The sequence below is a fragment of the Nelumbo lutea genome, chromosome 5, assembly GCF_056320005.1.
Source record: "Nelumbo lutea isolate HS-2025 chromosome 5, American lotus-T2T, whole genome shotgun sequence".
NCBI lineage: Eukaryota > Viridiplantae > Streptophyta > Magnoliopsida > Proteales > Nelumbonaceae > Nelumbo > Nelumbo lutea.
Window position 1 is genome coordinate 37,290,662 of NC_142688.1, and position 70,922 is coordinate 37,361,583.

Consider the following 70,922-nt stretch of genomic DNA (forward strand, 5'->3'; position numbering starts at 1 on the left):
ATCTCCATTTTTCCGATTAAAAATTTTAATAATTCAACAAATGAAAAATGATCGAAACCTCCATTCAAACTAAACTTTAGCATCATCCAAATTTACAGCTAAAGGCGGCCTTAGATGATATTGAAACATATGGTGGACAAGTTAATTGCCACGATGTATTTTTTTTAGGAACCGTAAATACTTTTGATTGAACAAATTAAACATTGTTTTCAATAAGGAATTATGAGAATTCTCTGAAATCACTTTAAACCAGGTCCATTGCCAACACACAATGGCTAAGAAATTGCACGTAGAAAGGACATCTTGATTTCAGAGTTTTAATAGCACAGTCCAGAAAGTAGTTTATATATGCGGATATTAATTTACCACTGGTATCAGGTTGGTGAAAAATCACTTATTTCAAACAGGATTAGTATATGTATTTTTAAAATGATATAGCGGGCCAAGACAAGCTAGAAAAGACATAGGGAGAATCATGGTTCAGCCCAGAGTCATAATTTATAGGCCCAAAGTACAGTTGAGGTAGGTGCCAATTCGGAATTAATGTTGCCAATTCACGGTAGACATTGATGTATAGAGTGGGGGTATTTGATATTTTGAATTTTTATAGATTTGCAGTAGAATTCAGAAATCTGCATTGGGCCTGTCCATACTTTCCCCAAAGAAATAAGCAATTATTGAATAATCACTTATAATTTGAACTTCTCGAATAAGTACTTAATTTCAGGAATAAGCACTTATTTGGACTTATTTCTCAAATGCAAATAAGCAGTTATCGGTGTGGTTCAGCCAAAAATTAGTGTGTATTTGAATAAGCACTTATTTTTAAGCATTCTCTAATTTAGTCTCAATGCTCATTTGGGAAGGTTTTTGGGATGCAACTTTAATCAATTCACTCAAACGTATATTAAATATTTCATTGATGGAGAACCCATGTGTGGTTGTAGGCTTGCAGTCCTATGGCTAGAGATCTATATGTTGTGGTCAACAGATCTGAACTTGAAGCAAAGAATTCAGAAACACTCAAACAGTACCTTTCTTAAGATATGTTCCCAAGGTGTAGCCGTATCATCTGCACTGAATCGAGTCTTGACACAAAGTGCCTACAATCATTGTATTCATACATTGGGAACATCTCCATTATCCTCAATGTGTGGTTGACTCATCCATAGACCTGTTCATACAAGTAGCCCAACGGGCTAGCTTGGTCTAAACTGTTCTAATTCAATCTTGGACAAAGTTTTAAGCCTGTGGGCTCAAGCTTGGGCTCTAAACAATGGGTCTAACTATTTTTCGGGCTGAGCTCGGATTTTTCCAAATAAGACCATCTTGAGGTCGAGCCTAGTCTAATATATATAGTAGTAAAAAAAATATTATATATTAATAATATATAGGGGTGTCCATGAAAAACCGAAAAACTCAAAAGCTGAATTGAACCGAGAAAACCAAACTAGAAAATGCGGTTAACCGAACCAATCGGTTTGGTTTCAATTGCAATTTTCGAAAAACCGAAGGACTGATTTGGTTTTTGGTTACCCTAGAAAAAAACTGATGGTTAAACAAATAGAGAGGTATATATTTATATGTATATTTTATATATATTTTAAATATATGTCACATATTTTCTATACATTATATATAAATATATATGCATTATATATATAAATAAATACAAAAATTATATTTATAATAATCTATTTATAAATATATTATACATATTATATATTTTTATAATATATCATATATCATTTATTATTTATAATATAATATTGTGCATATATTTATAATATATTATAAATATAAAAAACCGAAGAACTGAACCAGTCAAAACTCAAAACCGATGGACCGGTTAACCAATGGTACCAGTTCAGTTTTGGTTTGGAGAAATTGCAAAATCGATAGGACTGATTCGGTTTGAAAAAATTGTCCACGGTTCGGTTAACCTAAACTCGAACACTACTAATAATATATTTGGCCTATCCTATTTGGCCTATTGATCTCTATGATGTGTTTCTTACTCATCTCTCTTCAAGGCTTTTATCTTGAGCACCCCTAATCCCGGGCATTTCCATGTAAAGCTTTCTAGTTGGGACCACCACCTAAAATAATAGCTGTTAGCTGGGGCCACTGATGGGTGCAATGATAAAATTCCAGGCTGACAAGCACAAGAATGTGGGTTTGAGTCCTGGAGCAGCCACTTGTGAAAAAAAATATATACCAAATGTTAGATTCATATCCAGTCCATCCTTTCCGAGACATACTTGTTAGCAACACCTTTAATGTGATGTCCCTTTTAGTGGGAAAATTGTGCACTTAGAGATTGATACATTTGAGATGCTTCAATGAAAGCATAAAAACCTAGATATTGTTTCATCATTTCTGCATGGGACCAACATTGGGTAATGACCTTTTTTTAGTGGTGAGGAAGCTCATCATATTTTCATCTCTTATGCTAATAGGATTTGGAAGCACATAAGCAGGTGATTATGATCTGATCACTCATCACTTTGAGGTTGGCACATATTTCATCTAGAAAGTACTTCTGTGACATTTTGATAGATGATTTGGTGCAAGGATGGTTGATTGTTGTGAGATTCTTTGCTTATAGATAGGCTGTTTTTTTGTAGCTATCTTCACCTCCTCACGGAGCCCAACAGCTCAATTTTGAGGATTGTTCCTCAACGGGACAGATCTTAGGATTAAGGAACCTTGAGAACCTATAAGGGAAATGTACTTCTATTCATCTCAACTCTAGATTGCTCTGGGGACTCCGCTTAACTAGAATAGGCACCCTGACACTTCCAAAAAAAGACCACTTTGATATTTTCATTTGGATTTGATGTAGTCATGATAGAAAGAAATTTATAGATAGCCCATGGCCCTTACTCCTTACGAGTTGGGGGTATGATGTTTTCTGTTGCTTTGAGCACAGGGTATATATATATTATGATCACATATGCATAGGCAATAGGTATCTTGTCTAGCCTATTCTGATTTCTATCCCATTCTAATTCTTCTTTCCCTTTCTTATTTATTGCAATAAAATATTTTTCACAGTAGATAGATCAATAGATGTAATCCATCAAGATAAACACACAAGAATGATATACAAGAGTAGAAAAAAAAAATGCTAATTAGAAATGCTATACAACAATTTGAGCTTTATTGCTTATCAGCAGAAGTTAGAGAAAAAAAGGGATTTGTAGGCTAAAATTGACAAAATCATTGTCAAATGAAATTAGCCATAGGAATCAGCAAAGGGTATCATGCAGAACTTTTTAGGTACCCAGGTGAAATAGGAATTGACAAAGTGTATTTGAAACAGTAGTTATGCAGAATTGTCATGGATAAAAGATTTAGGTCCATAAAACTGCTAAACTAATACCTTGATAGGTAGGAGTATCCAATCAGGATAACAGTGATTATTTTTGTGAAAATTTATTGTCTTTTGTTTTTGGGTAAATTGCTAAAACCTCCCCTAAAGTTTGGATTGCCATAATTTTGCATTAGTGCAAATTTATTTGCATTGAAATCAAATACAGCCTTTATATCAATCTTTCAAAGGTATAGCTGCAATTTTAAATTCTCTACTTTTTTTAGTTGTTCATAAAGTTTCTATTGTAAATGTGGTGCACATTACTAAATAGGTCAGGGGACACCACTTGGGTCAAGAATCAATTGTATATGAAATCTTGAAATGTTTTGGAAATATCTTGTACTCGTACTCTATAATTCTACATGAAGCCCATGATTTTGACCATCCCAATTATAAATCTCACCGTTTAGGGGTGCAAGTTGGGCTTGGTTAGGTCAGGTCGAGATTCCTTAATCCTAATCCTAACGCTAACCCAATGCTAAATTTTCCGGTTGGATTAAAGTTGGGCTCGGGTTGGCCCAATTTCCCTATTTCTTTTCTTAAATGTTCTTACTTTAAGGTCAATTCAATTTTAGCATTATTATATGCAATAGAACATAGTTATCATATTTTTGAAAAAAATTGTCTTTAAATTTAAAGATATTGACATATATATACATTCTTGTATATACATATATATATGCAAATACTTACATACAAAAATAAATATTTTCATAATTCACACAAATATGAAATTAAGTCGCATTTGAACTAAGTCGGGTTAGCCAAGGCCTCAACCCTAACTCAATCCAGGTTACAGCCCTATCACCATCCATGTAACTTCAATTTCGGGCCTATGCCTACCAAAACGTTGTGGGCCTATGAATATGGATATGGAAGCCACCAGAGAATTTGGTTTTGTAGTATCCGGTTCACAGAATCAAGCTAATTGACATGATACTACAAATCAAGCAAGATACATGCAATAAGAAAGCTGAACTCCGCCAATGCCTTAAGATACAGCCAAATTGTTTCTATTCATTTGGTTTTATTAAACAAAGTATATGAACTGGTTAGAATTTGGGTAATAGTTTCCCTTTCAAGGTCCAAATATCACTTCCCCCTTTTCTGTGCGAAACCCTCTGGTGTTTGTTTGTGTTAGGCCAATTAATCTCAGAGGGATTGAACTTCAACCCATAAATGGGCTGGGAATCATCCATTCCAATGTTTTAAAAAGTGAAAACTGGATATATTGGACTATCTGGTTCAACCAGTTCAACTGGAGAGAGAGCTTTCTGTTTCTGATTCACAAATATGAACCGCTTGTAATATAAATCCACGGACTATTATTTAATGAAGTTTTCAAATTAACTTTATTCACACAGATTTTCTATCTTCATTTAATAATGCTTGTTGGTCTATCCATGGAACATGTAATCTGATGCCACAATCATCCGATTTGTTCAAATATTTTTTTATTTATTCAAGCTGTGTTTGGTTTGAAGGTAGGAAAAGAAAGAAAAAGGTAAGAAAACCGAACACAGCTTCAATTATTGGCTTTGTGGGGCCACATATATAACGGGTCCAGACCACACACCTTTTGCTACAACATGGTTTTAATCTTGGGCTAAAACCATGAATCACATATAAAGTGGTTTATGCATATCATACCATATGTATTGACTTACTGGAATACCAACAAGTGTTGTTAAGAAAACATACACCCTGTAGTGGATAAATTATTAATAATTTCCATACACCATCCTCTCTCAAATTTCGAAAGCATAAAAGTGGAAGAAAACAAGACTTTCGATGTTTTGCAATTTTCGGTTTGCAAAATGTCACATATAAAGTGTAGTGATACCTTGAATCTTGGTGTTTTAGATTTATAATTAATTTATATTTTTTTACCATTTCAGTTAATTTTAGTTGAAGTATATGTTTTACGAAAATTTGTTTTTTTTTTTTTTATTTTGCAATTTTTCTATTCTAGAAAATTTATTGTCTTTTGTTTTATGGATAAATTGCTGAAACCTTCTCTGAAGTTTTGGTCATTACAATCACCTCTCCTCAAATTTTCTAAATACTGCTCAATAGTAATTGCATAGGTATTTTGGACATTTTCGTGTCTCTTGTTAGAGGATTCGGGGTCTACTTATAACTGTGTCAAAAGGTTCAAGGAAGGTGATTACAATTACCAAACTTCAAGGGAGGTTTTAGCAACAACCAAAAACTTTAATGGAGGTTTCGAAAAATTACCTTTTATTTTTTAATTTCTACTAATGTTAACTTAAGTTTATATTTATGGTTATTTATTAATAGATGAAAAAAAGACACTTGGTTTTTTTATTGTAGTTGCAATAATCAGAATCTGGATTTCGATTCCGATTCCAATTCTAGCCCCTGTTCCTGTGAACCAAACGGACCCTGCGTTTAATTAAATATGAGGAAAATCTAGATAACATTAACTTTGTAACTTATCAGCGTAAGTGCAATCATTTATTAGGGTAAATTCACTTAACCATGTTCTTTTGATTCTTAGGATTTCCTAGTAATTAAGTAACAAAATGACATTTTTATCCATAACAAGCTAATATTAAAATGGGTAAAATTGTCCTATGGGTAAGGCTTACTAAATAAGTGAAGTTGATTTTACTATGGGGCCTAGTACTTAATGCCAAAAGAATATTGTAGTTGCAATAATTAGAATCTAGATTCCGATTCCGATTCCAGACCCCTATTCCTGTGAACCAAACGGACCCTGAGTTTAATTAAATATGAGGAGAATCTAGATAACATTGTGGCCTTGTTTGTTTATAACTTTGTAACTTATCAGTGAAGTGCACTCATTTATCTAAGTAAATTCACTTAACCATGTTTTTTTTATTCTCAGGATTTCCAAGTAATAAAATGACATTTTTATCCATTAAAAGCTAATATTAAAATGGGTAAACTTGTCCTACGGGTAAGTTTTACTAGATAAGTGAAGCCGATTTTACCATAAGGCCTAGTACTTAATGCAAAAAGAATATTGTAAACTTAATAAAAAAAGATACTCATTAGCCAACTTTCACAAACTTGCTTATTGGTAAATAAACAGAACCAAATTAATAATTAGGGTAAATTATAAAGGCCCCTCGTACTATGGGGTTTATGACAAAGACCCCATGTACTTTGTTTTGTGACAAAGAACCCTTGTACTATTACTATGAGACAAAGACCCCCTTCCCATCCCACCCAAATCTTCCCACAAACCATATAGAGCCTTACTTAAAAAAAAGAGCTAAAATTGGCTCGGATAGGCCAACCTACTATCTGGATTGAACTGAGTTAATTGATGGAAGGTCGCATGCTATTTGATTCATAGGCATAAATCAGAACCTTTCTCGCAAGTTTTGCACCGATAATTCATTTCAATACTGTAACGTTTGGGGTTATAGAGCAATTACCAATGTAGCTAATTTGGTTGCATTTTCCAACACTTAGATTAGATATCCTGACAGATTTGATAGACTTGAGACTGCACCTTAGCTGGATTTTCTGCACCATTAACCACCAGATTGCATATTCAATACCAAATAGCTGAACAGAGTTTATTTTTCATTGTCTTAAGAAAGAAGTAAACCTCCAATCATTATTTTGATGGGCTGATTCTATCCATGCTGGTTTGACTCTGGAAGCTTTTATCCAGGGGGAGATGATGGTTTTTACACTATGGTTGGAGAAGGATTAGGTGCAGGATATAATATAAATGTTCCTTGGGAGCATGGGCGATGTGGTGATGCAGACTACCTGGCAGTTTGGGACTATATTTTGATTCCTGTTGCCAGTGATTTTAATCTAGACATTATCCTAATCTCTGGTGGATTTGATGCAGGTTTGCTCTAGTCATGATAACTACTAAATCTTCACATTTCTCAGGGCCACCGTTATATTCGATGAGACCTAGGACCTTTTCATTTACTTGCCAATGGTGAAAACAATCCCTTATTTTTTCAGAAGAACAAATCGATGATGATTTTTTTCTGCTTTCTGTATTTTATTTTGTATTGTATTTATATTGGGAGGCTTATTATCTATGTAACCATTGAAAATGTTACTTGATAATGATGCATTCCGTTTGTCAATTCTTTCTAGGAAAACTGTTAAATTTGGGTAATACATGAGTTGTAGTTGCCTCTGCTAACTATTTTCACATATTAAATATCATCGGTCCATCTCTTGGAACAGCCACAGGTGATCCTCTAGGAGGTTGTCGAATCACACCATATGGATATTCTGTTATGATGAAAAAGGTTAGCATTCAATTAAGCCTGCTCTGTGTGTTCTCTTTCTAAACTTTATACTCAGATTTCAAAATAACTCATTATATTGCCCAACAAAGTATCTCTCATAACTTTGCACTCTGAAAGTTGTTTTGTGGAGAATTCTTTCTCTTGCTTTTCATTTGATTTTACTTTTCAATTGCTTTTCAGCTACTGGAGTTTGCTCAGGGAATGATAGTGATGGCTTTAGAAGGAGGCTATAGTCTTGATTCTCTGGAAAATTCGGTGCTGGCATGTGTCAAAGTTTTATTAGAAGATGAGCCTGTAATTGGAACTTCAGAGGCCTACCCATTTGAGTCAACAAGGCGTGTGATACAAAAGGTGATGATGTAGTGTAGCATTGGTTACTTCTCATTTACTTTCAGTATCTTCACTTCTATTCCTTTTTTGTCAAGTTATCCTTTACTTCTGCTATTAGGTTTGCCAAGAATTAAGCCCATTCTGGCTGATGAATTACCAAAGACCATTAAGAAGGCAACTCCCATTCAGGTGATACTTTCTTAACTTTTCAACTTTCAACTATATGGATGTGCTTATTGAAGTCAAATTTGCAAAATGAGACCTGTGACAGTCAAATAGAGCTGCATTAGCTATATGATTGGACTTTATATTGCATATCTTACTGTTAGGAATCATACATATATAAGTTTTCTATATATAAATCATAGAGCTGCATTAGCTATATGATTGGACTTTACATTGCAAAATTTTAGGGGGATGCTTTTCGATTAGTAGAAGAAAGGGAATAGATAAGCTTTGAATCATATTGATGAAGGTATATGTGTAATGTAATGGCATCTTTGGGCACGATCCATGGGATTGATTGAGTGACATTCTGACTTTTTAATTAAAACAAATGCACAATTTAATGGGGCATGAACTGAATATAAATCTGCAAGCAACTTGAACAAAAAAGGAAGTGCATACATGCTCTTAGGCTTCTCTTCCCAGAAACACCTTTTTCATGCTTCACCAAAAATACTAGTTTGCATTTCTGTCAAATTGTAGGCTTATAAGGCCACTAGAATTGAATTGCAGAGTGTAAACGTTTTCCTTCTTTCCCCTCATAAACTACAAAATTCAAGATCTTGGTTTTGGTTTTAGTGCCTTATCATAACTAAAGATTTATAATGGTAGCATGACCTTATTTAATTCCATCTTTTTTTGTCTACAAAAAAAAAAACAAAGTATACTTTTATGTCTTCTTAAATCTTAAGTGACATTTTCTATATTTATGTTGTTAATTGTTATTTCTGTATTGTCAATCACAATTTTGGGCTCTCCTGTCAACTTGTAGTTCAAAGCATTAAAGATTGCAGGAGTAGATGAATTGGTGTTACTATTGGCACGGCTGGAAAACCTTCTCACAGTCATCATAATCAAAGAAACAATATATCTTCTATGTGTACTAATGGGGACAATATGAACAGATCGGTTAGGGAAGATGAAACCACAGATATGGCGTTTACTGGTAGATATTATGATTGTCCAACTGCAGAATAGGGACTAATTTCTTCACATACAAAACTGAAGCAGGCTAACCAAGAAAGGACTATCAATGTGTCAGAACCTCAAAAAGAAGAACTCTTGTTATCATCATCTTCATTGTCGAAGTTTGCAGGATTAGTTGAGAGCTCTAGTTTGGTGGAATCACCGCAAACTGGTTATCTCTAGTTCGGGGCGGTGTTATCCCAAGCAGGAGGACAGTTGCTTACTTCAGCCAGGCTCTCGGCCCCCAAAATTTAGCCATGTCCACTTATGACAAAGAACTCCTAACAGTGGTAGCAGCTGTACAGAAGTGGCGCCCCTACTTACTAGGTCAGAAATTTGTTGTTCGTTCTGATCATCAGAGTCTGAAGTTCCTTATAGGGCAACGAGCAACCACACCTCTCCAACAAAAATTATTAAGCTTATTGCTATGATTTCGAAATTCAATACCAGAAAGGGAGGGAAACTTGGTTGCTGATGCCTTATCTCGATGCAGTCATGGAGAGCTGGCAGCCATCTCTGGGCCTGTGGTAGATTGGGTTGCTGACTTACAAAGAGAAGTAGAGGGTGACCCAGAAATGCAGGCTTTAGAAAGAAAATCGAAAACAGGGGAGAAGATAAGGGAAAATATAAGGTCAGGGATGGATTGATTTGGAAGGATGGCAGTGGTGATACCACAGGAGTCTGCACTCAGACAACATTTGTTTGATGAGCTGCATAACTCTCTAGGAGGTGGGCATGAAGGATACCACAAGACAATGCATAGGATTAAACAGGTTTGCTATTGGCAGGGGTACAAAAAACAAGTTTGAGAAAGGATCAAGCACTGTGAAGTTATGCAACCGTTACCGATTCCAGAACAAATCTGGACAGAGATCAGCATGGATTTCATTGAGGGGTTGCCGCCTTTGAACCATAAGACGGTGATCATGGTAGTACTTGACTATCTGTCCAAATATAGCCACTTCCTAGCATTACAACACCTATACATTGCTAGGGACGTGGCTCAGGTATTCATGGTAGAGATATTTCGACTTCATGGGATGCCGAAAAGCATCGTCAGTGATTGCGATGTAGTGTTTACAGGGTTGTTCTGGAAGGAACTCTTCCGTTTGCAAGGAACCCAACTTAATTTAAGCTCTTCCTACCACCCGCAAACGGATGGGTAGACAGAGATCGTAAACAAAACGTTAGAAGCTTACTTGCGGTGTTTCGCAGTGGACCAACCCCAGCAATGGTGTCGCTAGTTACCGCTGGCGGAGTGGTGCTACAACACCTCCCAACATTCAGCCACCAAGGTCACTCCCTTTGAGATTGTTTACGGCTACCCCCCTCCAAACCTTTTGCCTTGCATACTGGGAACCACCTTAGTCCAGAGCGTCGAAGATGAATTAAAAGCCAGAGAGAAGACACTGCTACTCTTGACGGAAAACTTGAATCGGGCCAGAGAATAAATGAAGAAGTTTGCCGACCGGAAATGGGCGGCGAGGGAGTTTCAAACAGGGGATATCGTCTTCCTTCGACTACAGTCGTACCGTCAGGTGACCGTTGCTGCCTGGTGATCCCAAAAATTAGCCGCCCGCTTCTACGGGCCCTTTAAAATCTTGGATTGGGTCAGGTCGGTTGCGTACCAGTTGGAGTTACCAAACGGATGCAAGATTCACCCTGTAGTGCATGTTTTATGGCTTAAGAAAGCGATGGGTGCCCCCATCCGAAGCCAACCAACTCTTCCACCAGTAGCTGCCGACTGAACCTTCTTTCCTCAACCCTGTAAGATTCTGGACTGACACATGGTTAAGTGTGGGAATCAAGCAGTCACGGAGGCTCTGATTCAGTGGGAGGGCATGTGTAAGGAAGACGCGACCTAGGAACCTTTGTCCCAACTTCAGCAGCAGTTTCCAGACTTTGGTCTCGAAGACGAGCCCGTGGTCAAGGGCGGGGGAATGTCACGTAATCGCCTGACGCAGGGGAATATTCCAACCGTTAGCAAGTGACCTCCAGACAACCACTTCAATAATGGGCGATCAGGAGTTCAGGACCCATTCATTCTGTTATGATTTGTGTTGACGTGTCAAACTCTGTAACCGCCTGCGGGCTTTAAATAGAGACGATTGAATAAAGGATAGCATCTTGAATCCAAATTTCTCTGAGTTTAGTTTTCGTTTGGGCTAACAGCATCTTCCCCTTCGAACGGTGTTTTCACCATAGCTCGGGGAAACCCTTGCCTCTCTTCTCGGTGGCAACGAGAAGAGGTACAAAACAAAAAATGGGCATGAGATTGCAGAAGAAAGAGAAAGGAGAGGATGACATGGGACGAAGTGGGTTTCCACTAGTTCAACAACATTCAATGGTGGTTGTTTAACCTTGAGAGCTGCGATGCCTAGTTGGAGACAATGGCGAAGGGCAGCTTTGCGTGGCTCTCTTTGTGTTGGAAGGTGCGAGAGTAGGATGTCTCTGGCACCACCACCATGTAGAGCAATTGCCCACCTCTCTCTCTCAACCTTTGCTCTCCCCTGTTCCACCGTCTACAGTGATAGTTCATTGCTACTGAGAGGGATCACCCCATCATAACAGGCACGGGCCATCTCCTCAAGTTCCTCAATGGATTGGAGGTAAAGTTTCACATCTTGATTGGTACGCTTGAGGATATGGTGGAGACTATCTAGGGAAAATAAGCTTTATGTCTCCCTCTTGGAGAGACTTGGTCATGTGATGACCAATGCCTGATCCACATCAAGGGTGGAGGTTGGGGTCCAGTACACGAGACTCTGTTAGAAAATGTCTAAGCAATGAAGTTTCCCTTTGCATGATAGACAAAATAATCCTTTTAATCCTTCTGTTAACGGACATTAACGGTAAGGGTAGAGTTAGTCAATTGTCAAAAATATTTAAATACTTTAAGACAATACTGAAATAGTAGAGATATAGTTAGTCAATTTTCTAACCCTTAGGAATAGTTTAAAAAATTTGCCCTACAGTAATTTATGATTTCTTAAGTTTTTGGGAGGCAAATGATGTAAGATTCATATTTACTTTTGATCTTTTAGTCATCAAATTAGATATTGGATTTTTCCATACATGGCATGGGTCCCAACTAATTTACTACTATATTTACACATTATTGTTTTCCCAAGATTTCTATAGTGCTCAAGCAATTCAATAAAATGCCACCATCATTATAAACTCCTAAAGAAAATCTAGGAATTTATCAACTACTCTTCAACCCGTATAAGTCTTATTTAATTGTATTTCCAATTGCTTTCATTAAATATAAGACACTAACTACTCTCCTCGAGTGATTTTCATAGTAGAATCTTAAACTGCCCATATTACTAACATTTGAAGCAGTTTCCAGATTAATGGCATCAGTAAACACATTAAATCAGAATTCACATGTTTGTTGATCCAAGTTCCTGATTGAGCTAATGATTTTTCTTTCTTTTTTTTTTTGTGGACGGGAAGTAACAGATATTCTATTAGGAAACATAGGAAGCATAGAAGTAGACTGATGGGTGCCTCACTATCCAAGATAATGGAATTTCCTTCACCTAAAACCAAAACATACGGTACAAGTTGAATAAGTCAACAACTTAGATCTCTAAAGGCTTGTGATCAGTGTCATGAATCTGCACAACTTGGTCTTGATTAAAGTTAAGCACATAAGCATTTGTAGGTTTCTGAGAATACTAATATTTTTGAAATAAATTAAAAGAATTTATTAATGATGAAATTAAGTAAACAAGAAGCATAATAAATACCACCCAAGAGTGAGAAAAAAAGAAAACATGACAAAAACTCCTAACATCATGACAAAACTACAATGACAAAACCAAACTCTATCCAATTACAGGCTAGGTGAGAATCAAGAAACAACAAGCACCCAGTCAATAGGACATTCTTTCTCCTTGTCACACTATGGCCTCTGTCTCTATTGCTTTTTGAGGTACCCTTGTCAACCTCCGTGCAATTGCTGACCCCCTTTTGAATCCATTCTGTATTTACTATTATTAATCACTGCTGCCAAGAATCCCATTTTAGTCTTCTTCCAACCTATACCCCTAGAGACCCATGGCTCCACCAGGACCACCACATCTTTCTCAACAACATTACAAACCAACCTAATAAAATTCTCTACGTCATCCTTAGTTTCAAAGAACCACTTCCGGCATCTGGACTCTCCTACACTTCTCATATTTTTGCAACTTTCTGAATATCTCCAACACAAAATTGATGCAAGTATTTGCAACTTAACAAGAAAATATTATGCAATTTTTTTATGTCAGGACTAAAACAATGTCAAAGCTAAATTTGAAAAGAAGAATAAACAAATAAAACACAAAGCATAATGGTGCAGCTATTGTGCAAAAGAAAAAGACTATAATGGTACATTTTATACGGATCTTAAACAATATGTACCTTTGTTGAAAATGATTCATCTTCTATGAAGATTGGATAACATATGAAACCAAAGCAATTAGATCCCAGATAAGAGCATGGGTGGTTGATTTGGAAGGAGGAAGAGGAGGAGGAGAATGATTTAGCAGTTGTCTTACCTTGCCAGAGGTTGTTTCGGCGACGGCAGATGGTTTGGAGTTCTACACTGCTCACAGTCTCTGTTCAGCGATGGCTCTTCGTTTGACTGGGGTTGGGAATGAAGGGGGTATTCTTGTAAAAAACAAAAAAAAATCAAACTATAAACCAGAATGGGAATCCCATTCCCTAGGGGGGTCGGGAATGGCCATTCCCCCATATGGTGGATTCCCATTCTGCCTAGAATGGGAATGGAATTCCCATTCCGGTCAACCACACTTGGAATGGGAATGGGCCATTCCAATTCCGATTCCAGGCTTCTATTCCCTTGAACCAAACAGACCCTTAGTTACGTCACTTCTCATCTAAGGGATTCTTTGACAATATGCGTAATGCATTTTTAAAACAAAAATAACCAAGATGGGCAAAGGAGTTTAATGACTTAATCTAACGGATGAATAATTGGATTTCTTATGCTCACACGGAGGTATGTCCATGGGTAGGGGTGGATTTGAGCCTAGGCAATTGCTCATAAACTATTAGACTTGAGCTGAAGCTCAATTCGAATTAGTGACTTGAGCTCGAGCTCGGCTCGGCTTGAGTCGAAAGCTCAGAAGTTCAAGCTCGGCTCGGCTACCTTTGATTGCAGGTCTCCCTTAGCTACTGAAGTGTGATGTTGAGGTCTCCCTTGCAGCCGAGGTCTCCCTCAGTTGTCGAGGTAACAAGCTGAGGTTTCCCTCAGTTGCCAAGGTGCCAAGCCAAGGTTTCCTTTAGCTGCTGAAGTGCCAAGCTGAGGTTTTCCTAGCAGCCAAGGTGCCAAGCTGAGGTCTCCCTTAGTTGCCGAGGTGACGAGCTAAGGCCACCCTCAGTGGCCGAGATGCCAAGCCAAGGTCTCCCTCAGTAGCCGAGGTGACGAGCTAAGGCCACCCTCAGTGGCCGAGATGCCAAGCCAAGGTCTCCCTCGGTAGCCGAGGTGACATAGGCTTGCAATCCTCACTAGCCGAGCTTTATTAAGCTTGAACTCGGCCTGATTAGCAAACGAGCCTATATATTAGGCTCGAAGCTTGGTTTAGATCGAGCCGAGCCGAGCTTGAACAGTTCGTGGCCACCCCTATCCATGGGGGAACTTGGGATGGGGATCTATCAAAACTTATATTGGAATTTTCTCTATAGATCATATTGTAACTCTGCCATTGTAAGCTTGTCTTACATTGCCAATCCCAAACCTGGATAAAGGAGGGTTGTGTCAGGTTGGTAGCTGGCACTAGAACTTTTGCCAAACTCTCATAAACATGGATAGGCAACCCCATATACTTGGGATAGGCTTGCATGATGATGATGATGACATTGTGCATTGTATAAGCAGAACTGGTCAAATTTTTTACTAATGTTTTTTGAAGAACTGCATGCTGAAACCTTTCATATTTGAGCTTTGATAAATTAGTCGCATTAGCCATAAGTTATTCAACACAAATATATTTTAATCTATAAAATATGGAAACATCGGTAGTTTAGAGCCACTATAGTTTTTTAGGGAAGTAATCTTCAAAATTTTCACAATTTGGATAACTATGTTATAAAAACAAGTGTAAAAGTTTAGGCCATTATACTCCATATCAAGTTCCAAAGGATTTTGGTTGTCAATCAGAACTCGTTAGATGTCCAATATGGGGTCCTTCTAGAGTACAAGATAATGTTAAGTGATGAAATCTCACTCTAGGAAACAGGTCATAAAAGAAAATGAAAATGTTATAAGATTCCAAGCACATCTAATTCAACCTAAACCACAGGGTCTTCTTACATAAAAGGCCCTCAAAGAGTAATTGCTAGCTTTTATAATTCTTCTATTTCTCCATTGTTTTAGTTTCACCTTCCATCCTCACCCCAGATGTATCAGAAAAGACCTACCCTAATAAAACTCTACTCTTCTCCACCCCCTTTAGCTAAGTTGTCTGCAAGAGTGTTTAAAGATCCAAGAACCAACTGATCAATGTATTCACTGTTGATGTTAAGTCTTGGCTTCTCTAACATGATGTTAGAGAGCTAAGGAATCTCATATCCATCCTTGAACCAGCCAATTACTCTCTGAATCACCCTCAACCTTGTTGATTTTCAAAACTGAACAAATTGATGCTTCAAATCAATCCAACATGCTAAGAAAGTATCATTAAGCATAAAGAAAGAAAAAGAATTACCTCTCTTCATTTATAAGTTGAAAATTCTACAATTTTGAAGTAGCAAACCACTTGGTGATTAACAAAGATGATCATATTTTACCTTGGATAAATCTGTTAGTTGATCCTTGTACCTAGTGACCAACTTATTTCGAAATCTCACATCAGACATTTTTAAAACACTTAAAAGGCAAAACTCCTTGACGAGTCCCTTTGAGAGCAGAATCTGCATTACATATAATCTTGGAATAACCCTCTTCTCCAAGCTAAGACCAAATATTATGGGGTTTTTGGAAAGAACCGAAGGCTTCAGGTTCAATTTATTCATGAAGAAATCCAACTTAGCGCTAATGTTCTCCTCGGAGATAGATAAGCAAGTAGGTTGCTTCCTGAACGAGCAAAGTATTTCATCGTCTGACCAACAGAAACTCTTAAAACTCCAAGGTTGACATCCCATGTAGTCTTTCTCAACCCTAATTTTATAGCTACGGCTCTGACAAACCTCGTGCTTGAGTGATGAAAATCCATTCCCTTAATCTCCTTGACAAATTCTTTAAACCGGATGTTGTTCAGAGTTACGTTGGTCTATTAAGACACAACGTGATCGAATTGGAGATACTGAAATCAGGCACACCATGACCTTGCATTGTGGTTAACAGCAAATGAGACATTTTTGTCTGTGTGAAGTGAAGTTTTCATGAAGTTCCAAGAAGGGATAATACACTTCTCTAATCGTCTTTGGAGGATGCCAGGCTCTATAGAGAGAGTATGTTAGTATGTAGGGGCTTGAAAGTCCAACCTGTCTAAGTCTAAGAAACTGAATTATAGGCTCAGAGGATTTCACTAGGTTATCAAGGAGTAGTAATGGACACTTGGCAACGGCTTATGGGATCTGGGTTTTGCTGAATCCCTGGTTTTCAAAGAATTTGAGCACTGAATTTGGTTTCTTGTTGTTTTCGAAATGAACTTTCTTTGCAACAGAACGAGCTTTTTCTGACGAGATCCCACAAAAATTTATTAGGTAAGAAACCGTGAAGGAGAATTCTTTCATGGAATTTGAAATGTTAGAGATGGATTTGAAAAATGGGTCTAGAAAACATTCTGGCAGAGTTGGTGCGGAGTGCCGGTAAAAAACATTGATTAAGGAACTGATTTGCGTATTTTGTTTGGTGGAAAGACAAAGAAACAACTATTCACATCAACAAAGTTCTGGAAAACTAGGTGTTTTACTTGTAAAATCATTTGGATTTTGGGGATGTGTCCCTTTATGAAGAAATGGGTTGTGGACTTGTGCCTAAGAACAAAGTTAAAACCAGATAAGACTTTATGATTTATCTCGACATAAAACGGATCTGATAGACCCGAAATTCAACCTTGTTTATACCCGTATTTATTGCATTTGGATGCTCACGATGACATACTCATAGAAGAATAATATGACAGGATCGGATGCAAAATTCGACTGGACATGGATTTGGATCTCATCATATACACATTTTTGGGGGTCTCAAAGGATCAGGTTAGATGGTACATTTTGGGCTTAACCCGAATTCGACCTAGATTGTCAATAACGGTTAACGGGCCAGGCTATCAGTGCAACTTCATGGGGGCTTGGGTTGGATTTTTGTAAAAATTAAATGGGCGCGACGTTTGGACCCAAGCCCCAGTGTAAATTGCTAATTCCGCCCAACCCGAGTTGCACCAATCGCCAGCCCACCATGAACAGAGCAGGCCAGGTGGACTGGTGGAGTAGTGTTAACTGTCAAGGCACCAAGTGGAGCATGATAAAATGATGAAGAAAAGTATGGAAAAGTACGGACAGACCCAATTTAGATTTCAGAATTTCATGGCAGATTTATAAACCTTCAAAATGTTAAGAATCCTCATTCTATACATCAATGCCCACTTGTAAATCGGCATCAATTCCGAACTGGCACCCACCCTAACTGTACTTTAGGCTTAAAAATTCTGACTCTGGGCTGAACCGTCATTCTCCCAAAAAAGCATTAATAAAAAAATAAAAATCAATTGGATATTGTAATCTCTAAATGGCATAAATGTATTGATATTTTCACAACTCAAACGGGCCAAACCCATTAGACTCATACCAAACCCGGTTGATTACTTGATAATTAATCTGCTCCATTGACATTCCTAACATTTTCCTTTATGATCCGACTAGAATGTAAATGGATTGGATATGTACCTCTACCAACTAATATCCAAGCCCACTCAACCATCTGGATGTTTCTGGATTAGATTTAACTGATCATTCTCATGGTCTATGGACATCTAATAATGGGCTAACGAAGTTGTGGGCTTCTTGGATGCCGCTGAGCTTGCATTGGACAATTAAGCCAAGATATCTTGGGCAGCGGGGCAAGATTTCTTGTTCGTTTACATTTTTGTAATTTATCCATATTCTTTTGATTTTTTTTTCAATTAAATAATAAAATATTATTTTTATCCATAAAAAATTAATATTTTGGTAAAATTGTCCTATTATCCTTTTTATAAAATTCTCTTCCCAGGTGGATAACTTTTACCTGGGAAAATAGAACTTCTTTTACCACGATGCCCATTCTCTTCCCGCAGCGGCTTCCTTGAAAGTTAGGAAATTGTGTTTAGTGAAAACCCCGTAAAGTCGAAAAATAATGTCATTGAACTGAGAACCCAACTTTCTAGTGAAACTTGTTTTGATAACTTCTCCAAAGCCACTCAGTCAAAGCAGATCAATCAACGTAGAAGCCCTCCCAAACTGGCTAGTGTTAGCTAGACTTATCTTTGACAAAGTAAGGGTTAAATCATTGAAACATATTGTCCGTGACCATTGAAAATTTAAAAGTGGGTTGTGTTCGATTTTATTTTGGTGCCTAACAACAAAATTTAAAAGATAAATCTAACAAATGGATTATATGCTCAGCAATAAACAATTCAAAAGCTATTGAAGTATCATATTTTTCCTATTTGATGGCAGGTCATCTTTCAAGGTAAACATTTAAGCCCTTGATATCATAATTGAATATTAAAAATATAAAATATAAAACACACAAAAACTATGAAAAAATATAGAAATTTTACAGAAAATATTTGACCACATCTCTAATACTTTATATTAATCATATTAAAAAAAGTGATAAACAAGATTTTTTTATTGATGATAGAAATAAAATATAAAATTTAAAAGTAGTTCAAAAATGAAATTGTTTTTTATTGTATTATTTAATTATAATTATGGCATCAATGTGTCAACTCTTGATGTCATAATAAACAATAAAATTTTAAATATTAATCACATAAAACAAAAAAGTGTGATAAAGAAAATTTGTTTTTATTAATGATGAAAATAAAATATAAAATTTAAAACGAATCAAAATATAGAATTGTTTTCCTGTTTTGTGGTAAACCAACAGTTCAACCTTCTTTTGGGTCAAATGTATCAACCCTTGATGTTATAATTAAAATAATAAAAATTAAAAAAATATAAAAGCATAAATTTATGAGAATTACAAAATATTGTTGAAAATATTTAGACACATCTCCAATATTTAAATAAAAATAAGTCTGATATATAAAAATTGGTTTTATACAAATAGAAATATAAAAAAATATATATATATATATATATATAAAATTTTAGAAACATATTACTCTCATCATCATCATCATCTAAAATTGCCACATACAAATCACATATACTTTTATTAGTTTATAATAAATATATATAATTGCATTTCTTCTTATTGATAATTGGTGACAAGATATATAAGAAAAAGTATATGGCTCATTTTCCTTTGCCCTTTCCGTCGAAATCCTGTCGATGAGAATTGGACGGTTCAGGCAGTCCTGAGGTTGAACCACTGCCACCCATATAAATCAGAATTTTTACCCAGTATTTTTCTCCCTTGGACCATTTAATCTGATCAACAATTGAACTAGATTTGAAGCCATAGGAAACATATGAGTCAGACAATTTAATCTAAACCCCTGATTGAGCTTTGAATTAATGAATTTTTCCCCGAACAACTTGTGATACTGTAATCAGCAATATCATTAGTTTACCTAGGATTGGATGGTCCATTGAACCAATTAGACCAAATTAGGACCTATTGTTTGTTCCAGAAAGGTTCTGAAGCTTTAAACCTGGTGGGAGAATAATGCAATTCAGCCATCAAGAAATTCATGTTCTTTTTTTAGATTTATGTGGGGATCAAGGAAAGTTTATTTTCATGAGTACCACCCACTTACTCGGGTAAGTGATACCCATCTCTAGGTGGGTAAATAACTTTCCCACCTAGCCTTATTTATGAAAAGAAACACTTACCCAAATAAATGCATTTACCCAGATAAGTGACATACTGAAAAGCGAACAAGGCCTAAGTGTTTAACCAGTTCAAAAAATCCAAGAAGAAGAGAAATAGATCAGGAATTCATAGAGTTCGTATTTTCTAGGTGTTTTTTTTTTTTTATGTGAACAATGTAAGGCATCTAGGAACAGCCCCAACAATCCAACGAGAAAAGGGTTGAAATCTGAACATGGAAGGGCATCAATCTCCCAACATTGATGGAATGGTGTAACCAACTTGTTTCAAACCTTCTGAACACTATGCTCCCCACTCAGGGCAAACTCAACAACAGTGCATATGACATGGAAAGCAAATGCAACAATTAGGGATCAAGGTTCCTAAGAGAGCAAAATCACAATATCCTTTAAGGCTTTATGTTCCATCACCTCAACTCCTCCTAGCCTCTCTCCTTCGTGGCCTAGGGACCTCTGCCATGTGAGTGAAAGGAGATTCCCTATCTTGCTGACTTTCATAAAAATAATATAGAAATCAAGTGCTTTCATCCATATAGAAATCCCAAACTACATGTTTGGGTGTGGGCTGAATTGACAAATTAAGAAACCATTCACATGCATGGCAAATCCAAAGAGTCCATGGCTGGATGGATAGGTATGCTAATGGGTCAGGTCCGCCTGTCAGAACCAATCAGTTCTGATCCTGTAATTGTCGGGGATAAGGTATAGACAAGGTATGTGGGCCTGGGTCCTTTCTTTACCCATGTCTCAATTGGGCCAGAACAGGCTCAATGCTGGCTGCCTGGCTTGTGCCTTGGTCCCATTAGGACCCAATTAAATGTATTAAGGTTTATTCAAGTGTAGGGTTGGACAAGGTTTTTGATTATTGAACCCAAATCAGATTTGGATTTAGCTGCCCCACCCCACTGAGTCAAGATACCTCTACATATGTTTACAATATTATTGTAATTTATTATGACGTTTAACTCTATAACTTTAAAGTTTAATTAAGAATTCTTTTTTCACCATGAAGGAAATGACACCTTAAAACCCACAATCAAATTCTAACTTTACATTGATGACATAATTATTCAAAATATGTTATAAAAAAAAACACTATCGAAGGGTTATTGGATTGGATCGGATCAGTATCATTGGAGCACTATAGGGTCGGTACAGATTTGGAAACTACATGTTACTGGTTGGTTTGGGTCAGGAGGTTGAAGTAGGGTGGAGTCAAATCCGTACCAAACCCGACCCATTGATCCTACCAGTAATAATTGAAGGTGATTGGAGGAGGAAGACCATTTGCTCACTTCTGTCGGGGAATAGTGAAACCCCTCTGCTTGGAGTATTTCTACCATCATTGCTGATTACAGAAGTGTTTGACACGCCTTCCGTCTTACTCAGTGGTGCATCCTGATTTATGATGAATGGAATAGGAGCACTTATCACCTAGCGGCCCTCTAAGGATCAGGACATCGTCTCCCTTATACAACAGAGTAGAAAGTTTTAGACTCATCAATTTCCATCAAGTGGGTGGGACTTTATTTGACAGGCAAATCATCAAAACTGATTCTTCAAAAGTACGCCAAACACAGCCAAAATTCACATGGTATTGCTATCCAAGTAGAGTCCCCACCCCCACCACCCAAACCCACTAAAAAAAGCGAGGGTAAAACTTGGGCCAGGTTGGGACGGGTTGACGTCCACCCAACCTAAGGGAATTGCAGATACGTATCCTACTCTTTGGGAGTAGTGAGGGTCATGGGTGTCAACTTTCAAGTGCCACAAACCGAGTATCATGAGCCTTCAAAAACGAACAATCACGTCCAGCTGATGTTATGATGGTGAGTAGTAAAATTACCCACACAACATTACAGCTGTATATTGGGATCGAAACATCTTCTGTATTTTATATGTTACTATTCATTATTCATTGGGAGATGTTCCTAATGTACAGCTGTAGTGTGTTGTGGGTGGGAGATCTAGATTCTCGAAATAACCCCTCATAAAAGGGTCTCATAAAATATGTGATGAATAGTTTTGAAATTTTAAAATATTTCAATATGCAGATCACATCACTTAGTGTGTGACTTTTAAAAGTTTTGGGTGTAATTGGTTGTGGCATTTGAAAGTTATGACCCTTAATAAAATATATGAAGAGTAGCTTTGGGATTTTGAATTGTTTCAAGATGCAAATGGCATCATGTGCTACAAATATATGACAGTATGCTAATGACTGGACTAGGTGTTGTTTTTTGAAAGTTTAGGGAACTTGGTTGTGTAACCCTCAAATGTCATTAACTAACCCAAAGTATAAAGTATTTGTATTTTCCCCTGTGTGTGTGGATGGGGGAGGCTGGATGGAATCCTAACCTGACCTAATCCATCTTAGAATATGTAACCTTGACTCAATCCCTTTTTTGGGGAAATTGTTGAAACCTTCCCTGAAGTTTCTAATTATGGTTTAAACATTTCTTGAAGTTTGGTAATTGTAATCACTTTCTCCAAACTTTTTGACATAGTTGTAAGTAGGCTCTTTCTATTAGAATCCAGTAAAAAGAGGCATGAAAATGTCCAAAATACCCATACAGCTAACCTGATAAATGTATGAATATAATTGCATTAATAACTACTTAATTAATCATTTGCATGTTTTTTAGGATAAAATAAAAAAAAAAAAGCTCTCTTGAGGTTTTGACAATCATAAAAACCTCCCCTATAGTATTGAAAAACCTGCAGTTACCTCCCTTTTGTTCTTGTCTTGGATGGAAAACATTGGTCTAATGCATTAGTTTTTCAAAAGTGCTCATTTTACCCTTATATCTAACAATTCAGATGGGAATTTAGTAAAATATGCCCAAAAGAACTTTTCACTTTCAAGTTTTAATTAAAAATATTCTCCAATGTTAAGTCTAGAAGGTCAAATATGGCATTTTGAATTATATTGAAAGATGCCCTAATAAATTGTAAGGATAATTTCATAACTTTGAAGTCTCCATCACTAGGACAGTTGGACCACGGGGATGGGGATAACCTTGCTCCTGCTGTTGGTGACGGGGAAAGGGATTTTCAGGAGGATGGGGATAGGGAGTGGCTCTTTGTCCCCGCCCCACCCCATTACCATTCTTAACTACAAGGGAGCTTTTTGTTAAGTATAACAATTTTGTTATACTTAAAGTTGATTAAAATAATATAATTTTAATAATATTTAAAGATATTAAGAGAGAGAGAAAGGCCGAGTGGAGGGAGGGAGGTTAATACATATAGAAATTGGGCACAAATTGGGATCAAGTTGCCCGAGATCTTAACCCTAACCGAATTCATCCAAAATCGGGTTGGGTTTGGCTTGATCCATCATCCATGTCAAGTTGCACTCCTAAAAGTACATCTATTTATACTATTAGTAGTGGAAAAGCACGCGCTTTGCATGTGTATATAATGTTAAAAATATGAATATTATATACATTCTAAGTTTTAATGAGTTTGCCATGTAAAAGTTTAATAAACTAATTTTTTTCATCAATTGAAAATGAGAAAAATTGTCATCTTTAAAAATAAATTGAATATTAAACATTGAATCAATATCAATCCCAATGTGGGGACTAGTTAAAGTCCAAAACTTAGGTAAGTTCTAATGGATCAAGATAAATCATTTTATAAGTATAACTAAAATTTATAAGTTGAAAATTGAACTTGTTCAAAACAAGACGGTAGGAGCAACCCAATATATAGAAAATTAATTTTCAATTCCTAATATGGATTAAAAAGTTAGTTCATGTCCTACATTCACAAAGGAAAGGAAATGCAAGTTTGTTTCCTAATCTATTTGTTCATCATGAATTTACTGACCTATCTCCTTCATCTTTTGGGTTTGAGCTATTAACATTGGTCATTTATCAAGTAGAACTATATAACCTATAAGCTTAAGTGGGATGCAAAACCAAAACTCATATTAGTTCAGATTATAAATGGATCTGATTGACGAAAGCAAATTCTAAATCTAATTCCCATTTGAAATGCAACCAGATTTGAAAATCTTGGATTGAATTCAAATTTAATTTAATTTTGCCTTATTTTTTAAAGTAAATAAAAATTTGAGAAGTTAATTACTTTTTAACTTATATATCTATATCTATCTATCTATATAATATTGAATTTATTATATATAATTCATGTATTAAAATTATAATATAATCAAATTCAAAATTTAATTGGATGAAATCCACAACAATAAAATACATGTGTGAGAGAGATAGATAATAATTACAAAATAGATGATATAAAAATAAAAAACTGAGGGCCCTCTAAAATATGGACACTAAGATGCATCACATGTTTGATAATTAGCTAAATGGATCAATGGACCCCACCCAATTATCATATTTGGGCATATCTATGCATTTCATACAAAAAAATAGTGGGTCCCATTAGGAGATTATAAGTGTTAGGCTAAGTATTGAAGCATGATCTAACCCTACAATTAATTGGATTCGTTTTAGATGTCCATTATAGCAGTTATAAAGTTATAACTACTACTTACGCTACGAAAGGATTGATCCCTTGTTTATGGTTATACGATTAAATTGACCATTGACTAGTGGTCTTTAGGGTACGAATCTTATCAAATGGTGCAGTGGATCCCAATCCATCATGTGCATCTCATGTCAATATCACAAATATCATAAAAGGGAAACTCTATGATATTGGTAAGACATGGTATAAAAGAGCTTTGACCAATCAAAGCAACCCATAAATTTTGATGAATGGCACCTAATTGGTCACCTCTTTATTTTATAATATTGGTTGTAAGCTCCGAGAAGCTTATAGCCACCAGCTCAAAGGAGTTACAACCCATTTGATTGGAAGAGGGAAAGTATTAGGCATCCCTCTCTAAGCTATTGTAGCAATTCAATGTGGGAGTTGTTTATGCTTAATTTGTGATGAAGAACCAATAAAATGATTGCTAAGAATTTATAAAGTATAGAGAAACCACTTCTAGTTTCTCTCAAAACTGATTTGAGGTTATGTTATCGAGTCTTAGGTATTAATTTCCTTAATACCCTTGCTTCTTTGCCTCTTTATCTCAATTTAAAAGAAGTTGAGAACACAAGTTCTCTAAGGTCTTAAAACTTCAGAAGTTTAAGCAACCTAGAAATAAAACAAACCTAGAAACTACAAGTTTAACCAGTAAAAAGACCAAATGAGAGGCTTTCCTCTCGTATGCAGCCTTGCTGATGAAATTTCAATAGTTGAACCAGACAAAAAGAATGCTTGAATGAGCTAAAGGAGGGTCTAAAACTGTTAAGGGCTTAGAGATTTTGTAAAAATCTAAGATCTGAAATACAATGAGAAGACCTGAAGCTTTAAAGCCCAAATGCTTGTTGATTTCTCATGAATGAGAGCTCTATAGAGATTTGAGAATGCTTATGAAGTATCTCTTTTTGCTTCTCTCTTCTAAAAATCACCGTAGAGCTTAAATTGGATTTCTATTTATAGAGAAAAGAAAGGCAATAGGTCTGAAATTTTCCCAATCAAAGAGCCTAGGATTTAAGAGAGGCTTTTCATGAGAAAGGCTAAAAATGTTATTAGTCTAGTTGTTTGAACAGGTCAAGCACGGGTCTGATATCATCAATCACTTTTTAGAGGCCTATCTGGTTGGGATAGATGAAGTGGCGATTTAATTCAATGCACTGAAATAAAATCTTTCTAACTTAACAATTAAACAGGTGAATTAGGTCATAAAATTTGATGTGCTAAGGTTTTTTGGGGTTTCTAAAATACAGTGGTGATATCTAATTGATTTAAATAAGGTTGGGGTGATGAAGATTTATGATTGATAAGCTCTGATCAATGGGATTTGATAAAATGAAATCTTTGCTCGATGGTGGATTAAATGAGAGAATTTTGGAATAAAATTTAGTGAGTGAACATATTTGGGCATCCTAAATCTGATGGGAATGATGAATCTTTGATAAAAGGTATTGAAATTGGATAGGAAGTTTTTCTCGACTTAACAAGAGGTGCTTGGTTGCTTAGGCCACGTCTTCTTGTGTAATTTAATTGTAAATGTCAAATTAGAATATTTATTGATCAGACGGTTAAACAAGAGAATTTTGAATTGAAATTTTGTGTGTAACATGGATTGAGATGAATAATTAGGTGGATGATTCCAATTTGATAAAGAATTGGTTGATCTCGGTTGTCTAGCTTTATTCGTTTAGGGCTGTTGAGGTGAAATCTTGGCATTCTTAAGGTTGATTGTTGTAGAATTGAATGTATCGGATTTAGATTGGTGGAGTTAGGGTTTAAACATTACGTAGATGAAGACTGTTAGAGAGATAAATGGTTAAGCTTTAGTTTCCTAAGTCTAGGGATTATGTCTAATTAGATGTTTGATGTTGATTCCAATGTTCTTGTTCGTCATATGGATTCCATCAAAAGTGAGAATTTTGAGTTTTGGTGAGTTTCCATTTGATCTGGTTGTGTTTCAAATTTTAGGGTCTAAAATGAGAGTATGGAGAGATAGGGTGAAGGGACCAAGCAAAAAGTAGGTATTGACACTAGTTGATTGGTTGTAAGTTTTTCCGATACCATGTCATTCCATTATCATAGTCGAATCTTTCATAAAATTCAAATTGTTGTAGCACATGGATTAACATGTATTGTAACACCATATCAACACCATGAGGTCGATGATATTAAGTAGCAAGAAATAGAGAAAAGAAATGAGAGAAAGGGGAATAACAAAGTGGGTATTAGCAAATTTAGAAGGGTACTTCAAGTAAATAAAAAGTCATTCATATACAAAAAAAGGAAGGGTATAAAACTCTCTTGTTATAGATTAGATGAATAAAGAGAATGCTTTTCTTGGTTTTGGTAAAAGTCATATAAGTTAAGCTTTATAGTCTAATCTCAATTTATATCTTTATCTTTTACTTGCATAGATGCATAGCACTGCCCTTATACTAGCTCTGCCATTGTGCCTAGTATTGAAATAATTCTAGTGTTGTTTAAGTAGCCTCCCCTATGCAGAGTTGTTGGTTCCACATTGGGTTATAGATTTGCTATATATATAAACTATTCCAAATCTGGATTACACCTATTATTGTGCACTAGAGTTGTGCATGGGGTAGGGTATTCATCCCTTTTTGGTCTAGTTGAGTTATATTGGACATTTTTGTATGTGATCTTACCCATAAGTAGACATGTTCATGGGTCGGGCCGGGCTTTCACTCTACATTAACAGATTTTTCTAAGGCTCAAGCCCAAACCCTGCCCACCCATCGGGCCTACAACTTGGGCCCGAGCCCAGCCCTCATAAAAAGCCCGAAGCCCGGGCCTAGGCCTGAGCCCAAAGTCTAGCTCATGTTGCTGCTATTGCTGAAGCAGCCAAATAGAGAGAGAAAGAGAGAGAGAGAGAGAGAGAGAGAGAGAGAGAAATTATATAGAAAAATAAAAAATGTATATATTAAATTATTAATATAATGAGTTGAGTCAGACCAGACTTTTTTGACAAATCTCGAGTCCAACCTGAAACATAGTCAGGCTTGCTATTTTGGGCCTGAGGTCAGGCCCGTAGGCCTAATTACATGTCCAAGCCCGACTAGGGTGTGGGCCGGGTAGCCCAATTACCTGGCCCATGAACAAGTCTACCCACAAGATGGTGTTTGGTGTTAGAGTTGTTTCTTTAGGGAACTTTTTTCATGTAGGCGTTTTGCTCTCTCCCTCATTTTTTATTGTTTACTTCAGCATTTTGAAATGATTTCAAACAATATTGAATATGTGAAATTTTATAAGAGCAATTTTTAAAGAAAATGATATTTTGATATTTCTTACAATGAAAACAACTTTTCCACTAAGTCACACTTAACCGGCACCAAATCTGTGTGTGCGTGTGTGTATACTAAAACAATGAAGTCTAGAAATTTTCTCCTTTTTTGAAATTTTTATTTTTTTAATTTCATATCATTTTTGAAACAACCATTGAGATGCACTTTCCCAATAACCAAAATAATCTCTTCTCCTAAAATTTCTCCTAACAAAATTATATAATAACTACAAAATTATTTATCCTCTCCCGCACTTTTAAGGATTATTTAAATATTCTAACAAAATTATATAATAACTTTAAAATATTTATTTAAAACACAAAAAGTAATTTTATATTTTTACTAAATATATCACAAAATTATGTACCAACAATTTAAATCATGTTTTTTCTAGATTATCAATTTAAATGTTATTCAAATAATAAAAATTTAACATTAAAAATAAAATCTTATTCAAATATTTCAATAAATAAATATTTTAAATAACAAAATTTTATAAATATTTAAATAATTATATAAAAAAAATTTAATAATATGTAATATATTTAAATAAATAAAAGTCAAATATCGAAAAAATTTAAATATTTTACATATTATTTAAATATTTCACTTAACTATATTTAAAATAGTTAAAATAACGAAAATATGTAATAAATTTAAAAAATTCTTAAAAGTTAAAAAATAATTATAACATAATATTGAAAATAATAATTTAATTTCTTACAAAATTAATAATGAAATTATGTATTAATAGTATACATTATAATTTTATGGATAATAAAATTCAATAAATAACAAAAATGTAAATATTTTACATATTATTTAAATATTTCATTAACTAAGTATTTAACATAACTAGATTTTACATTTTATAACTTGAGGTTGAAATTAATAATAATTTAATATCTTACAAAATTAATAATAAATTATGTAATGACAGTATAAATTATAATTTTAACGTTTAAGTATTTTACATATTATTTAAGTACTTAAATAACAAAATATATAACATAACTAGATTTTAAATTAGTTAAAATAAAGAAATTATGTAATAATTTTAAAAATATGAAAATTAGAAAAATAATTATAGCATAGTATTTAAATTAATAATAATTTAATATATTACAAAATTAATAATGAAATAAATTTAAAAATAATTTAATATTTTTACATAATATTTTAAATAACTAATTTCACTTATATCTATTAATAATTTGAGAAAATAACTTTCATAAAAATTAATATTTATTAATAATAATTTTAAACTCTTAATATATATTTATTATATACTTATTATAATAGTATTAATATTTATTGTATTTATGTAATTATTTATTGTTTTTATGATATATGTATTTTCAATAATTATGTATAAATTTATTTTTGTTTTTTTATTTAATAGAAAACTTTCAAAAATTATTGGAGATTAAACTACTATTATTGAAAATTTTAAATGTTGTTTACTGTACTTATTGTATTTTTTGTATTTTTGTTGGTTTCATTAGTTTGATGGATAAACCTAACTGGAATTAATTATTGTTATTTTTGTATTATAAAAAAATTTATTAAAAGTAGTATATAAAATATGAATAATTAATAATTATTTAAAAATTTGAAAATATAAAATAATTGCATACTCTTATGTGTTTCTATTAGGGTCACACCCTATAGTTTTACGTATTTGCTTAAACCTACCTTATAGTTTAAATTTTACTAAAATATCCTATATATTTTATAACTTATTTACTTAATCAACCTTTCATTAAAGAGTGTTTGTTTTGCCCTTAGGCCCATGATTTTTTATTTCAAAAATACCCTAAGCACTTTTTTTTGTGTATAGAAAACAAAATTGACCAATTATAGCCGAGTGGTTGTTCATGTATTATTAAGGGCAAAAATGGTATTTTTATTTTTATCTTCTTTTGATTAAATTTATTTAAATGAACATTAGGATCAACACTGTCATTTTCCATTGTCATCTAATGGAAGATTGATTAAATCCGTTGCAAATTATAAGTGGTATTTTAATAAAATACAAACTATAGGATAGATTTTACTATTTTAGTAAATCCATAAAACTATAGGGGTGTTTTAGTAAATGACCCTTTTTATTATTTTGCTTTCACTTAACAAATTATGTGCATCGCATGGGTCCCCACTAGTAACAATATAAAACTAGCAGAAGGGCCTTGCTTTGTAGGGGTTGGAATGGAATTGTAACATTGCTACTTGCTACATTAAAAAAGACAATGGTTTCTTAATAAGAAACTTGCAATTATAAATGCTCAAGTCTTGAAACTCATATAAAGACTTAAAAGAGATCATCATGTGTTTGTTTTCTAAATATTGCTTCATCAAAGCATCTCATATAAAAGAACATGATCATACAGTGATAGTTTTGAATTCTACTTCATGGTTGTCCTTTGTTTTACACCAAGAACTCCCAGTTGACCCAGACAGTAAGACCGTTTGGCCCGGGAACCATCTAGGCAATTGGTTCCATTTTACCCCAAACCTGGTCCTTGGCAAAAAATCGTTCAATCAGTCAATGACCCATTGACCCGTGCAGTTTAACTGTCGACCTGCCAACCCATTCAACGATTTTTAGATGTTTTTTTATTTTTAATTATTATATTTTTTAATTTGTGTTGTCAGAATAGGCCATCCGTTCGAATTGGATGGTCGAACTGGAAATCGGTGGCTAGAACGATTTTGTTTCTAGTTGTTTTTCCTACGTGTCAATAATTAGACAAATTAACTTTGTAGTCATAGTCATGGGAAGGATGGACATTGCAAGGGATTCTAAAACCTTGAAAGATAAATCCAAAGTGACCTTAAACACAAAAAAAAAAAGTTGCCAGTAAATCCACCAAATTGGAAAAACCAAGGAAAAATAACCAAAATATCAAGTCCAAAGTTCCGCTTTGAGACGGAGCTAAACATTCATGCAATCAAAGAAAGAGACAAAGCATATCGTCTTGTAAGAAAAAAAAATCGCACAAGAAAACCCAAAGAAAAAACAAAAGGGAAGAAATAAAATGGTGGTACCCTAGACCATTTTGGAGGATATTGAAGAGGAAGACCGAACACAAAAATAAAAAAAACAAAAGCAGAAAATGAAAAAAAAAGGAATATATCGCACACGCTCGAATAAAACCCACAGTATAAGAAACCTTCGAATAGTGAAAATCCAAAAGCATAAAAACAATAGTTTTCGAACCGCCATTGACCCGAACAGATGGACATTTCGGCTCGGGAACCATCCAGGAAACCGGTTCCGTTTTACCCTAATCCCAGTCCCTGGCCAAAAACCATTGAATTGGTTAACGACTCATTGACCCAAGCAATCAAATCGTCGACCCATTGACCCATCCAATGGTTTTTGGCCATTTTTTTATTTTTTTAATTAGGAACCATCCAAGCAACTGGTTCCATTTTATCCTAATCTTGGTCCCTGGAAAAAAATCATTGAATCAGTCAACGACCCATTGACCTGGGTGGTCAAACCATCAACCCGTTCAATAGTTTTTGGTCATTTTTTTATATTTTTTTGTTTTTGTTATTAGAATGGGCCATTTGTTCAAACCGAATAGTCGAATTGTTGACCCGAAAGCTAGTGGCCAGAGTGGTTCCGTTTTCAGTTCATATGAGTCACACGCTCAAATGACATAACATGTATGGTACTGCACTAAATGGACCTCACACACCCAATTTTTTGCTTGTAATTTTTGTTGTCAGATTGTATCGTCCGCTTTTTATTTATTTTTTTAACTGGGAACCATCTATGCAATCGGTTCCATTTTACCCCAATCCTGGTCCCTGGACAAAATCTGTTGAATTGGTCAACAACCCATTGACTCGAGTGGTCAAACCGTCAACTTGTTGATTTGCTCAATGGTTTTTTGTTGTTTCTTTTTATTTTTTTAATTTTTGTTGTCAGAACGGGCCACCTGTTGAAACCGGATGATCAAACCCGTCAACCCGAAAACCAGTGGCCAGATCATCTCCATTTTTTGGTCGTATAAGTCACATGCTCGAATGACATAACATGTATGATACTGCTTAATGGACCTCATACACTCAATTTTTTGTTTGTAATTGTTGTCAGAATGGGTTATCCATTCGAATCGAACGATTGAACCATTGACCCAAAAACCGGTGTCCAAAATGGTTTCATAATTTTTTTATTGTCAGAACGGGTCATCCGTTCGAACCGAACGATCAAACAGTCGACCTAAAAACCGGTGGCCAGAACGGTTCCGTTTTCGGGTTGTACGAGTCACACACTTGAATGACATAACACGTATGATACTACTTAATGAACCTCATACACTCAATTTTTTGCCTATAATTTTTGTTATCAGAACAGACCGTCCGTTCGAACTAGATAATCGAACAGTCGACCCAAAAACCGGTGGCCAGAACGGCTCCGTAATTTTTTACTTGTAATTTTTGTTGTCAAAATGGACCATTCGTTCAAACTAGACGGTCGAACCATCGGTTGTCAAAACGTTATTAACAACATTTATCAATAATAGTAAGTAGTTATAATATTTTATTAAATAATCATTAATGATTGTTTTAATAATATTGTTTAGTTATTTTTAATATAACAGTAATTATTAAATTTATGAATAGGATTTGTTAACAATATTCATTAAATTAATAATTACCAAAATTAAATTAAATTAACTGTATTTATCAGTAATAGTTAGTAATTATAATATTTTATTAAATAATCAATAACAATACTTTTAAAAATATTTTTAATTACTTTTAATATAAAATTATTACTAAATTTATTAACAGTATTTATAATTTTAATTTAAAGCAAAATTAAAGTAGATATCTATTTATTAACAATATTTATAATAACATTAATTATTAATTATAATCACTAATTATATATTTACTAAATTACTGTAATAATCAGTAATTATTAGAACCGGGTTACTAAATTCATTAACGATATTTTTTAATAACAGTATTTATAATTTTAATTTAAAGTAAATATCTAGTTATTAACAATATTTATAATAACAGTAATTATTAATTATAATCACTAATTATATATTTATTAAATTATTGTAATAATCAGTAATTATTAAATTATAATAATTAATGACAGTAATTAAAGAGAAATACTGCTCTATCATGTAAGATCTATTCGCACGAATAGATCCCATATATATATATATATATATAACACACAAAATTCTGCGTGTGGCCATTGTCATATAAATGACAGAAAATAGCAAAGCAAGAGGCCCTTTGAAAGAATGGTATTTTAATAATTGCTGAATTGGCTCATGGGTCTGTCTTTCGAGTGTATTTTTTATCAGACAATTCAGCAATCAGCTTCAACAATCTGCAAGCCAGGGACCTGGAGAGTTGAGACTACACTCTAAAGCCTACTACACCGATGCCAATGCCAGGTACAATACCAGAAATCTATAGTGCCACAGGCCTACAACCCATGGATTGATGTACTTGAGTATAGGCCTTTGTGAACAAGTCCAGGCCCTACATGTGCCAATATGGGCTGAGGGGGAGGGGATAACTTTATTGATAAATCCACTAATTGCCACTCGTAGGGTGGGAATTGGGACCCATCATATATGATTTCTCTGTCCTTAGATTTTGGTCAGAGTCAAATTTTTACTTTTGGGTATTTTGCCTTCTATCAATACAACTCACATTCAAACGGGTCCCATCTGTTTCAGCCATTAACAAAATGAGGGCCAGAGCTGTTTAAGGTGATTGCATATTGTCACCTTGGTAGTCAAAGTATAGGCCGTAGACTGTAGTATTTCCATTGTCACTGTACCTATCATTTAATCTATTTTGGTTTCTTCCCTCACCACAGAATAATTTCAATCTACAACTATACTTGGAAGCCCTAACTAAAGGTCCCACATGATTTTTTTTTTCTCAAAGATCCTGTTTGTCATACAAGCACAGTTCAAGTTTGACTGCATATTCAACATTGGAAGAACCTAGCACAATAACAATCACAGGGGATTTTGAATCATCTGGTTCTAAGGATTTTCATGGGCCATCTCTGTTAGCATATGGTCATTGTCTCGAATTGACCCTACTTTGGGTTAGAGACTTAGAGCCAAAGGGAACTATCAAAACAGGCTGTCAAATTTGATTCTAATTGGGGCCACACATGGGGTGGTCATGAGCATTGATGATCTGGTACACAAATTTTCTTCAGAAATTTTGATCAGTAGGTTAGTTGCCATAAAATTCAACCTAACCAAATATGGTTGTACGTGTATCACAATCACAACAGCCCTGTAATAACTAATCAAAGTTTTCAAAGCTAAACTTGTTCAAACTGGATGGCTCTGACAGTTTTGAGGCTGAACCAGACGGTTCAACCATGAAAAGGGAACCAGACCCGCTTCCAGTTTGATACCATGGCAATGGGTATGTAGAAGATAAGTTTGGGGCAGTAAATTTTTCTTCTTCTTCTTCTTCTTCTTCTTCACTCCTTCAGCAGTTTGGGCTATTGAGGTTGTGTCGGTGGAGTGAGACCTTTAGGAGGTTTCACATTATAATAGTAAAAAATGACTATCATCACCATAATGGGTCCAAAAATACCCTATGCCATCACGGGATATGCAGACTGGTTCTCTGTGTTACTGGGCTTATGTGCAAGCACAAACAGCTGGTTCGATTCGGTTCATGGCCTACAGACAGTCAGTATCCCCACCATTTTGGCAATTTAAAATGGAAAAACACTAAAACAAACAAAAAGAAAGAGATGAATATTATGTGATTCAAACAATACAACAATATGTTCTATGAGGGTTGTTGCAGAATATCCCTTTTGATCAGGTTTGTGTAACCATTAGAAAGCATATAAAAGACCTTTTATATGAAAAAGTAGTCAGTCTGTTCAAATGGATTTTTCCAATGAATAATTGTTTTTTATTCTTTCCTTTCTCTATATACATCTTACCCAAGTCTCTGACTGAAACATGATAAAATTTCTCTTGTACACGGGTTCAGACTTTAGATTTTCTTTTTTTTTTTTTTTTTTTTAAAGACTGTTCAGACTTTAGATTGCGTTAATACAGTGATGATGTTCAGCATTTTGATATCTTTTTTATGGGCTTCACAATATGGACACCTTGAATTTTGAGAGCTGAACAATAAGGTTGGTTCAGTTTTAGTACTTTGTTATGAGACATGCATTTTTGGGGCATCTATGAGACTGGACAAAGATCTTGGAGTATAAATGTAGGAAACTTATCACCCAACAAATTATTAACTGGGTCCAGCACATTGTACTCAGATCTTCTTAATAATCAGACCAGAGTCGTATTGGTCAGCTAGTGTGGTAAGCTGTACTTTTTTTAGCCTCCTTAATATCTGTTCATTAACTCCTTGAATTGACATATTTGAATTTTTCTACTTTTCTAATAAATGACTTTATTTTATTTCATATTCTTTGACAAACAAACAAAATTAGAACTGTTCAAATGGCAAACAAGATAGAGCTCCAGAAGGCTACAAGTTTCTCAAGATTTTACTATTGGATTTTGTTGTATCTATTGTATGGTATTGTGGTTGTCTTTTTTACTCTTTTTTTTTTTTTTGACTTCTCTCTCTCTCGTGTAATTTACTTTGTACCAATCTACATTGTTGGGTAAGTGGTGTCATTTGATGGGGATATATATCTCGATGTATAGTGGGACTAGAGAAAAGGGTTAAAATTTCAAGTAGGTTGTCTTTTTCTTAGCATTGTTAATGGAATTATTTTCAGAAAAAAAGAGATCACTTATATGTTAGGTATGCTTGATGACACAAACCACTTTGAATGGTGAAGAAAATTCTGATAGAATGTTCTAATGAAAATAGTAATAGACACTGTTTTTGGGGAAATCTTTGTGTATGCATGTCTGACTTCAATGCTATATTTAATTAGCATTTCAAATTACCATCACTGTTTCAATCAAGATCCATCCGATGAGAACCGAAAACTTTGACTGGTCAAAACTGATAAATAAATAAGATTATGCTGTTCATTACTTCATTTATCAAATTGGACAGTTTGATGGTAAATATCATTATCAATCTCGATCACATCACAAAAATCCATTCATATTTGTCATATACTACATATAGTATAATTCCTTGTATCTGACAAATCAACTGGATTTGATGATATTTGGGGTTTAAACATAAAAAAGAGAGGTATATATTGTATGTTCCAACCAATTTTTACATTGTTGTTTATCATTTTATGGCTTTGTATTTGCTTATAGAAAAGGTAAATCAGATCAAGTATGTCCTAGGTTAATATGTGCCGATACCCAAAATTGATATGGCCCATACATATGGGCGTATTGTATCGATACTTTAATCCTTCCTCTAGATTAAGAAAAAAACTTTAATGTAAAATTAAATGAACTCATCAATTTTTTTCTTTATCCATTGATTATGATACAAGTTTTCCCAAGATTTTTTAATATTAATTCTTAAGCCCCACCTCTAATGAAGGGAAATGTACATCAATCATATTTATATTGTATATTATAGTAAGGAGATTATTAGATGGCTCTCCCCATGGTTTTATATATTTTCTTCAAGCAAAAAATGTAAAAGTAAGTTAAAACTCTCCTCTCCTTTTTCTTTGTGTTTTTTGTCTTTTCTTTTATATTTTCTTGAAATTCCTACTTTCTTCCACTTCATATCTAGAATTTTCTTTCCTCAAAAGTTCTATTCCATCCTTCCTACTTTTTCTCTCACATAACTATTTTTCCTCCTCAATTTTCTCTTATATCCCTAACTCCCTGCTAGTTTTTATTTGTGTAGTGAAAAAAAGTTCATTAATTGGTTCAAAGTGAGAAGCTTCCCTGTAGGAATCTACCTATTTCTGTCATGTATGTAGAGGTCTTGTGGCTGACATGGACCTTTCATGGGATAAAGAAATCACAGGGTTTTCCACATGTTTAAACCCAGAGTCCATGTGAGCCATATGCCCCACCCTCACCCTGTATTGTTGGTTTTTACAATTAAATTTAAACATTCAAAATTTTAATTTTTAATATAATATAAATTAATTTACTTATGAAGGTAGGCTTATTTTGCAAATATAGTAGTATGTTTTAGGCCTACATCTTTTCCATAAATAGAGGGTGGGAAGAAGCTTTCAAAAGAAAAAAAAAAGAGTGTGGGGAGAAGAATTCAAACACTCCTTTTGATTTTTAAGCTACATCATCTGACTTTACTAGCTGAGCCAGTTGGCAACTTTTTTTTTTTAATTTTATTTTTTATTGGATGATGATTCTTGAACCCAAAAAATAAACCTTCTTCTGACATCCCTAGTCATTTAAAAAGAAACTACAGTAAAGAAACTTGTTGCAGGGCCCATATATAAATGGGGTCTAGGCCTCCCATAGCTTACACATGTTGCTATTTGAAGGGTCAGGATCCAGAATTTGATGGGTTGGGCCTAAGAAGAAGCTTAAACAAAAGATAAATATAACTAGTTGACCCTCAATCATCTAATTCATGACCAGATTTTAAGCTGATTTTTGGCCCATCCATGGATCATTCAATGTTGGGTCCTAATCCTTTTAATATGGGTAAAATGGAAGTTATGAGGAGTTAAGCCGATCTGTTGCTCCGTATGTAAGCCCTGGGCAGGAAATTCTGTCACTGTATTTTTCTTTAAATAAAAGAAAAAAATTTAGTCCACACAGTCGGCTAATTAATAATATTTCTAAACTAAAGACACATGTTGAGGGTTCTACTCTTCTAGAAGATGTAAGGGAATGAGTGGAGGTAGTGAGAAAAACATTTGAGGACTCACATTTTGACACGGCCCTTGCGGAGTGGAATTGCCAAACACGATTTTTGTATCTTACACAATTGTTCTTCCTTCCATTCCTTCTGATCTTTCCTTTCTCCAAGAATCTAAGAATGAAAATGTTTCTAAGAGGACCTTTTAGGGTTCAGTCATGGATTCTGCTGATCGAAAGAGAAATTCATCAACATGATTAGAACCCATGCTAGCTAGTTCCTTCAGGATTTTGAGAACCCTTCCAAACCACAAGTTTGAACATGAACAGGCAACCAAAATTTATATTAGCTCAACCTCAGAATAATTCAGTGACTGCCCAGTGTTGATGAACTGATTCTTCACATTAAGGTCTTTCTCATGAGTCCTGTAACTCTCTCTCTCTCTCCCCCTACTCATCTAATTGACATCTACAATTTCTAGTTTGATTTTTCCAGTTTATATTGGGTATTCCTTTTCCTTTTTATTCTTTATTATTTTTTTTGTGGATGGCTATTGGATGGATTCAAAGTTTTCAAAAGTATAATTTTTAATTTTGCTTTTTCAAATGGTGTAGGTTGGTCATTTGACTAGCCACATGAATAGATTGAGAGGGAGAGACTCTCTGGTCCCTATTTCTCTTATTATTGTATCCTATTAGTTATAATCTCTTACTTTCAGCCAGGATAAGGACCACGATAGCCATCTCTATTGTTTGTATATCGGTGTTCTAATCGGATTCCTCCAACTAAGATGCACTTTTGTTCCCTTTTCTGTCTCTTAGTCTCTCTCTCTCTCTCTCTCTCTCTCTCTCTCTCTCTCTCTCTCTCTCATATGTATTGTCTGTCAGTGTGAACTAGAAGTTCCTTACTTGGTAGCCTCTACCACTCCTCCACTGTCAGTATGAAATGCAATCTCACACCTTTCTATTCATCTGAAGTTTCCCATCATTTCCCTATTCATACCTGCATTTCCCTCTAGTACTCCCGTTGCTGGAGTTTACTCATTTTCACTTGACAATCCACTACATCTCCTGTCATCTCTTGCTGGTTTTCAGTGTCAGTAGACAGCTCTGGAATCTCAAGATGAAGGCCCAATTCACTACTTTGGCCATCTGTTGCTGCTTTGTTTTTTGCTGACACAGGAGACCCGCCTCTTGTATACTGGGTTTCATCAAGTCTCTCTCGCCAATAAAATTTATGTCAACTATCTTCGGTGGTTCCTCATAACCCATTTCTTGATTTCTGAATCAAACCAAACCCAGTTATTTCTTTCTTCTTCGTTCTTTCTTTTAAATCATTTGTTGCCATCCATGAAGGATGATCAGATGACCATTCCTCCCTTGTTCAGATGCCCAATTAGTTTAGACTTGTTCACAGATCCAGTCACTCTATGTACAGGCCAGACCTATGATCGATCCAGCATTGAGAAATGGCTTGCAGCTGGGAATCTCACTTGTCCTGTAACAATGCAGAAGCTCCACGATCCTTCCCTAGTCCCCAATCACACGCTTCGGCATCTGATAGACCAGTGGCTCTGCATGGACTACGGCTTCGACCCTGATTATTTAAAAACCATCGATCCAGACCTGTCCTTGGCCGCCCTGAAGCACAAGCTTGAATCTCACGAAGTGACCTTGACAACTAAGATAGAAACACTCGGGAAACTCGGAATTCTGTCCAAGGATTTGGCGTGGAGGTATGGCTTGATCCAGTTAGGCTTCTTCCCACTACTACTGCGACTGTTATTCGTTAACGTTGGTAATCGTCGACAAGAAAAACTCGACCGAGATTATTCAGAGCTCGCAGAACAATCTCTCAGTTGTGTTTTGAACATGCTGGCTTTCAGTGAACTGGGTTCTCTAGATATGCTCAAAGAAGACTCTAACTTAGCATCCTTCCTGGTTTTACTAGACCAGGGCACTACCAAGATTAAGACCAGTTTGTGTCAGATAGTAGAGGCAATTGCATCGTCCTCAGAAACCAGAGAACTTTGCGTGAAGCTTGGGAAAACCCGAAATTTCTTGCAAGGATTGATAACTCTCCTGCATCATAACTCAGAAGCCTCTGATGCAGCAGCTAAAGCCATATCTGCTCTGTGTTCTCTAGACCTGAATCAAGAAAATATTGTTAAGGCAGGCGGGGTGGACGGCCTTATAGCCTATATTTCTACAGCCAACATACGCCAAGCATCGACAGCATTGGCCACGCTTGAGCTTCTATTAGGACTAGAGAGCGGCAAGAAGGCTGCAATTAAGAACACAAGTGCAGTTCATGCTCTTGTTAAGATGGTTTTCAGAGTATCTGATCATGAAGGCAGTGAGAGTGCAGTCAGCTCTCTGCTGATCATGTGCTACGATTCGTTGAGGGTGCGAGAAGAAGCAATAAGCGTCGGAGTCTTGAAACAACTGCTACTATTACTTCAGAGCCAGTGTGGTTCCAGGGCCAAGAACAAGGCCAGGATGTTGCTCAAATTTCTTAGATCGATGTGGTCTGAGGACCCAAGTAAAGTACAGTGTGTTGCCTAAGTTAATCTGTGTTTTCACAGTGGAAATTTCAGTCTAGGAACTTCCTATTGTTCATTTCCTGTACCAGAGGCTTCCACTTTTTTTTTTACGATGTCTCAGTAATCAACAGTTTAAGAGATTGCTAATGGAATGGAGTGTAAGAAGTAATAAACTCCCACCCCAACAGAAAATTTAGAGAATTGGGTGTCTTTACTTTGTACTCGTTGTGTATGTTATTCTGCTTTAATTGCAACATAACCAGGCAGATTTTACCTAAACACACACAACCAAGAAGGATCTCTGACTCTCTGCTTCCACTACCAACTTGGTTATTCTGATTCATCTGATAGTATGGCATTCTTTGAATCGATTCTTTGCTTAAGAAGTTGGTTGAGAGACGAGAGAGAGCAGTGAAACCTTGATGCTAACCTGCTTGTAGCTTAGTAATTTGAGGAAGAAATTAATGAGTTTGTTTGGAGGTGTCTCTTTCGTTTGGATTGAATTTCTGGATAAGATTCTGATGATGGATTACCGCAAGCAGGTACACAATTCAACAAAGCTTGTGGAAGGAGCTCTGTTCTTAGACTGATATTTTAAGACAAGGGCCCAGATGGTTAGATGAAGCATCTTCAAAAGACAGCGACAAATGACTAAACTTTTGTTCCTAATGGGGTAAAGATTCCAGTTAATTGGAGGCAAGCGCCCATACAAACAATTTCAGTGCTTTATCGCGTATTAATCCTTTTCAAAGAGTCCAACCAAACGTGTACTTGTCTGTTTGTTTGCAGTGTAAAAGAAAGTTGGGAGTTTTAGACTGGTCCAAAATACATGTGCAAATGGACTAATTAAGCGTAAATTCTGATTTGCTTTAGATTGAAGTTTGACTTGTTTTATTTGTTCATGGGGAGTAAAATGACGTGGTGTCCACTCTATATGAAATAGAATCAAAGTAGGAAGAAGACTGTTCATTTGGGAGTAGTAGAAAAGGAAGTAAAATGACATGTAAATGTAATCCCCACTTATATGAGAGGAAATTAAGGTAGGAAGAAGATTTGCACTGCTAATGAAATTTGGGGACAAATTAAACCAGAAGATTTTGCATTGAGCAAAGATGAAAATAATAGTTACAAACAAACATATGCCAATCTGGACTATGTGCGAAATTTACATCCGTTTCAGATTTGCACTGCAAGCAAACAAAGGGTGTCCAACGTCAAGCCAAGTTGAATTAGTGCTTGTGTTGCAGGAATTGCTTTCATGGGTTGCCAAAAATTTCTCTGTTATGAGCAGTACTGCATCAGTTGTTGTAAAACTTGACGGTTAAGGATATAATTTGGGCACAACCCATTTTGCTAAACCGGCCATATCACACAAAGAAAGCACTTTTGGGTAAAAGTCAAAACAAGAAGTGTTTCCATCTATATACTAACCCAGGTTCCTTTGTCTAATGATTAGAGTTGAAGCCCTTTATCAAAAAGGGGGTGTGCCCAAATAAATCCGTTCACTTTTGATGGCAAGGAAATTAAGTCAAATAATTGTGTCACACGCCTTTAGATTAGTCAATTTTAGCTGCACACTTCTGATGGAAATTGGTCTTTGTTATGATTTTACAGTAGCACACGTAACAAGAGCATATATTGTCATCTATGGTCTTTCCCCTCAATAAAGAAATCCAATTTCGTAAGGTGATTGATGTCAGTTACAGCAGCTCCAGGCAGATATGAAATCAATTGTGATGAATATAAACGACAGTGCAAAGTGATGGGTCCTCAGTATTTGAAAACTTTGGGTACTTCGCCTTGTGAACAAGAGTGACGATGGTCCTTCCCTGACCCAGAAATTAAAAATTACCGACAGCAGTAAATAGTGAGGTGAAAGCTTCATTGACTTGTTCATGGAGAGTGTTCCTGCTAAGGAGTTCAGTACTGCACCTAAGCAGGTGAAGTCTGAGAAGATGAGATGGCAATTCTGATGCACGACAAAAGGCTTGACATGATCCATAGTTGCATCTTTGATTGCAATGGAGGCAATGAGAAGAGCTATGGTTACTCTGTTTGGATAAAGGCTCTGATTCCTCTGATGGGCCTGAGCTGCAAAAAACAGTCAAACGTAGACTTCTGTTTTCAGGTATTGATTCTTCAAAAGAATGGCAAAAAACTTAGGACATAATGTCTTTGATTCATCTTTATTAAATAATGCTTTCAGCAAAGACCAACCTGCAACCTCTCTCCATTAAATAGGCAAGTCTGACTAGTCTATCCAAACGTAATATGGCCTGGTCTTGCATTTATCACTCCAGAAGGCAGAAAATTTCCAATTAAATGTTAGCAGGAAGCTATGTTGTCTGGTGTCAGATCACCAGAAGTCGTTGATCATGACCAGACAAGGTCAGAGTTCAGACTACCTGGCCACTAATGGTGGTGTTGAAAATGTATGGCACCATTAAAAATAGCCCTGGTTATAAGGCTTTTCCGCCTGAAGGAGTTGGGTTTGGCCGAACCATCAATCCATGATTCACGGGTGTGATTCAGGCCTGGAATTTGATGGAGCCCCAGTCAAATCTGGGCCAGGCGGTCAGTCATCAAAACTCAATGATGGTCTGCGTATCTTGGGCCCTCTGAATTTTGATGGGATCTCGCCAGCAAATCAGGACCGTATATGAAGATTTTCTTTCGGTAAATAACGAATTCTATTCAAGAAAAGAGGAGCATGTCCTCAACATAACCAGACAACCATGGGAAAGGCTGTTCTTCACTAAACAGGACAGCAAATCTGATTATTTTTTCTGGGAATTATCTAAGACACCGTGAATTTTCAATATTTCTATTTTCTATTAGGCCCTTGTAAGTTTTGGTTAGGTATATCCAGGAAAATGCAGTAAGCTGGGTAAGTTTTTCCTGTAAAATACTTATTTGGGTAGGTTTATTTATCCATCTTCTTTTATTTCTCATATAAATAAGGCAATGACCTATTTTAGCTATAAAAATCTATTATTAAAAGGGGCATTTTTGTCCATTCAAGTATTAATAACTTTCCCCTAGGTGGGAAAGTTATTTATCCACTTAGGAAATGATACCATGAAAATAAACTTTCATTGGTCCCCACATAAATCTGAAAAAAGAACATGGGATTCTTGGTTAATGGGAACCAAAATCCCATTCACCAGCTTCCCCCCCTTTCAAAATCTGAAAAAAGAATGCCCCCTTAAAGTCACCACAACTTTTCAAATTGTCTAAAATTCACCATGCCACTAACTTGACGTTAAACAGACTAAGGGGTGTTAATATATTATAATTTTAACCTTCACAGAAAATATAAAATACATACATATATATTTTAATATTAAGACATGAAAAAAAGGAAAAAGTTCAAAAAATATTTTCAAATATAAAACACATAAAAACACAGAAATTACAAAAAGTATAAAAAGTTATAGAAATTGCAAACAAAATAAAAAACTATTTTCAAATTATAGAAACTATAGAAATTGAAAAACAAAATCAGAAAATAAAAATTGTAGAAAGAAACAACAAAAATTATAGAAAAAACACAAAATTTGCAAATAAATAACAAAAAATACAAGAAAATTTATAGATCATAGAAAATAGAAAAATGTAAAAAAACAAAAATTGTAAAAAAAAACATTGGAAATTATAACAAAACACTAAAAATGTAAAAAACAAGAAAATTAAAAACTGAAAAAGACAAAAAAAAAACTTGAAAAATATAAAGATTGATAACAGTGCACTCATTTTCCTCTAACTCACCATTCAAGGGTAATTTGATAATGAAAATTTGTTAAGAAGCATTAACGGTGCACTAACGGAAGGTGAGTTTTGGAAAATAAAACTTACCGACATGGTGAGTTTTAAACATTTTGAAAAGTTGTGGTGAGTTTAACAAAAATGTTGAAAACTCATGGTGAATTTTAGACAATTTTCCTTTTTTTTGGGTTAAATAATGGGCAATTAAGTGAGTTCGGATTTATTCCTCACAGCACTTGAAGCAGCACATCTAGAGAAGACAGCACTTGAAGCAACACATCTAGAGCATCTATGCATTTATAAGTTATTATTCATGAGACATGCTCCCAATGAATGGCTGCAATGTGCTGTAAGGTTGGTGTGAGGCGTGCTATGTGAATTGTAAATCCTAATTCCATGTAAAAATCAGATCAAGTAGAGCTTGTATTGGTGACTTGGTGTGCTCTGAAGTCTTTGAACGCAGGTTGGCTTAAAATTTAAAAATCATCATTAAACAAAAATATACATAAATCTATATGAGAATTAGATCATACCTTCCATTTTTCTATTCTCAACTAGAAAACTCAGCCTTGACCCGTGTTGGTCTCTCAGATGACTCTACACTCGACTCTAAGACTCCAAGAAGATGGGAAAAGGATTGAGATGGCAGCTTCGTCGAGTGGCGACCGTCTCTATGTATACGTGTTTTTGGGGCAATTAAAAGGTTCACCCATCAAAGACCCTGATGTCTTTAAACGTTACCAGACTTCAGTTCTCTAATAGTCCAATAAATGCATTAAATCTCCAACAACGTGACCAACTACGTTGTTAGTCTAACAAATCTCCCACTTGGTCTGTTGTTCTATGGATTCAATTTTTTTATAGGTCCAAAACAAGGATATCAATAATTGGTTTTAATTACTTCAATAAATATTTGAGACAAGGTTTAAAGTATCGATATTGGCCGATATGTTGACAAGGCATATTGGCCTGTATCGGTGCTTTTTTTTTTAGTTTTACATTTTTTTGGAACCAGTTCAGAGGGGCCGGTTTAAGGTCCAGCTATCCTCTGAACCAATGGCTGACCTGATACAATCCCTATAAGGGTATATCGGGAAGCCACCGGTATGATACGTATCAGTCGATACAGGCTGATACTCTATACTCTAAACCTTGATTTGAGCAAGAAGAGATGATCTTTTTAATTTAATGCAAGCACAAACCTATGTTCATGTCAAAGTATTTACAAAATCACCATCCCCAAGTCATAAAGTACAAATTTGGCATAATAGGACAATAATTAAACTATTAGTATTGGGTATTGTATCGGACAGATTGGATATGGATATGCTTTGAAAACACATGGATACGGACGTAAGATATGGAAACGCTTGGAGACACTAGGAAAATGCGTACAAATTTCATAAATATATTAATACCACTAAACTAAATGTCAATAAAACTACAAATAGTATATAAATACATAAAAATGTATATTTTAGTGGTATATATGAAAAAATACATTGCAATTATTATGGTAGGATGCATAGATATCATACAGCTTTATTGATAATACATTAATCAAGAGCCCAAGAGATATTATATATATATATATATATATATATATATATATATATATATATATATATATATATATATATATATATATATATATATATATAATTTACAAATTAATACAAGCATAGCCAATATTATTTTATTTTCTATTAAAGTCCAAGGCAAAAAAAATATGCAACTATTATATTAATTATTTTATATTTATCTTTTTTTAATTTTTAACATTAACAAAAAGGTCAACTAAAAATTTAATTCTCAATTGTTTGGTAAATGATATTTTTATTTTTGAAAACAATAAATATGTTATTACAAAATGTAAATTAAAATATCAATTGATAATTTACAAAAATGTATAATCTTAAAATATATCGAATCTATTCAAACTTTCAAGATACATATCATATGTAAATTCATAATTTTTAATTACTAAAATAATTATTCCATTATTAATATTTTTATTTTCTTAAGTTAACAATACTTTATATAAAAGTAGATTATTGGACTTGATAGATTAAATTTATATTATATTCTCAACTAATTTGTAAATAATATTTTTATTTTTGTAGATAATAAATACAATAATGTTATTTAATACAAAATAAAAATTAGAAAATTTTTAAGATACATATCTTCTTCAATTTTATAAATTTTAAGTATAAGATAATTACTTCATTATTAGTATTTTTATTTGTATAAATTTTTTGAGATTAAAAATCATTTTTAATATAAATATAGATTTATAGAGTATTTGTTCTATTAATTTATAGAATATTAATTTTAAACATTAATCTTCTTAATTTATATCTGGGGTGATTGAATATAACATATGTTATTTATTTGAATTCGTTGTGGACATTAAATTGAATAAAAGTTAATGCATTTCATTTATTATAACAAAATGAGTGTTGGCTTAGTGGTTAGGTTAATGATGCGTTTAATTATTAGGCCCGAGTAGCTCGACAGGCTGGCCCGACCTGATATTTTTTGGGCTTGGACAAAATTTCAAGGCCACGGGCTTGAGCTCGGGCTTTAAATACCAGGCCCGATTATTTTTCAGGCCAGGCTCGGGCTTTCTCAAATAAGCCTAACCTGATACTATTACATATAATAAAAATATACACTATTTATATATAATAAATATATATTATGTATTTATTTATAAAGCTATTATCAAATATTAATTTACTATTTAGGAAATATGAATTAATTTATTTAAATATTAAATTATTACCAAATTAATCTAATATTAGTTTATTAAATTACACAAAAAAAATATGACATTTTATGTGCATATCGGGCTTTGGTCTCGGGCTCGAGCCTAGACATTATCTGTTGATAAAGAGTCAAAGCCTGACCTGCTCGTGAATATTGAATAGGTCTAATCAATACAATGAATTTGCGAAATTACCTTCTGAGACCCTAGTAATGGTCAACTAACCATAATGGTATATTTTGTATACTTAAGTGCATCATCCAATGATGAAGAACAACTAGTAGTAATCAGCTACGCAAATCAAATGTGTACAACAAAGTTTGGACCCATACAATGAATTTACAAATGACAATTTCCTTAAATTATCCCTACTGTTTAACTAATTGACTAACTCTAGCTTTATAGTTAGCTAATGTCTTAAAGTACCTTAAGTTTTTTTATAATTGTCTAAAATGTCCCTTATCGTTGATTTTCTATCACATTTCATTCACATATGATATATTCTAATTATTTTGAAATTCCTAAAATGTCCTTATTATAACAAAATGAGAGATTAGTGATCGAACATGCCATGTATCTGGTTACCACCATATATTTTCTAATCGCCCTTTCAGACCTGCAACCCCCAGCTCGGCGACTCCATCCAAGGTGAGGCGGGACCTGTTGGAAGAGTTTGAGGAGGCGGGAGGAATTCAGAGCTTGGCCTTGGGTGTGTTGGAGTGAGGGAGGCCGGTAGAGGGTTCCACTGGGTAGTGACGAAATAGGGGAGAGAGAATAGAAGGGATGGAGAAGAGAGAGAGAGAGAGGCTGGAGATGGAGACGGTGAAGACAGTAGTGTTCCACCCCCAGACGTGCAGTAATACTAGAGCGCCGCTACTATTGGAGAGGTCCACCACTGTAGGGTGATGAAATAGGAGTGAGAGGGAGAGGGAGAGAGAGTTGTAACGGGTCTCCGCTTAGACCATCTTTGGGTGTAAAGATTTCCGTAGCCCACACTGTTGTTTTTCTCAGAGACTGAGCACTATCGTTGTTGCAGGCGGTGGCAGCCATGCCCGGTGACTTCTCCAACAAAAAGGATCTCTCCAGAAATCCTTCCAACTGTTGCAACTGTCGAATCCAGGCAAAGCCCTATTTTTCTCGAGGGAGAGAGAGGTCGGATGTGGAGGGGTTCGCCGTTGCTGCAACAGTGGCGGTGATGAAACAGGGGCAAGAAGGAGAAAGAACGAAGGGAGTAGGGGGGAGAATGAAGGGGACGAAGAGAAAGAGAGGGAGGGAGCCCTTCGCCGGTGGTAGTCGTTGTCTATGAAGGCTCGTCGCCTGCGTCAAGCAAAATAGCAGTGGCCATCATCATTTTCGGCTATGATGACGCCGGTGGTAGTTCTTTGTTCACCATCAAGAAGACGATGAACAGAGATGAAGATGGAGGAAGGAGAAGAAGAGGAAGAAGGAGAAAAAGAGAAGAAGAAGAGGGGGAAAGAGAGAGAGAACGGGGAAGGGACCTGGCCAGAGGTGGAGGGGGTCAATGCCGGTTCGCCGCCGCTGTGTCGAGAGTTGGAAGAGATGATGAACAATGTTTTTTCAGTTCGCTGTGAGAGAGGACCACTTGTTAAATGTGGGTCTGATTCAAGGTTTTCACTGATTGGAAAACCATTTGGTATTCACCCTCTCCTCTTCTTCCTCTGAGCTCAGTGTTGACACGACTTCTTGCTCGACTAAGGCATGAGTAGCCAGTGGGTGGCACTTTATTCTGTCATTTTTGGTTGCCAGAACAGTGCCCAACCCTGGTCGGTGTAGTCATTGTTCCAAAACCTAGCACCTAGTGAGGGAGACATTGGCATCCCCAACCGACAACTGCAGTAATGACGGAAAATACCTTTGGGGAGAAGCACCGGCATACGACAATGGAAAGATCAGTTTGGGTTTTTTTTTTGAAATTTGAAGAATAGAAAAGGGCAAATTCGATATTTTGTTTCTTTCCTTTAGTACTTAAGGATGTAAATTTTTAAAAACAATAAGAGTACTTTAAGATAATATGTAAACGTAAGGGTATAGTTAGTCAATTAAATAAACAGTACGAATAGTATAAAAAATTTGCCCAATTGACAAAACAAGCTCCATAAATTAAATAAATTAATTACTTTATGGAGTCCGTATCATTAACATTTTGAATACTTTAATTGGAAGTCTTTAGTCATAGAATCTACTAAATTGCCTTCTAAGACAATATAAGATATAGTTATTGACCCATCGTGCACTTTTTCATAAATAAAATGATATTGGATACTGATGTAACCGTTTCTGGTCATGTATCAATTTTTTGTAGTGTATCAATTTTTTTGGCTAAGTACCTCGTCATTTGACCTGGTGGTGAAGTGCCTTGGTGATGAGCTACTTAGTGGTGAACTCTCTGGTGGAGAATTGCCTGGTGGCAAGCTCCCTGGTGGAGAGCTGCTTGGTGGCGAACTCCCTGGTGGCGAACTCCCTGATGGAGAGCTGCTTGGTGGCAAACTCCCTAGTGGAGAACTGCCTGGTGGCGAACTCCATGGTGGAGAACTGCCTAGTGGCAAACTCCCTTGCGGAGAACTGCCTGGTGGCGAACTCCCTAGTGGAGAACTGCTTGGTGGCGAACTCCTTGGCGGAGAACTGCCTGGTGGCGAACTCCCTGGTGGAGAACTGCCTGGTGGCGAACTCCCTGATGGAGAGCTGCTTGGTGGCGAACTCCCTAGTGGCGAGCTACCTAGTGGCAAGCTACCTGGTGACGAGCTCCCTAGCGACGAGCTCCCTACTCCTAGGCGGCTTGTGACTCAAGAGAATGGTGGAGCTCCCTGGTACAACACAACTCGACTACCCTCTGCATGAGGTGATCTTTCCATTGTAGGCGGTGCAGCGCAACCCGACTTCCATCTACATGAGGTGATCTTTCCTTTGTAGGCAGTGGGAGCTGTGGGAGCTACGAGAACTCAATCTTTTCCCGGTGGGGGCTCTCCGATGCTTAAGTTAGCACTCTGATTGTAGAGAGCTTGAAGATGATATTGGAGAAATGAGAGAGCTAGAGAGCAGGGATTACCCCTATTTTTTCCATCCTCCCCCCCTTTGGGGGGTGAGGTCTTTATATACCAGAGTCCTCACAGGTTAGGTGGGTGAAAAGCCTCCAAACGGTAAGAACTGTCACATTTTGTCAGAACTGGGGTAAGGTGGTGAACTCCTCGAGGTCGTCAGGCTGGCGCTTGTGTTAGGCGGTCAGGTCGGCGCCTGGGCCAGGTTGTCAGGGCAGCGCCTACGTTAGTTGGCAGGTTGGTGTCTAGGCCAGGTTGTCAGGCAGGAGATCTTCCTGCGATACGCCAAACTACTCCTGTACCGAGCTACCCTACAAGTGGCGAGCTGCCCGGGGGAGCTATGCCGAGCTACTTGTGGCGAGCTCTACCGAGCTGCCTGGCTCCTTGGCGAGCTCTTTGGTGAGCTACCGAGCTCCTTGGTGAGCTACCAAGCTCGTGGGGTATGCATGCCGAGCTTATCGGTGGGCGTCTTATGGGCGGCTAGGTCAGCCAGGTTGGATCATGTTCCAGGTTGATCCATATCGGCCAGGTCGCGTAGGCCATGCCAGGCCGCGCGCAGGCCGCGTGTAGGTCGCGTGTAGGTTGCGCCAAGCCGGCCAGACCGGTGCCCAAGTGGGACACCAACTTGGTAAGTTGTTGCCTGGGTGTTTTCCTAGTTGTCACGAGGTGCCACGTGTCACAATTTCACTAGAGGGCCAAATCTACCCTCATCATTTGCCCCCCACTCCCGAGCTGAGAGTAACTCAGCCAAAGGAGTAGATTTCTTCTTTTGGCCCGTAAGTCGACGAGCTAGTAAGTGTTGATCCAATTCCTTAGGCTTTGGGAGCTGCCTATATGGGGCGAGCTGCCTGTAAGGTGAGGAGGTCTCCGCCAGTTCAGTAGTGTAGCCCTTAGGCTTTGGGGGCAACTTATAGTTCACTTTTGTTGATTTTGCTCATGCTGAGGAAGCGACTGGGTATTTAGCAATAGTGTGGCTTGTAGGCTTTGGGAGCGACTCGCAGTCCACTCTTCTTGACTTTGCCCATGCCGAAGAGGCGACTGGGTCTTAAGCAGTAATGTGGCCCGTAGGCTTTAGGAGCGACTCGTAGACCACTCTTCTTTGACTTTGCCCTTGCCGAAGAGGCGATCGGGTCTTAAGTAGTAATGTGGCCCATAGGCTTTGCCTGTGAGGTGCCGAGCTGACCAGGTGCTGAGCTACCTGTGAGGTGTCGGGCTGACCAGGTGCTGAGCTACTTGTGAGGTGCCGAACTGACCAAGGGCCAAGCTACCTGATAGGTGCCGAGCTACCTGCAAGGTGCCAAGCTGACCAGGTCCCAAACTACTAGTGAGGTGCCGAGCTGTGATTGCGCTACATCAACTTCTTAATGCCGGCCACCCACCCCTACAAGAAGCTACTAAGAGCTCGACCTTCGGGGGCAGCACTACTAACTTTAGGTCGCCAGTTCACACGGGAGCCTTGGAAGCCTTGACTGGTAAGGGCGCCTATGTAGTCTGTTGGCCGCTAACTCCCGCGGAAGCCACAAAGAGCTCATCTTTGTAGGGGGACCTTGCAGAGAGGACTGATGAGGCTTTATCTGAATTGAAAGTAAGGTTGGTAGAGCTACTTAGTCTATTAACTCCCTGCATATTCTTCGAGTTCATAAAAAAAGTAAACTATAAAGCGATAGCTTCAATTTCTAAAAAGTGAGGACTTAGCTTTGGTAAGATGAGAACTTAGCTATTGTAGGATGAGAACTTAGCTTTTTGTAGCGTGTTTCCACAGACGGTTCTTGTTGAAACGCGACCCGGCCGGTCTTAGCTGTCAAGGACCTTGCTTCTGAACTGAATAGCCGGGAACCTGAGACGGAGGAGATGAGGAAGCTCCGGGGGGGAACCCAGTGTAACGGCTCCGAAGCTTAAGTTAGAATTCTTCAAAAGCAAGATAAAATCAGATAGCGCAAAGTTTGCATACCTCGTTTGTTGGGGGCAAGGGGCTCTTATAATCACTTTGTGCACTCGCTTCGAGGCCCTTGTCAGGTCAGGTATGGTTACCCTTGCGTTTGTCAATTCGGCCGTCGTCCTTTCTGCTGGGACAGAACCGTCACTGCCTAACCGTCTCTCTAACTGGAGATGGCGGTGTCAGTGGCGGTGGCAGGTGGCCGTTTAGAGTGCGGCCGCCAAGCGTAAGATCCCAAGTCAGTCAGGTGCGGCGCCCTCGGGCACGAACTTCCTCAGTGCCAGGCATGGTACAACTTGTTCGGTTTTGGTGCCCAGAAAGTGATGCGGAGTGGTGAGCGAGGCGAAGTCTTGAGTTCAGAGGTATCTATAGGGCAGGTCAATTCGGCGAGGTGTATCCCGAACTGTTACAAGGCAAGATAGTTCGGTGAGATATATCCCGAGCTGTTACAAGGTTGGCCAGTTCGGCGAGGTATATCCCGAAATGTTACAAGGCAGGCCAGTTCGGCGAGGTATATCCCGAGCTGTTACAAGGTTGGCCAGTTCGGCGAGGTATATCCCGAACTGTTACAAGGCTGGCCAGTTCGGCGAGGTATATCCCGAGCTGTTACAAGGCTGGCCAGTTCGGCGAGGTATATCCCGAACTGAAGGTAAGCCAGTTCGGATTACTCTGGTTTTGGGCCAAGGGTGAATTCGGGCCCCCCGTAGGGAGTTCGGTCTGCTAGTGTCCCCTTGAACACGCCTTAGGCTGGCCTTTTTGCCGAGCTGTTGTTTCTGCCACATGTAGCATAACTATGAGGTCGGGTCAAATCTTCCTTCATCAATTGCCCCCCACTCCTCGCGCCAAGGGTCTTGCCCTGGTGCAGGGAGTTTTGCGAGGTGGTAGGTGGATTTGTCCCGTCCTTTGAATCTTGACTGCACGAGTAGCTTTTGCCAGGGTTCTTCGGTTTCCGAGAAGGCTGAAAACGTGCCTACTCATAAATGTTGATGGTTGTGACAGCGCGCGTTTTAAATTTCAAAAATTCGCGCCGCTGGGACGTGACAGCGGGTCATTCAAACTTGAAGAAAGCACGCCACTGTTGTACGTGTGCGGGCGGCTGTTAGGGAGACGTGCGGTGCAGTCAGTTTCAAAAAGACGCGTGTTGGCGTGACGTCGGTTTCAAGAAGGCGTGCGCTGACGTTTCGCTCTTTACGGAAAGACGTGCGCCAATCACGTCTTGACCTTATGGGACGTGCGGTCAGCGCAAACGTGGGCCGTCGGATCGTCTTTGTTCTGCACGGTCAGTTCTTGGTTACTGTAGCTATAAATAGTGGGAGACCCCAATCGATTTGTCACTTCTGCGGTTTGCCTACTGAGCTCGCGTCCAACTTTTCAGCTCGCGTCTCGGCTGGTTACATAGCCTCCAAGGTTTTTTTGGCTTGTTCCCGTCTCCGGAGCCTTCAAAACTTTCTTCCGGTGAGTACCTTCCTACATCCACCTATTTTCCTCAATGTCTAGCTTTGATAGCTCAGACGACTCTTCAAGTAGGGCTGACGTTGGTTCTACAAACTGAGTCGTATCCCCTGATTGCCTCAGTGATCCTGAGGGGAACTCGAGGACTATGAACCAGTAGGCCGAGCCGCTTTGGGCAGTTTGGCGTCTACCTCTCGCCGAGGTCGGATGCTAGACAGGTTTGGTCCCTCAACCATGACGCCTGAGGGGCTTCAATCTATACTTATGTCTTACAATCTTCTTGGGGGGTATACATATTTTATTCCTTCGGGTAGCTTTCCTTGGGAACACGGTCCTGATGAGATCGTGATTTTTTGAGAGCAACTCACTGCGGGGTTGCGACTTCCTTTCCACCCCCTTCTTGTCGAAGTCGTAAACCACTTCGGAGTCACCATTGGCCAACTTCATTCGAACTCTATTCGGAACCTGGTGGGGACAGCTTCCCTTTTTTGCGAGTAGAATTTCCCCTTAGACTTAGAGATATTCTCCTCCATATTGATGCTCAAGAGACAGGCAGGTTCTCTTCCTAGGGGAAGACGGGCGTATTACCTTTCTCCTCGCCAGGGCTTTAAGCTTCTGCACGATCATCCTAATAAGGTCCTGGTGTGGAAGCGGGACTACTTCGGTGTGTGAAGTGCACAAGGATGGCCCTTTCAGACGAGGTGGGGTGAGGCCGCTCTTGATTTAGGTGTTACTCTCGATAAAGAGACGGTGAAGGGCCTCCGGCAATGGGCATGGCAAGGTTTAAAGTGTCATCACTACTTAACGAAGGCCAAGCTTATTTCGGCTGACCTGAGTTCGGGTAGGTTTCTAGTTATGCGGTTTCTTGCTTGCTTTGTTCCTTCATTTTTTCTGATGTCGAACTCGTTTCTGCAGGTGTGATGGACGCGGAGAGAACTCGTGGGGGGTGTCTGTTCCAAGGCATGAAGAGGAGGAAGCGGGTCGCCAAGCGAACTCGTACCGAGCTGCCCTGATGAGGAGCCTCAAGTTCCAAACCACACGCTGGAGGATTTGCCCAAGGAGCCCGAGGTGACTCCACCGATGGATGATCTGCCGGGGCGCCTTACGCTGAGACCACTCATACGGGCGCTCCTGCATACTCAAGTGCTCCTGCTCACTCTGGGTCTGCTCATACGCGGGCTGGGCCCTCAGGTTTGGGAGCTCAAGGGGAGTTCAGGAGCGTGTTGACGCCGAACTACGCTCTTCAGAAGAGTAGGGAGGCTACTTTTCCTGAGGAGATCGTGGCGTGGACCGATCTTCCTTTGAATCAGGTCGCCTGCCGCACCGTAACACATGCTATGGTGGTAAGTCAGATTCCGTCTACCTTTTTCACTCTGTTGCTTTTGGTGTTATTGCTCACTTGTTTCTTTTGGTAGCTGAATTCTTCGATTCATGCCTTAGCAGCCCAAGTGGAGAGGAGCTCGCGACATGCGCAAGCTGCTGAGGCTGCCGCCCATGCTGCCGAAGAGGCTTTCCGTGCTGCAGAGGCGAATACCCGGGCTGCTGAGGCGGTCGCTTATGCTACCGAAGAGGCTACTCGCGTCGCAATGGCCAGGCAGGCAAGGTCTCAGCGTGATGCCGAGGCCATGGGGGTAGTTGTCAAGCACATGGCGGACTTGAAGTTGGATTTGCAACATCAAGTCGAATATCTTCAGGAGGACATCAGGGAGAAAACACAGATTTTTTCCCAAGGCATTGAAGACGCCAAGAAGAAGGTCGTTGAAGACTATATTACCTCTCCGCGTTTTAACGATCTGATGGTGGATTCTTACAGAAGGGGGTTCAAACTGAGCAGGTGGATGATCCAGAACACGTACCCCGACCTCGATGTTAGTGCCATATCCACTTCGCGTGTAAGTCAGGAGATGGCCAATGCTGCCGATGGCGAGCCGGACTCTGAAGGAGAGGCAGGGCCTTCGGGTGTTGTTGAAGTGCCTTCTGATGGCGAAGAAGTAGCTCCGAGCATGTAAAGATATATACCTATATATATATATATATATATATATATATATATATATATATATATATATATATATATAGTCCCTTCTGATGGCCAATGTACTCTTGTTTCTTGCAACGGAATAGATAATCTTTTTGCCTAAGTGTTCCTTTTCCTTGAACTGATTCTTTGTCGAACTGAATATGCCACTTTCTTGTTCGGGTTATTATACTTCCGTGACCTGTTTTGCCGCGAAGGCTTTTGCAGCGAACTGATTTTTTGCTGAGCTGATAATATGCCCGAATTTTCTTTGCTTGTTTACGCCGAGGTTCCTCTTGGCTCTGCATCGTGGCCCATAGGACCTGATTTCGTCCACTTTGCTTGGCGGTTTATAGGTAGTATCGCCTTAAGTTCACTATGTTCCACACTTGAGGTACTTGTTTGCCTTCCAAGGTTTCGAGTTCGTATGCCTTTGATTGCTTTGAAGAAAGGTAGGCAGCGGTCTGCAGATTTGGACATGAAGTGGCTTAGAGCGGCTATGCGGTCGTTTAGCCTCTGAACTTCTTTTACTTTCCGAGGTGGTCTCATATCTAGAATGGCTTTTATCTTGTCCGGGTTGGCCTCAATACCGCGCCGATTGACAATGTAGCATAGGAATTTGCCCGAGGTGACGCTAAAGACACATTTGTTGGGGTTCAATTTCATGCTAAACTGACGCAGGATTTGGAAGACAGAATCTAAGTCTTGTATTAATTCTTGTGAAAACTGAGTCTTGACGACCATGTCGTCTACATAGCACTCTATCTTCGTGCCAATCAGGGGCCAAAACAACCTATTTACAAGTCTTTGGAAAGTCGCCCCGACATTTTTTAATCAGAATGACCTTGTAGCAATATATGCCAAACTTGGTTATGAAGCTGATTTTTTCCTCATCGGATGGGTCCATCTGGATTTGGTTGTAGCCTGAGTAGGCGTCCAGGAAGCTTAGCAACTCATGTCCCGAGGTCGCGTCCACTAGGCGGTCAATTCTGGGGAGGGGGAAGCAATCTTTCGGGCAAGCTCGGTTCAGGTCGGTGTAGTCGACGCACATGCGCCACTTGCCATTTTCTTTTTTTACCAACATCGGGTTGGCCACCCAGCTCGAGTAATGGACTTCCCTTATGAAGTTTGCTGCGAGGAGCTTCTCGACCTCCTCGTCGACCACCCTCCAGCGTTCTGGGGCTAAGTTACGTTTCTTCTATCTAATGGGTCTGACTACAGGGTCAGTATTAAGTTTGTGAGTTATCAGGCCGGGGCTAATGCCGGGCATGTCAGCCGCGGAGCAGGCAAAAATATCTAAATTTTGAAGTAAAAAACTCACCAGTTCGGTTCGTAGGGGTTCCTTGACAGAAGCTCCGATCTGAAGTGTGCGAGCTGGGTCCGTAGCCGAAGTCGGGATTGCGACCGTTTCCTCTATGGGCAAAGCTCGTTCCTCACCTTGCTCCGCAGGCCGCTCTAGTTCGAGGTCGTCGGCCGCCTTGGTTTTTCCCTTCAGGGCGGCCACATAACACTTGCGGGACTCGAGTTGGTTGCCCCGCGCTACCCCCACACCGAAGTCCGTAGGGAACTTCATGGCCAAATAGAAGGTGGAGACCACCGCCCGTAGGATATGCGTGATCGGCCGCCCTATTATGGCATTGTATGGGGAGGGGGTCGCGACCACCAGGAAATCATGGTTGAGTCTGACCGCACAAGGCCATGTGCCGACTTCCACAGGTACTGTTATTTTTCCGAGGGGTCTGACTTCCTCTCCGCTGAAACCCACTAGGGGAGTGTTCGCGGGCTTCAGTTCGCTCCTCTGTAATTGTAGCTGGTCAAACGATGATTTGAAGAGGATGTCCGCTGAGCTGCCCGAATCTACGAGTATGCGTCTGACCTCGAAGTCGCTGATCCTTAGTTTAATGACAAGCGCGTCATCATGAGGGTAGCGGACCCCTCGCGCGTCGTCCTCCGTGAAGAAGATTGGTTCTTCGATCTTTGGTCTCTTTGGGGTGTTCCGTTCCTCGAGGGCCGCCGAGTCACACCCTGCTACCACCGAACCTCCCACAATTACATGGATGGTTCCCCGAACTGGCGTCTCTTCCGGAGGCTGTCGCTACAACGGTTCGGCAGGTCTGCTGCTAGACTCGGGGGCATCCTTTTCGTGCTCCCCCTGCCGACCTGCCTTATTGTTATTATTGTTGTGCTGTACAAAGTTTCTCAAGTATCTGCGACGGATGAGCCCCTCTATCTCGTCCCGGAGATTATTACACTGCTCGGTACTATGACCATGGTCTCTATGGAAACTACAATACAATTTCTTATTTCTCTCGTTCGGATTTCCCTTTAGGCGAGGTGGCCACTTCACGTACGGGGCGTCCTTGATCGTCATTAAGATCTCGGTCCGCCTTGTGTTTAACGGCGTGTAGTCCGTCCGAACTGCTAGGGGAGCTCGGAACAATTGGTTCGGCTTCGGCTCCCGGGCCGGGTTTTTCCTATCGACTGTGTTGGAGAGCTCGCCTTCCCTCTTTCTTTTCTCGTTCCCGCCTTTGGTTCGTTGGTTGATTTCTTCCTCTGTCCTCATGAACTTGTCCGCGAGCTTGAGGAATTTGGCCACGGTTGCGGGTTGGTTAGCCACCATGTGCCATTTGAATTCTTTGTGTGTTACCCCTCTTTTGGCCACCGCGAGTTGCACTGCGGGTCCAACCGCAGTATCTGCAAGCATGCTTCGTTGAATCGCTTGATGTAGCCCCAGATGGATTCTCCTTCCCTTTGGACTACTCCGAAGATGCTTTCCTCTATTCTGGGGCACCGTTGGCTGTTGACAAAGTGTGTGGTGAAGACCTGCACGAATTGGGCCCAACATTTTATCGACCCGGGGGCCAGGTTCCTGTACCAAGTGCGGGCTACCCCCCTGAGGGTGGTGGTGAAGGCCACGCACATGCACGATTCGCTGGCCCTAGCGAGGTGCATTTGGGATTGGAAAGCATCAACTTGGTCGTTGGGGTTGAAGGACCCGTCGTACTTGTCCAGAGGTGGGAGCTTGAAATTTCTAGGTAAGGGGACCACCAGGAGTTCTGATGCAAGGGGGGAAGGAACCGAGAGAATCGGGGCAGCTCCTACCTCGTTCGAGCTCGTCTCTTCTTTGCCTCTGAGCTCTGACAAGACACGGGTGGCGGTTCGGCGACTTCGCCGGCGCCTTCGTTGTTGAGTGGGTCTTGTACTGGCGCTGCTGGCCTCCGTGTTGCCGAGCTCGATGGGCCCGGAATGCTGGTAGTCTACCGCCAGGGCGCCGAATCGGTTTTCCGTGAGCGGGAACTCGGGCTTGGAGCGCCGAGGCGCCGATCTCGCGGGCGAGGTTCCCGACCCGCCTACGAGTTGCGAGGCGGGGATGATTTTTTTCTCTCTTCGGCCTGGGGACGAGGCCTGGCTGTTAAGGGGGTTCTAGGGCCGGGAGGCCTTTCCTTGGTGGGGGCGTCCATCCTGCGGGGAGGCCTTGTCCGGCCTCGGAGCGGGGTGGCGAGGTGGAAGTAGTGGTTGGTTCAGTGGCAGTTGGGGAACTGTTGTTGATAGTGATACTGGGAGATGTTGTGCAGCACTTGGTGCTGGTGAAGCTGGTGCTGCTGGAACTGTTGCATTTGGGCTTGCATTGCCCGCATGCACTACATCAGGTCGTCCAACCGGTTTTGACCGGTTGCCAGGGGGACGACAGTCGGTTTAGTAAAGGTTGTCTCAATAGGGGGAGGAAAGGGGATGCTTGTGGCAAGAAGGTTTACGGGTGCCACTGCTTGTGGTGCGTTCAAGCTGGGGATCCCATCCACTGAAAGGGGGATGGTGAACTGTCCAACGCACACCACGGGGACTTGAAGTTGTTCCCCGGTGGTGTTTGTCTCCGTGCCACGTCCGGCGTTGCTGGAGGAGGCCATGAGTGTTGGGTTTTTTGAAGAAAAGGGGGTATGGAAGTTTGGAGGGAGGCTTTTTGAAGCGTTCCCACACACGGTGCCAATTGATGAAGCGTGATACGACCGGTCTTAGCTGTCAATGACCTTGCTTCTGAACTGAATAGTCGGGAACCTGAGACGGAGGAGATGAGGAAGCTCTGGGGGGGAACCCGGTGTAACGGCTCCGAAGCTTAAGTTAGAATTCTTCAAAAGCAAGATAAAACCAGATAGCGCAAAGTTTGCATACCTCGTTTGTTGGGGGCAGGGGCTCTTATAATCACTTCGCGCACTCGCTTCGAGGCCCTTGTCAGGTCGGGTATGATTACCCTTGCGTTTGTCAATTCGGCCGACGTTCTTTCTGCTGGGACAGAACCGTCACTGCCTAACCGTCTCTCTAATTGGAGATGGCGGTGTCAGTGGCGGTGGCAGGTGGCCGTTTAGAGTGCGGCCGCCAAGTGTCAGATCCCAAGTCAGTTAGGTGCGGCGCCCTCGGGCACGAACTTCCTCAGTGTCAGGCATGGTACGACTTGTTTGATTTTGGTGCCCAAAAGGTGATGCGGAGTGGTGAGCGAGGCGAAGTCTTGAGTTCGGAGGTATCTATAGGGCAGGTCAATTCGGCGAGGTGTATCCCGAACTGTTACAAGGCAAGACAGTTCGGCGAGATATATCCCGAGCTGTTACAAGGTTGGCCAGTTTGGCGAGGTATATCCTGAACTATTACAAGGCAGGCCAGTTCGGCGAGGTATATTCCGAGCTGTTACAAGGTTGGCCAGTTCGGCGAGGTATATCCCAAACTGTTACAAGGCAGGTCAGTTCGGCAAGGTATATCCCGAGCTGTTACAAGGCTGGCCAGTTCGGCGAGGTATATCCCGAATTGAAGGTAGGCTAGTTCGGATTACTCTGGTTTTGGGCCAAGGGTGAGTTTGGGCCCCCGTAGGGAGTTCGGTCCGCTGGTGTCCCCTTGTTCACGCCTTAGGCTGGCCCTTTTGCCGAGTTGTTGTTTCTGCCACATGTCGCATAACTGTGAGGTCGGGTCAAATCTTACTTCATCAGCTCCAATTGATGTAACCGTTTCTGGTCACGTACCAATTTTTTGTGGTGTATCAAATTTTTTGGCTAAGTACCTCATCATTTGACCTGGTGGTGAAGTGCCTTGGTGATGAGCTACTTGGTGGCGAACTCCCTGGTGGAGAACTGCTTGGTGGAGAGCTGCTCGGTGGTGAACTCCCTGGTGGAGAACTCCCTGGTGGCGAACTCCCTGGTGGAGAACTGCTTGGTGGCGAACTCCCTGGTGGAGAACTGCTTGGTGGAAAATTCCCTAGTGGAAAATTGCCTGGTGGCGAACTCCCTTGCGAAGAACTGCCTGGTGGCGAACTCCCTGGTGGAGAACTGCCTGGTGGCGAACTCCCTCGTGGAGAGCTGCTTGGTGGCGAACTCCCTAGTGGTGAGCTACCTAGTGGCAAGCTGCCTGGTGAAGAACTGCCTGGTGGCGAACTCCCGGGTGGAGAGCTACTTGGTGGCGAACTCCCTAGTGGCGAGCTCCCTACTCCTAGGTGGCCTGTGACTCAGAGAATGGTGGAGCTCCCTGGTGCAGTGCAACCCGACTGCCCTCTGCATGAGGTGATCTTTCCTTTGTAGGCGGTGTAGCGCAACCCGACTGCCCTCTGCATGAGGTGATCTTTCCTTTGTAGGCAGTGGGAGCTGAGGGACCTGCGAGAACTCCATCTTTTCCTCATCTTTTCCCGGCAGGGACTCTCTGACGCTTAAGTTAGCACTCTGATTGTAGAGAGCTTGAAGATGATATTGGAGAAATGAGAGAGCTAGAGAGCAGGGATTACCCCTATTTTTTCCATCCTCCCCCCCCCCCTTTGGGGGGTGAGGTCTTTATATACTGGAGTCCTCGCGGGTTAGGTGGGTGAGAAGCCTCCAAATGGTAAGACTCGTCACATCCCATCAGAACCAGGGTATGGTGGTGAACTCCTCAAGGTCGTCAGGCTGGCGCTTGTGTCAGGCGGCCAGGTCGTCGCCTGGGCCAGGTTGTCAAGGCGGCACCTGCGTCAGTCGGCGGGTTGGTGTCTAGGCCAGGTTGTCAGACAGGAGATCTTCATGCTATACGCCAAACTACTCCTGTATCGAGCTACCCTACAAGTGGCGAGCTGCCTGGGGGAGCTATGCCAAGCTGCTTGTGAGTCAACGAGCTAGTAAGTGTTGATCCAATTCCTTAGGCTTTGGGAGCTACCTGTATGTGGCGAGCTGCCAGTAAGATGAGGAGGTCTCTGCCAGTTCAGTATTGTAGCCCTTAGGCTTTGGGGGACTTTTGCTGATTTTGCTCATGCTGAGGAAGGACTGGATATTTAGCAATAGTGTGGCTTGTAGGCTTTAGGAGCGACTCGTAGTCCAATCTTCTTAACTTTGCCCATGCCGAAGAAGCGACTAGGTCTTAAGCAGTAATGTGGCCCATAGGCTTTGGGAGCGACTCGTAGTCCACTCTTCATTGACTTTGCCTGTGCCGAAGAGGCGATTGGGTCTTAAGTCGTAGTGTGGCACGTAGGCTTTGCATGTGAGGTGTCGGGCTGACCAGGTGTTGAGCTACCTGTGAGGTGTCGGGCTGACCAAGTGTTGAGCTACCTGTGAGGTGCCAAATTGACTAGGTGCCGAGCTAGCACTGAGGTGCCGAGCTGACCAGGTGCTGAGCTACCAGTGAGGTGCCGAGCTAACCAGGTCCCGAACTACCAGTGAGGTGTCGAGCTGTGATTGCGCTAATTCCGGTCACCCACCCCTACAAGAAGCCACTAGGAGCTCGACCTTCGGGGGCAGCACTACTAACTTTAGGTCGTCAACTAACACGGGAGCCTTGGAAGGCTCGACCAGTAAGGGAGCCTATGTAGTCTGTTGGTTGCCAACTCCCACGGAAGCCACGAAGAGCTCATCTTTGTAGGGGGGACCTTGCGGAGAGGACTGATGAGGCTTTATCTGAATTGAAAGTAAGGTTGGTAGGGCTACTTAGTCTGTTAGCTACCTGCATACTCTTCGAGTTCATAAAAAATGTAAACTATAAAGCGATAGCTTCAATTTCTAAAAAGTGAGGACTTAGCTTTGGTAAGATGAGAACTTAGCTTTTGTAGAATGAGAAGTTTGCTTTTTGTAGCGTGTTTCCACAGACTACGCCAATTGATGTAACAGTTTCTGGTCACGTACCAATTTTTTGTGGTGTATCAAATTTTTTGGCTAAGTACCTCATCATTTGACCTGTTGGTGAAGTGCCTTGGTGATGAGAAACTTGGTGGCGAACTCCCAGGTGGAGAACTGCCTGGTGGAGAGCTGCTTGGTGGCGAACTCCTTGGTGGAGAACTCCCTGGTGGCAAACTCCCTGGTGGAGAGCTGCCTGGTGGCGAACTCCCTGGTGGAGAGCTGCCTGGTGGCAAACTCCCCGGTGGAGAGCTGCTTGGTGGCAAACTCCCTAGTGGAGAACTGCCTGGTGGCGAACTCCCTTGCGGAGAATTGCTTGGTGGCGAACTCCCTGGTGGAGAACTGCCTAGTGGCGAACTCCCTGGTGGAGAACTGCTTGGTGGCGAACTCCCTAGTGGCGAGCTGCCTGGTGGAGAAATGCCTGGTGGCGAACTCCCTGGCGGAGAACTGCCTAGTGGCGAACTCCCTGGTGGAGAACTGCCTGGTGGCGAACTCCCTGGTGGAGAGCTGCTTGGTGGCGAACTCCCTATTGGCGAGCTACCTAGTGGCAAGCTGCCTGGTGACGAGCTCCCTAGCGGCGAGCTCCCTACTCCTAGGCAGCCTGTAACTCAAAGAATGGTGGAGCTCCCTGGTGCAGCGCAACCCGACTACCCTCTACATGAGGTGATCTTTCCTTTGTAGGCGGTGCAGCACAACCCGACTGCCCTCTACATGAGGTGATCTTTCCTTTGTAGGCAGTGGGAGTTGAGGGACCTACGAGAACTCCATCTTTTCCTTATCTTTGTAGGCGGCGGGAGCTGAGGGACCTGCGAGAACTGAATCAGAGGACCCGGGGGTATTTTCCCGGTGGGGACTCTTCGACGCTTAAGTTAGCACTCTGATTGTAGAGAGCTTGAAGATGATATTGGAGAAATGAGAGAGCTAGAGAGCAGGGATTACCTCTATTTTTTCCATCAGGGGGGTGAGGTCTTTTTATATCGGAGTCCTCATGGGTTAGGTGGGTGAAAAGCCTCCAAACGGTAAGACTCATCACATCCCGCCAAAACCAGGGTACGGTGGTGAACTCCTCGAGGTCGTCAGGATGGCGCTTGTGTCAGGCGGCCAGGTCGGCGCCTGGGCCAGGTTGTCAAGGCAGCACCTACGTCAGTCGGCGGGTCGGTGTCTAGGCCAGGTTGTCATGTCAGCGCCTATGTCAGTCGACGGGTCAGTGTCTAGGCTAGGTTGTCAGGCAGGAGATCTTCTTGCAATACGCCAAACTACTCCTATACCGAGCTACCCTACAAGTGGCAAACTGCCCGGGGGAGCTATGTCAAGTTGCTTGTGGAGAGCTCTACCGAGCTGCCTGGCTCCTTGGCGAGCTCTTTGGTGAGCTACCGAGATCCTTGGAGAGCTCCTTGGTGAGCTACCGAGCTCGTGGGGTATGCATGCTGAGTTTATCGGTGGGCGTCTTATGGGCGGCTAGGTCAGCCAAGTCGGATCATGTGCCAGGCTGATCCAGGTCGGCCAGGTCGTGTAGGCCGCGCCAGGACGTGCGCAGGCCGCGTGCAGGCCGCGTGTAGGCCGCTCGTAAGCCACGTGCAGGTCGCGCCTGGTTGTCACGAGGCGCCACGTGCGACAATTTCACTGAAGGGCCAAATCTGCCCTCATCAGATACCAATGTTTTTGGCTCTTGAATGATGTTGCGCATCCTTCAAAAGTGCAATTGTAGTGGAATTATCACAATAAAGTTGTAAGGCTTTGGATATGAAATCAATGCAAGCAATTCTTTTAGAAAGTTTTTCAACCATATGGCATGCCTTCTAGCCTCAAACATTTGTTTTTTAATTTTTATTCACGCTTTTGAAAAGTATCCTTTAGCCATGTTAGTAATGGTTGAAGAATTGTTGGTGTACAGGGAACATCATCAACAGAGTGTACCTCAAGCTATGTTATCTATAATGACACTTATTTTGGAGGAGAAGGTTTCCCAACCTCTTTTGGATGCGAGTTTTGAAGTGGCATATTTTTGTTATTCATATCCTGTTTTAGATTCTTAATCTTTAAAACAGAAACTTATTTGTAATCTATCTATTAGAAATGTTTAGGGCTGTCAATGGGTCGGGTCTGACTTGGTAGGCCCGAATCAATTGGGTCGATTGTGGTTTCTGATATGTTTTCCCAATTATCATCGGTTTGGAATTGGTTCTACCCAGTCCTAAACCAATTTAGACTCAACTCGAGCTATGTTAGGCCCAATTGTCCCAAGAACCAATTTGAGCTCCAAGTTTAGAATTTTGCTATTATTCTTTGCTGGAGCTCCTTTTGTGTACTAGCTTCTCTATCATGTCTCAACAATCTCACACCCAAATAACTTTACCTCTTATGATATATTATAAAGGCGATTTTTATTGACCGCCTCTGGCCAAGCGCCTCTAAACATAGAAATTCTAGTAGTGTTGGAAATGGATATGGTTGTAATGGAATGTTAAAATTAAGCATTAATGAATATAAGAATTCTGTTTATATTGTCAATTCTTTTTCTTTATAGAATGATAAATTAACACACCTGAATTTTAAATCCATAAAAAACATGAATAAACTTGGTTTGATAACTTACACTAACTAAATAGATGATGAATGTAAGATATATGTAAAATCCAAAATGATTAAAAATCCCTATAAAAATTTTGGAATAACACACCAATTTTCTACTCCTTATACACCTCTACAAAATGGTCTAATAGAAAGCAAAAACAAAACACTTATAGAAATGAAGTGTCACCCGGTCTTATGGAGAAAATTCTTGTCTCACCATCTGAAGAATGAAGTCAGTTACACTAACCATTAAAATTGACAAGGTATAGTTTAACAATTGCTTTGACCTCAGCTTTCATGCAATATGTACACTGATGTGTTGCTTTAACTAGATATTAATGATATTTGGATGCAGTGCCCAAAAAAGCAATGTATGAACCAACTTGTTGGATTAGATATCCTAGAAACTGTTCCATTAACGATTGATATGTTTAAAAAAATGTTGCTACCTGGATAAATTGAAAATCAATAAATCTGTGAATTTTATATCTAAATTTCTAAATATCACCAAAGACCATATATATATATATATATATATATATATATTGAAGAAATTTACATGTTGAAGACTGCTATTTCTAAAATCTCAGGCTGAAACGTAGTTTTAAGTATGAGATCAGAAATTAGGTGCAATATTTTCTTTTGGCAACCAACAGAATTAATTTCATTCAATATCAAAAGAACCTTGCTGCCCACAAATTGGATAGCAGGTGTAATACAACAAAGCAAAAAGTTGATCAGTCTTGCTTAATAGCTTTACAATGTTTTGCAAGGTCCCGGACATAACCTAAAGGTTCCTCTGATGTTTCTGATTTAGCAAAGTTTTCAGACAACTTATTACCATTCCTTGGAATCTGCTTGATTAAGCAATTCAGACTTCTTCCCAATGACTGAGCTTCCCTTAGGTTATGCTTGGTTTGAAGGAAAATGTAGGGAAAGGAAGGAAAAGGTAGGAAAACCTTTACAAACCTTGTATTGGTTTCTGTCTTTTCCTTCTTTTTCCTACCTTTTCCTTCAAACCAAACAGAGCCTAAGGAGCCTAACTGAGAACCCGAATTTCAATGGCACCACATTTACTGTACACAGCCAGTCCAAAATCCTTATGTTATTCTTGTATAACTACCATTAATTCTACCCTTAGGGAATTACCAAATCCTGTTGGTCGAGAAGAAATTTAGTGCAATATAACACTCGGAAATTATTACATGAAGAATCAAATTATAACTTATTAATAATTAAGGAGTTTCTAAGATAAAATTTTATGGACCGTAATTTTTTAAACTTAAATAGGATTTTAGAGCTACAAACCTGTGGTTTGCAGTCTGGGATTATATTGGTTACTATAGTATATCCAAAGGTTCAGAGCCACTGATAGATGATTTCTGCTTACATGGTGCTTGCACCAAAAGTTGGCATGATCATAATAAAGACAATGATGGGCTGGGCCTGTTTTTTGTATGGTCATAACAATGTATTCAGCTGCCTGGGCCCCGGCCTGCAAAATGCGCTTCATATTATATGCCAGGACCTGATTCTTTGTGGGCTAGACCAGGCATCTGGGCTTGTCCACATAAATTAATGAAATTAAATATATTATAGACATTTAAATTTAAATTTATATTCAAAATCACAAATATATATATATATATATATATATATATATATATATATATATATATATATTATATCTGATCTGGCCGGGCTTAAGTACCAGGCATGGCCCACATTCTGTTCGAGCTTGATACAAGCCTGTCAGACTTGAATGAAAAACTTATGTTTTCGCAGGGAAATTTTCTGGTTGGAGTCATTACGGAGTTCAAATCAGCACTCCACAAGACTGCGCCCCACAACGTCCCATAATACACCCCTGCCGTTTATTGGAACATGTCCATATGATGATATCATCATTTTTTATATTATCATGGGGAGATGTTCCTAGTACACGTGGAGGTGTGCTGTGGGACATTGTGGGGCGCAGTCTCATCATCTCCTATTTGTTAGCGAGAGATGTTCTGTGGGGATGTGCTGTGGGGCATCGTGGGGCGCAGATGTGAATTCCCCCCTCCCCGAATGAAAATTTTATTAATTGTGCTCCTCTGTACTTTTTCTACCCAATTGATATAGTGCACCCTCTGTACTTTTTCTAATATATATGTTGTCAGATTTTGTGCTCCTCTTGCAGTGAAGCATTTTGGGGGGGTTGAATTGAAATGTATCAAGGGGTTCTCTGAAATCTTACGTTTAGTAGGATTTTTGTTTTGAAGTGTAACTATACTCTTGGATTTTGAACTGGATGATGGGGTTGATGTGCGTTATGGAGGTCTCGGTCTTCGACAACTTGGAGTCGCATTCAGTCATTGCAAGCTTGAACCACTGGTGGAAAATTTTATGAAAGTTTTATGTGCAACCAGGAGATTTACAAGTAGAGTAGCAACTCTTGTTTCTGGCTTTCAAACTTTATTGTTTTTGTTTTCCCTTTTACATCCAAGGGATCTCTGAAATTAATCTTGCATTTTGAACAGATATGCCATGATGGAGATGGCATTGGACTCTCCTGATCTACCTCTGGGAATGCTCTCTGATATCCATTTAAAAAGATGTATGACCACATTCTCTCGTTTATTCCGTTGCACTCACTGTTTTCTTCAATCACTCTATTAAAAACTTACAGCTAAGAAATGGGAGGATCATTTAATTTTTCAGGTGAGGAAACTCTCTTACAGTTCATAGAAACTGTGAAATCAACAGAGGAGATGGGACAGTAATTTCATGCTGTTTCGTCAGATTTCAGCCAGAGATTGTTTACACTCGTGCACTCTACCAGGCGCTTTATCTTCAGGGACTATCTGGATATTGCAGATCATGTAAGTGAAAATTGAAAACCTGTTACCCATGTACAGAATTGGATACTTCTGGTATATATAATTAGTAGAAGCTCATAAGTCTATTGGAGATTGCAGGCAGCAGCTGCATTAGAGACTGTCCGGGACATAAATGTGGCCTCACATCTCATAGTAGACCTGACTGGCTCATGGTTTATATACTTGCAGATCGAGTTATGGAGTAACAGTTGAAAACATTTTTGCTGTTGAATCAAGTGCTTTCCCTTCTTATGAAGAAATCAAATTACCAAACAAGGTTCTCTTGTGGTGTGGTAAGATATATATGCTACTGTTGTTTTTTATTTTTAATCTCTGGGTAAGTAACCGAGGGACTACATTACCAAGTAACTAAATACCATGATTTGCTTTCCATTTTTTTTTTTTTTTGATAGGTACTGGAAGTTCTAATCTACTCAGGCACTTGCATAAAGGGTTCTTACCTTCCTGTTCCAGGCTATATGGTTTGTACTAACACAAATTTGTTTACTAAATTTTTCCTGTGTAACTCGTTTCCTATTGATGACAATTGCAATTTTTTTTTTTTTTTTCATTTTGGCAAGGCGATTATTTGTTCTGATGCCGCAGCAGAAGCTGCTAGGTATGGATTCACGTCTGTTGACAGACCAGAAGGATCCTTTCCTGGTCTTAGCCATTGCTTCCTTGACAAAGTGACCGAGTTAAAGAGCCCACCAGAGGTATACAAGGAAGTTGCAATTCCTTTGCCCCTGATCATCTCATCTGGTATTTTGCATATGCAGGACACCAAGAAGTGAAGAAGGCAGGTGTGAAGGCTTTAGGAAGGAAGAAACCCCTTGAATTCAACGAGTACGCTGTCTACGATCCGAAACAGGTACAGACTGATTCAGAGAAGTTAAATCAGCCATTTCTGTTTATACCCAGAAAAGATAAGAAGGATAATAACTTAGTATTGAGTTTGCAGGTAAGCATAAGGTTCTTCGTGGCTGTCAGATACGAGGAGAATGGATACAGAAGAATGACCGGAAGATGCAGAAATGGAGATCCCAAGAAAAGGAAAGATAGAGCGAGGAGAAGGGAATGTACATATATGCCTTTTTTGCCCTGTTCCTTGTTTCCTTCTCATAGGTAGGAAAGGTAGCAGCAAGCAGCAAACCTGTGCATGTTTTTGTAAAGTTTACAAGAACTCTGTAACTTTTTGAAACAGTCAAAAGATCTAGCCAGGTTCCTCTCCTCTATCTCTCTTGTCTCTTTCTTGAACACTGCGAGGTGCTTTTGATCCATTTCTCTTGTGAGGGACTTCGGTCCACTTCGCACAAAAAATATCAGTGACTCTTAGCGCTCATATAACTGCAGTTTCTTCCGCATTTGCTTTTATTTTTATGGGGAAACGGAGATCAGAACGGGAGGAGTTATGTGGGTTAGCGAGATTTCAAGAGCTGGAAATTAAAGTACAAGTTCGGGAAAGGATTTGCTGGAAATAAGGCTAAACAACTTTCTGCAACTTATCATACATTAGATTCTTGTGTCAAAGTGGGGAAGTGCTCAGGAGCTGTCGTTTGGCTTCTGCCTTCTGCCTTCTTAGTCTTTTCCTGGTCTTGTCTCCATCTTCTTTCTAGGTCGGTGCATGGCGGTTTGGTGTCTCTCAATTGGTTAGTGTATTGCAGTCGGGAGTGTTTCAGCTGGTCGTCCGAGAGGCACACAAAGCCCTCGACGGGGAATGCGAGAAGCTCAGCTGGCATAAAACGGGCGGTGGTTGCCTCCAAGCTGAAGCAACCGGAACAGCGCCGGAGACGTCCGAGATTGGTAGAAGGCAATTGGCAAGGAGTACGCAATCCGTTGCAGTGGAGTTGCCCTCCCAATAGAAAGGTGGTGGGAGATTGTTAACCACTTCCAAGTCGATCTCAAAGAGATCATCGTCGACTTCTGTATTCCCTGACCTTTCATCTGTTGGAAGTATCGATGCTCCACTTACTCTGTAGTCTGTGCTGGGAGAATCCATGGCTGACTGGCTGTAATACCTTGGGGCATGCACGCATATTTATATGTACAAGATTAGTTGCCGACCATCAACCACCTTGAACAGTTCCGCGTTGGCCTACTATCATGGCATGGCTGTTTGTCACAACTCACAACAAATAATTCGATTCTGTGGGCTGAATCAGCCTACCTCTAGCCTTTCTCAGCGTGATGATCAGCTTCAAATCAACTGCGACTTCTTTCTTTCCTTGGAGTAATATAGATAGCCCAGACTCTCAGAATGTCTAGGTTAGTTTCGCCTACTTGTCTAATAAAAGGGCCTATCAGACCGTTGGATTTGTATGCGCGTATGAGCATGAGATTTAGAGTATAAAATATACGAGACAGTATTGCTACATAGTCTAACCAAAAGAAGGAAACTAGCTAGGAAATACTATGTGGGTATCGTCATAACCAGCCAACTACCAGATCAAACAGTCTAATAATGTAGTATAGATTATAGAATACGTGCACCGGCTTCATTCAAGATCAATTCTGTGGGCAGATTGTTTCGGAGGCTTAGTTTAGAAAGTAAAAATACAAATATGTACAATACAGATAAATATAAAATAGGGAAAATTTCTGATTAGTATCTTGTAATTTAGGCTTAGTGCCAGTACTCAATGAGCCTTTTGGATATGTACATGTCAATCCGGTATCTACTTTAATCAACTGTTAACTATCCGTTAAATGGCATTTGAAAAAGATATAAATGCCCTTCAAGTGTCATCTAATCTTCTTTTCAACCATTCAAACATTAACAAAAAATTAACAATCTCAAATCCCTGTTTCTTCTATTCAAGAAAGTTGGGGTCATATCTCAATAGGCGTTTTGGACCCTAACTTTCTTAAATAAAAGAGTCAAGGATTTAGGGCTGTTAATTTTTTGTCAATGTTTGGATGGTTGATAAAAAAATTTAGATGACACTCGAAGGGCATTTGTGTCTTTTTCAAATGCATTTAACAGCTGGTTAATGGTAGGTGTTGAATTGATACATTTTGAAAGTTAAAGTACTGAATTGTTGCATTTTAAAGTTGGGAGACCAAAGTGGCAGTAG

General features: G+C 39.2%; 1 protein-coding gene and 1 pseudogene across 1 annotated transcript; one reads left to right on the forward strand and one right to left on the reverse strand.

The window, feature by feature from the left end:
• Positions 1-15,951: 15,951 nt before the first annotated feature.
• Positions 15,952-18,112, reverse strand: LOC148851763 (uncharacterized; annotated as a pseudogene).
• Positions 18,113-37,797: 19,685 nt separating this feature from the next.
• LOC148851764 (U-box domain-containing protein 26-like) lies at positions 37,798-40,529 on the forward strand. The gene is made up of 2 exons (XM_088943257.1): positions 37,798-38,175; positions 38,381-40,529. Exon 2 carries the CDS (start codon positions 39,116-39,118, stop codon positions 40,328-40,330), a length of 1,215 nt encoding a protein of 404 aa, XP_088799383.1. The 5' UTR covers positions 37,798-38,175; positions 38,381-39,115; the 3' UTR covers positions 40,331-40,529.
• The last annotated feature ends 30,393 nt before the right edge of the window (positions 40,530-70,922 follow it).

What these genes read in the sequence shown, in the direction of transcription:
- LOC148851764 (XM_088943257.1), top strand. Translation starts at nt 39,116, where the DNA reads ATGAAGGATGATCAGATGACCATTCCTCCCTTGTTCAGATGCCCAATT.